At 46.7% G+C, this 72,089-nt stretch overlaps 1 protein-coding gene across 3 annotated transcripts; it reads right to left on the minus strand.

Moving 5' to 3' along the window:
• Positions 1-34,144: 34,144 nt before the first annotated feature.
• LOC139257677 (cell adhesion molecule CEACAM1-like) lies at positions 34,145-49,614 on the minus strand. 3 transcript variants are annotated; one of them, XM_070874568.1, is made up of 4 exons: positions 49,264-49,614; positions 44,295-44,570; positions 36,161-36,289; positions 34,145-35,085 (listed from the first exon to the last, which is right to left on the minus strand). In XM_070874568.1, exons 1-4 carry the CDS (start codon positions 49,568-49,570, stop codon positions 34,979-34,981), a joined length of 819 nt encoding a protein of 272 aa, XP_070730669.1. In that variant the 5' UTR covers positions 49,571-49,614; the 3' UTR covers positions 34,145-34,978. The 3 variants fall into 3 exon arrangements, with proteins under 3 accessions (XP_070730669.1, XP_070730668.1, XP_070730667.1); XM_070874567.1 differs by having other exon boundaries at positions 34,145-35,082; positions 36,161-36,292; XM_070874566.1 differs by having other exon boundaries at positions 36,161-36,292.
• Positions 49,615-72,089: the final 22,475 nt, after the last annotated feature.

Consider the following 72,089-nt stretch of genomic DNA (forward strand, 5'->3'; position numbering starts at 1 on the left):
ACACACTGATATGCCCCACACACCTCACTGTAATACTGATATAACCCACACCCCTCACTGTAACACTGATATACCCCACACCCCTCAATGTAACACTGATATACCCCACACCCCTCACTTTAACACTGATATACCCTACACCCCTCAATGTAACACAGATGTACCCCACACACCTCACTGTTGCACTGATTTACCCCACACCCCTCACATTAACACTGATATACCCCACACACCTCACTGCAACACTCATATACCACTCACCCGTCAATTTAACACTGATATACCACACACCCCTCACTGTAACACTGATATACCCCATACCCCTCACTCTAACACTGATAACCCCCACACCCCTCACTGTAACACTGATATACCCCACACCCCTCACTGTGAGACTGATATTCCCCACACCCATCACGGTAACACTGATATTCCCCACACCCATTACGGTAACACTGATATACCCCACACCCCTCACTGTAACACTGATTTCGCCCACATCTCTCACTGCAACAGGTCGATATACCCCACACCCCTCACTGTAACACTGATATACCCCACAGCCCTCTCTGTAACACTCATATACCACACATCCCTCAATGTAACACTGATATACCCCACACCCATTACTGTAACACTGATATATCCAACAGCCGTGTCTGTTATACTGATATACCCAACACACATCACTGTAACACTCATATACCAGGCACCCCTCAATGTAACACAGATATACCCCACAGCTCTCTCTGTAACACTGATATAACCCACACCCCTCACTGTAACACTGATATAACCCACACCTCTCACTGTAACACTGATATACCCCACACCCATCAGTGTAACACTGATATACCCCACACCCCTCACTGTAACACTGATTTCGCCCACATCTCTCACTGCAACACTAATATACCCCGCACCCCTCACTGTAGCACTGATATACCCCACATCCCTCACTGTAACAGGTCGATATACCCCACACCCCTCACTGTAACACTGATATAGCCCACACCCCTCACTGTAACACTGATATAACTCACACTCCTCACTGTAACACTGATATACCCCACACCCCTCACTGTAACACTGATATAGCCCACACCCCTCACTGGAACACTGATATACCCAACACCCCTCACTGTAACACTGATATACATCACACCTCTCACTGTAACACCGATATAACTCTCACCCCTCACTGGAATACTGATATACCCCACACCCCTCACTGTAACACTGATATACACCACACCACTCATGTATCACTGATATAACCCACACCCCTTACTCTAACACTTATATATCCCACACCCCTCACTGTAACACTGATATGCCGCACACCCCTCACTGTAACACTGATATACCCCACACCCCTCAATGTAACACTGATTTACCCCACACCCTTCAATGTAACACTGATATACCCCACACCCCTCACTGTAACACTGATATACCTCACACCCCTCACTGTAACACTGATATACCCCACACCACTCAATGTAACACTGATATATCCCTCACCCCTCACTGTAACACTGATATACACCACACCCCGCACTTTAACACTGATTTACCCCACACCCCTCACTGTAACACCGGTATACCACACTCTCCTCATTGTAACACTTATATTATCCTCACCTCTCACTGTAACACTGATATACCCCACATCCCTCACTGTAACACACTGATATACGCCGCACCCCTCACTGTAACACTGATATACCCCACACCCCTCACTGTAACACTGATATACCACACACCCCTCACTGTAACACTGATATACTCCACACCCCTCACTGTAACACTGATTTACCCCACACCCCTCACGGTAAGACACTGACATACACCACAACCCTCATTGTAACACTGATATACCCCACACCCCTCACTGTAACACTGATATACCCCACACCCCTCAATGTAACACTGATATATCTCTCACCCCTCACTGTAACACTGATATACACCACACCCCTCTCTGTAACACTGATATACCCCACACCGCTCACTGTAACACTGATATATCCCACACCCCTCACTGTAACACTGATATACCCCACACCCCTCACTGTAACACTGATATACCCCACACCCCTCACTGTAACACTGATATACCCCACACCCCTCACTGTAACTCTGATATACCCCACACCCCTCACTGTAACACTGATATACCCCACACCCCTTACTGTAACACACTGATATGCCCCACACCCCTCACTGTAACACACTGATATAGCCCACACCCATCACTGTAACACACTGATATACCCCACACCACTCACTGTAACACTGATATACACCACAACCCTCATTGTAACACTGATATACCCCACACCCCTCACTGTAACACTGATATACCCCACACCCCTCATTGTAACACTGATATACCCCACACCCCTCACTGTAACACTGATATACCACATACCCCTCACTGTAACACTGATATACTCCACACCCCTCACTGTAACACTGATTTACCCCACACCCCTCACGGTAAGACACTGACATACACCACAACCCTCATTGTAACACTGATATACCTCACACCCCTCACTGTAACACTGATATACCCCACACCACTCAATGTAACACTGATATATCCCTCACCCCTCACTGTAACACTGATATACACCACACCCCACACTTTAACACTGATTTACCCCACACCCCTCACTGTAACACCGGTATACCACACTCTCCTCATTGTAACACTTATATTATCCTCACCTCTCACTGTAACACTGATATACCCCACATCCCTCACTGTAACACACTGATATACGCCGCACCCCTCACTGTAACACTGATATACCCCACACCCCTCACTGTAACACTGATATACCACACACCCCTCACTGTAACACTGATATACTCCACACCCCTCACTGTAACACTGATTTACCCCACACCCCTCACGGTAAGACACTGACATACACCACAACCCTCATTGTAACACTGATATACCCCACACCCCTCACTGTAACACTGATATACCCCACACCCCTCAATGTAACACTGATATATCTCTCACCCCTCACTGTAACACTGATATACACCACACCCCTCTCTGTAACACTGATATACCCCACACCGCTCACTGTAACACTGATATATCCCACACCCCTCACTGTAACACTGATATACCCCACACCCCTCACTGTAACACTGATATACCCCACACCCCTCACTGTAACACTGATATACCCCACACCCCTCACTGTAACTCTGATATACCCCACACCCCTCACTGTAACACTGATATACCCCACACCCCTTACTGTAACACACTGATATGCCCCACACCCCTCACTGTAACACACTGATATAGCCCACACCCATCACTGTAACACACTGATATACCCCACACCACTCACTGTAACACTGATATACACCACAACCCTCATTGTAACACTGATATACCCCACACCCCTCACTGTAACACTGATATACCCCACACCCCTCATTGTAACACTGATATACCCCACACCCCTCACTGTAACACTGATATACCACATACCCCTCACTGTAACACTGATATACCTCACACCCCTCACTGTAACACACTGATATACCCCACACCCCTCACTGTAACACTGATATACCCCACACCCCTCAATGTAACACTGATATACACCACACCCCTCAATGTAACACTGATATATCCCTCAACCCTCACTGTAACACTGATAAACCCCACACCCCTCACTGTAATACTGATATACCACACACCCCTCACTTAACACTGATATAACCCACACCCCTCACTGTAACACTGATATACCACACACCCCTCACTGTAACACTGATATACTCCACACCCCTCACTGTAACACTGATTTACCCCACACCCCTCACGGTAAGACACTGACATACACCACAACCCTCATTGTAACACTGATATACCCCACACCCCTCACTGTAACACTGATATACCCCACACCCCTCAATGTAACACTGATATATCTCTCACCCCTCACTGTAACACTGATATACACCACACCCCTCTCTGTAACACTGATATACCCCACACCGCTCACTGTAACACTGATATATCCCACACCCCTCACTGTAACACTGATATACCCCACACCCCTCACTGTAACACTGATATACCCCACACCCCTCACTGTAACACTGATATACCCCACACCCCTCACTGTAACTCTGATATACCCCACACCCCTCACTGTAACACTGATATACCCCACACCCCTCACTGTAACACACTGATATGCCCCACACCCCTCACTGTAACACACTGATATAGCCCACACCCATCACTGTAACACACTGATATACCCCACACCACTCACTGTAACACTGATATACAGAACAACCCTCATTGTAACACTGATATACCCCACACCCCTCACTGTAACACTGATATACCCCACACCCCTCATTGTAACACTGATATACCCCACACCCCTCACTGTAACACTGATATACCACATACCCCTCACTGTAACACTGATATACCTCACACCCCTCACTGTAACACACTGATATACCCCACACCCCTCACTGTAACACTGATATACCCCACACCCCTCAATGTAACACTGATATACACCACACCCCTCAATGTAACACTGATATATCCCTCAACCCTCACTGTAACACTGATAAACCCCACACCCCTCACTGTAACACTGATATACCCCACACCCCTCACTTAACACTGATATACCCCACACCCCTCACTGTAACACTGATAGACCCCACACCCCTCACTGTAACTCTGATACACCCCACACCCCTCACTGTAACACTGATATACCCCACACCCTCACTGTAATACTGATATCCCCCACACCCCTCACTATAACACTGATATACCCCACACCCCTCACTGTAACACTGATATACCTCACACCCCTCACTGTAACACACTGATATACCCCACACCCCTCACTGTAACACACTGATATGCCCCACACCCCTCACTGTAATACTGATATACCCCACACCCCTCACTATAACACTGATATACACCACACCCCTCACTATAACACTGATATACCCCACACCCCTCACTGTAACACTGATATACCCCACACCCCTCACTGTAACATTGATATACACCACACCCCTCAATTGTAACACTGATATACCCCACACCCCTCACTGTAACACTGATGGACACCACACCTCTCACTGTAACACTGATATATCCCACACCCCTCAGTGGAACACTGATATACGACACACACCTCACTGTTACACTGATATACCCCACATCCCTCACTGTAACACACTGATATACCCCGCACCCCTCACTGTAACACTGATATACCCCACATCCCTCACTGTAACACTGATATACCCCACACCCTCACTGTAATACTGAAAAACCCCACACCCATCACTGTAACACTGATATACCCCACACCCCTCACTGTAACACTGATATACCTCACACCCCTCACTGTAACACACTGATATAGCCCACACCCCTCACTGTAACACACTGATATGCCCCACACCCCTCCCTGTAACACTGATATACCTCACACCCCTCACTGTAACACACTGATATAGCCCACACCCCTCACTGTAACACACTGATATACCCCACACACCTCACTGTAACACTGATATACCCCACACCCCTCATTGTAACACTGATATACCCCACACCCCTCACTGTAACACTTATATACCCTGCACCCCTCACTGTAACACTGATATACACCACACCCCTCTCTGTAGCACTGATATACCCCACACCCCTCACTGTAACACTGATATACCCCACACCCCTCACTGTAACACTGATATACCACACATCCCTCAATGTAACACTGATATACCCCACACCCCTCACTTTAACACTGATATACCCCACACCCCTCACTGTAACACTGATATACACCACACCCCTCTCTGTAGCACTGATATACCCCACACACCTCACTGTAACACTGATATACCCCTCACCCCTCACTGTAACACTGATATACCACACATCCCTCAATGTAACACTGATATACCCCACACCCCTCACTGTAACACTGATATACCTCACACCACTCACTGTAACACTGATATACCCCACACCCCTCACTGTAACACTGATATACGACACACACCTCACTGTTACACTGATACAACCCACATCCCTCACTGTAACACACTGATATACCCAGCAGCCCTCAATGTAACATTGATATACCCCACATCCCTCACTGTAACACTGATATACCCCACACCCCTCACTGTAACACTGATATAACACACACCCCTCACTGTAACACTGATATACTCCACACCCCTCACTGTAACACTGATATACATCACACACCTCATTGTAACACTGATATACCCCACACCCCTCACTGTAACACTGATATACCCCACACCATCACTGTAATACTGATATACCCCACACCCCTCACTTAAACACTGATATACCACACACCCCTCAATGTAACACTGATATACACCACACCCCTCAATGTAACACTGATATATCCCTCACCCCTCACTGTAACACTGATATACCCCACACCCCTCACTGTAACACTGATATACCCCACACCCCTCACTTAACACTGATATACCCCACACCCCTCACTGTAACTCTGATACATCCCACACCCCTCACTGTAACACTGATATACCCCACACCCTCACTGTAATACTGATATACCCCACACCCCTCACTGTAACACTGATATACCCCACACCCCTCACTGTAACACTGATATACCCCACAACGCTCACTGTAACACTGATATACCTCACACCCCTCACTATAACACTGATATACACCACACCCCTCACTGTAACACTGATATACCCCACACCCCTCACTGTAACACTGATATACCCCACACCCCTCACTTTAATATTGATATACCACACATCCCTCAATGTAACACTGATATACCCCACACCCCTCACTTTAACACTGATATACCCCACACCCCTCACTGTAACACTGATATACCCCACGCCTCTCACTGTAACACTGATATACCACACACCCCTCACTGTAACACTGATATACCACACACACCTCACTGTTACACTGATATACCTCGCATCCCTCACTGTAACACACTGATATACCCCGCACCCCTCACTGTAACATTGATATACCCCACATCACTCACTGTAACACTGATATACCCCACACCCCTCACTGTAACACTGATATACCACACACCCCTCACTGTAACACTGATATACTCCACAGCCCTCACTGTAACACTGAAATACCCCACACCCCTCACTGTAACACTGATATAACCCACACCCCTCACTCTAACACTTATATATCCCACACCCCTCACTGTAACACTGATATACCGCACACCCCTCACTGCAACACTGATATACCCCACAACCCTCACTGTAACACTGATATACCCCACACCCCTCACTGTAACACTGATATACCCCACACCCCTCACTGTAACACTGATATACCCCACACCCTCACTGTAATACTGATATACCCCACACCCCTCACTGTAACACTGATATACCCCACACACCTCACTGTAACACTGATATACCTCACACCCCTCACTGTAACACACTGATATACACCACACCCCTCACTGTAACACACTGATATGCCCCACACCCCTCACTGTAATACTGATATACCTCACACCCCTCAATGTAACACTGATATACTCCACACCCCTCACTGTAACACTGATATACCCCACACCCCTCACTGTAAGACACTGATATACCCCACACCCCTCATTGTAACACTGATATACCCCACACCCCTCACTGTAACACTGATATACACCACACCCCTCACTGTAACACTGATATACCCCACACCCCTCACTGTAACACTAATATATCCCACACCCCTCACTGTAACACTGATATACTCCACACCGATCACTGTAATACTGATATACCCCACACCCCTCACTTAAACACTGATATACCACACACCCCTCACTGTAACACTGATATACCTCACACCCCTCACTGTAACACACTGATATACTCCACACCCCTTACTGTAACACACTGATATGCCCCACACCCCTCACTGTACTACTGATATACCCCACACCCCTCACTGTAAAACTGATATACCCCACACCCCTCACTGTAACACTGATATACCCCACACCCCTCAATGTAACACTGATATACACCACACCCCTCAATGTAACACTGATATATCCCTCACCCCTCACTGTAACACTGATATACCCCACACCCCTCACTGTAACACTGATATACCCCACAACGCTCACTGTAACACTGATATACCCCACACCCCTCACTGTAACACTGATATACCCCACACCCCTCACTTAATACTGATATACCCCACACGCCTCACTGTAACACTGATATACCACACACCCCTCACTGTAACACTGATATACCCCACACCCCTCACTGTAACACTGATATACCCCACACCCCTCACTTAATACTGATATACCCCACACGCCTCACTGTAACACTGATATACCCCACACCCCTCACTGTAACTCTGATACACCCCACACCCCTCACTGTAACACTGATATACCCCACACCCTCACTGTAATACTGATATACCCCACACACCTCACTGTAACACTGATATACCACACACCCCTCACTGTAACACTGATATACCGTCCACCCCTCACTGTAACACACTGATATACCCCACACCCCTCACTGTAACACACTGATATGCCACACACCCCTCACTGTAATACTGATATACCCCACACCCCTCACTATAACACTGATATACACCACACACCTCACTGTAACACTGATATACCCCACACCCCTCACTGTAACACTGATATATCCCACACCCCTCACTGTAACATTGATATACCACACATCCCTCAATGTAACACTGATATACCCCACACCCCTCACTTTAACACTGATATACCCCACACCCCTCACTGTAACACTGATATAGCCCACGCCTCTCACTGTAACACTGATATACCCCACACCCCTCACTGTAACACTGATATACCCCACACCCCTCACTGTTACACTGATATACCCCGCATCCCTCACTGTAACACACTGATATACCCCGCACCCCTCACTGTAACATTGATATACCCCACATCACTCACTGTAACACTGATATACCCCACACCCCTCACTGTAACACTGATATACCACACACCCCTCACTGTAACACTGATATACTCCACAGCCCTCACTGTAACACTGAAATACCCCACACCCCTCACTGTAACACTGATATACTCCACACCCCTCACTGTAACACTGAAATACCCCACACCCCTCACTGTAACACTGATATACCCCACACACCTCACTGTAACACTGATATACACCACACCACTCATGTATCACTGATATAACCCACACCCCTCACTCTAACACTTATATATCCCACACCCCTCACTGTAACACTGATATACCGCACACCCCTCACTGTAACACTGATATACACCACACCCCTCACTGTAACACTGATATACCCCACACCCCTCACTGTAACACTAATATATCCCACACCCCTCACTGTAACACTGATATACTCCACACCCCTCACTGTAATACTGATATACCCCACACCCCTCATTGTAACACTGATATACCCCACACCCCTCACTTAAACACTGATATACCACACACCCCTCACTGTAACACTGATATACCTCACACCCCTCACTTAACACTGATATACCCCACACCCCTCACTGTAACACTGATATACCCCACACCCCTCACTGTAACACTGATATACCCCAGACCCCTCACTGTAACACTGATATACCCCACACCCCTCACTTAAACACTGATATACCACACACACCTCACTGTAACAATGATATACCTCACACCCTTCACTGTAACACACTGATATACCCCACACCCCTCACTGTAACACACTGATATGCCCCACACCCCTCACTGTAATACTGATATACACCACACCCCTCACTGTAACACTGATATACCCCACACGCCTCACTGTAACACTGATATGGCCAACACGCCTCACTGTAACACTGATATATCCCACACCCCTCACTGTAACACACTGATATACCCCGCAGCCCTCACTGTAACATTGATATACCCCACATCACTCACTGTAACACTGATATACCCCACACCCCTCACTGTAACACTGATATACCACACACCCCTCACTGTAACACTGATATACTCCACACCCCTCACTGTAACACTGAAATACACCACACCCCTCACTGTAAGACACTGATATACCCCACACCCCTCATTGTAACACTGATATACCCCACACCCCTCACTGTAACACTGACATACACCACACCACTCATGTATCACTGATATAACCCACACCCCTCACTCTAATACTTATATATCCCACACCCCTCACTGTAACACTGATATACCTCACACCCCTCACTGTAATACTGATATACCACACACCCCTCACTGTAACACTGATATACCCCACACCACTCACTGTAACACTGATATACCCCACACACCTCACTGTAACACTGATGTACGCCACACCCCTCACTGTAAGACACTGATATACCCCACACCCCTCATTGTAACACTGAAAAACCCCACACCCATCACTGTAACACTGATATACCCCACACCCCTCACAGTAACACTGATATACCCCACACCCCTCTCTGTAACACTGATATCCCCCATACCCCTCACTGTAACACTGATATACCCCACATCCCTCACTGTAACAATGATATACCCCACACCCCTCACTGTAACACTGATATACCCCACAACCCTCACTGTAACACTGATATACCCCACACCCCTCACTGTAACTCTGATATACCCCACATCCCTCACTGTAACACTGATATACCCCACACCCGTCATTGTAACACTGATATACCCCACACCCATCACTGTAACACTGATATACCCCACACCCCTCACTGTAATACTGAAAAACCCCACACCCATCACTGTAACACTGATATTCCCCACACCCCTCACTGTAACACTGATATACCTCACACCCCTCACTGTAACACACTGATATAGCCCACACCCCTCACTGTAACACACTGATATGCCCCACACCCCTCACTGTAACACTGATATACCCCACACCCCTCACTGTAACACTGATATACCCCACACCCCTCAATGTAACACTGATATACACCACACCCCTCAATGTAACACTGATATATCCCTCACCCCTCACTGTAACACTGATATACCCCACACCCCTCACTGTAACACTGATATACCCCACAACGCTCACTGTAACACTGATATACCCCACACCCCTCACTGTAACACTGATATACCCCACACCCCTCACTGTAACACTGATATACCCCACACCCCTCACTGTAACTCTGATACACCCCACACCCCTCACTGTAACACTGATATACCCCACACCCTCACTGTAATACTGATATACCCCACACCCCTCACTGTAACACTGATATACCCCACACCCCTCACTGTAACACTGATATACCTCACACCCCTCACTGTAACACACTGATATACCCCACACCCCTCACTGTAACACACTGATATGCCCCACACCCCTCACTGTAATACTGATATACCCCACACCCCTCACTATAACACTGATATACACCACACCCCTCACTGTAACACTGATATACCCCACACCCCTCACTGTAACACTGATATACCCCACACCCCTCACTGTAACATTGATATACCACACATCCCTCAATGTAACACTGATATACCCCACACCCCTCACTTTAAAACTGATATACCCCACACCCCTCACTGTAACACTGATATACCACACACACCTCACTGTTACACTGATATACCCCGCATCCCTCACTGTAACACACTGATATACCCCGCACCCCTCACTGTAACATTGATATACCCCACATCACTCACTGTAACACTGATATACCCCACACCCCTCACTGTCACACTGATATACCCCACACCCCTCACTGTAACACTGATATACCCCACACCACTCACTGTAACACTGATATACTCCACACCCCTCACTGTAACACTGAAATACCCCACACCCCTCACTGTAACACTGATATACACCTCACCACTCATGTATCACTGATATAACCCACACCCCTCACTCTAACACTTATATATCCCACACCCCTCACTATAACACTGATATACCGCACACCCCTCACTGTAACACTGATATACACCATACCCCTCACTGTAACACTGATATACCCCACACCCCTCACTGTAACACTAATATATCCCACACCCCTCACTGTAACACTGATATACTCCACACCCCTCACTGTAATACTGATATACCCCACACCCCTCATTGTAACACTGATATACCCCACACCCCTCACTGTAACACTGATATACCCCACACCCTCACTGTAATACTGATATACCACACACCCCTCACTTAAACACTGATATAGCACACACCCCTCACTGTAGCACTGATATACCTCACACCCCTCACTTAACACTGATATACCCCACACCCCTCACTATAACACTGATATACCCCACACCCCTCACTGTAACACTGATATACCCCACACCCCTCACTGTAACACTGATATACCCCACACCCCTCACTTAAACACTGATATACCACACACCCCTCACTGTAACACTGATATACCTCACACCCTTCACTGTAACACACTGATATACCCCACACCCCTCACTGTAACACACTGATATGCCCCACACCCCTCACTGTAATACTGATATACACCACACCCCTCACTGTAACACTGATATACCCCACACGCCTCACTGTAACACTGATATGGCCCACACGCCTCACTGTAACACTGATATATCCCACACCCCTCACTGTAACACACTGATATACCCCGCAGCCCTCACTGTAACATTGATATACCCCACATCACTCACTGTAACACTGATATACTCCACACCCCTCACTTAAACACTGATATACCACACACCCCTCACTGTAACACTGATATACCTCACACCCTTCACTGTAAGACACTGATATACCCCACACCCCTCATTGTAACACTGATATACCCCACACCCCTCACTGTAACACTGATATACATCACACCCCTCACTGTAACACTGATATAACTCTCACCCCTCACTGGAATACTGATATACCCCACACCCCTCACTGTAACACTGACATACACCACACCACTCATGTATCACTGATATAACCCACACCACTCACTCTAACACTTATATATCCCACACCCCTCACTGTAACACTGATATACCCCACACCCCTCATTGTAACACTGATATACCCCACACCCCTCACTGTAACACTGATATACCCCACACCCTCACTGTAATACTGATATACCCCACACCCCTCACTTAAACACTGATATACCACACACCCCTCACTGTAACACTGATATACCTCACACCCTTCACTGTAACACACTGATATACCCCACACCCCTCATGTAACACACTGATATGCCCCACACCCCTCACTGTAATACTGATATACCTCACACCCCTCACTGTAACACACTGATATAGCCCACACCCCTCACTGTAACACACTGATATGCCCCACACCCCTCACTGTAACACTGATATACCCCACACCCTCACTGTAATACTGAAAAACCCCACACCCATCACTGTAACACTGATATACCCCACACCCCTCACTGTAACACTGATATACCTCACACCCCTCACTGTAACACACTGATATACTCCACACCCCTCACTGTAACACACTGATATGCCCCACACCCCTCACTGTACTACTGATATACCCCACACCCCTCACTGTAACACTGATATACCCCACACCCCTCACTGTAACACTGATATACCCCACACCCCTCAATGTAACACTGATATACACCACACCCCTCAATGTAACACTGATATATCCCTCACCCCTCACTGTAACACTGATATACCCCACACCCCTCACTGTAACACTGATATACCCCACAACGCTCACTGTAACACTGATATACCCCACACCCCTCACTGTAACACTGATATACCCCACACCCCTCACTGTAACACTGATATACCCCACACCCCTCACTGTAACTCTGATACACCCCACACCCCTCACTGTAACACTGATATACCCCACACCCTCACTGTAATACTGATATACCCCACACCCCTCACTGTAACACTGATATACCCCACACCCCTCACTGTAACACTGATATACCTCACACCCCTCACTGTAACACACTGATATACCCCACACCCCTCACTGTAACACACTGATATGCCCCACACCCCTCACTGTAATACTGATATACCCCACACCCCTCACTATAACACTGATATACACCACACCCCTCACTGTAACACTGATATACCCCACACCCCTCACTGTAACACTGATATACCCCACACCCCTCACTGTAACATTGATATACCACACATCCCTCAATGTAACACTGATATACCCCACACCCCTCACTTTAACACTGATATACCCCACACCCCTCACTGTAACACTGATATACCCCGCATCCCTCACTGTAACACACTGATATACCCCGCACCCCTCACTGTAACATTGATATACCCCTCATCACTCACTGTAACACTGATATACCCCACACCCCTCACTGTCACACTGATATACCCCACACCCCTCACTGTAACACTGATATACCCCACACCACTCACTGTAACACTGATATACTCCACACCCCTCACTGTAACACTGAAATACCCCACACCCCTCACTGTAACACTGATATACACCTCACCACTCATGTATCACTGATATACCCCACACCCCTCACTGTAACACTGATATACCGCACACCCCTCACTGTAACACTGATATACACCATACCCCTCACTGTAACACTGATATACCCCACACCCCTCACTGTAACACTAATATATCCCACACCCCTCACTGTAACACTGATATACTCCACACCCCTCACTGTAATACTGATATACCCCACACCCCTCATTGTAACACTGATATACCCCACACCCCTCACTGTAACACTGATATACCCCACACCCTCACTGTAATACTGATATACCACACACCCCTCACTTAAACACTGATATAGCACACACCCCTCACTGTAGCACTGATATACCTCACACCCCTCACTTAACACTGATATACCCCACACCCCTCACTGTAACACTGATATACCCCACACCCCTCACTGTAACACTGATATACCCCACACCCCTCACTGTAACACTGATATACCCCACACCCCTCACTTAAACACTGATATACCACACACCCCTCACTGTAACACTGATATACCTCACACCCTTCACTGTAACACACTGATATACCCCACACCCCTCACTGTAACACACTGATATGCCCCACACCCCTCACTGTAATACTGATATACACCACACCCCTCACTGTAACACTGATATACCCCACACGCCTCACTGTAACACTGATATGGCCCACACGCCTCACTGTAACACTGATATATCCCACACCCCTCACTGTAACACACTGATATACCCCGCAGCCCTCACTGTAACATTGATATACCCCACATCACTCACTGTAACACTGATATACTCCACACCCCTCACTTAAACACTGATATACCACACACCCCTCACTGTAACACTGATATACCTCACACCCTTCACTGTAAGACACTGATATACCCCACACCCCTCATTGTAACACTGATATACCCCACACCCCTCACTGTAACACTGATATACATCACACCCCTCACTGTAACACTGATATAACTCTCACCCCTCACTGGAATACTGATATACCCCACACCCCTCATGTAACACACTGATATGCCCCACACCCCTCACTGTAATACTGATATACCCCACACCCCTCACTGTAACACTGATATACCCCACACCCCTCACTTTAACACTGATATACCCCACACGCCTCACTGTAACACTGATATGGCCCACACGCCTCACTGTAACACTGATATATCCCACACCCCTCACTGTAACACTGATATACCCCACACACTCACTGTAACACTGATATACCCCACACGCCTCACTGTAACACTGATATGGCCCACACGCCTCACTGTAACACTGATATATCCCACACCCCTCACTGTAACACTGATATACCCCACACCCCTCACTGTAACACTGATATACCCCACACGCCTCACTGTAAGACACTGATATACCCCACACTGATCGTTGGTGGTATTTCTCCAGCGACTTGAGGTGTCTACTGTACATGGTCCATGTCTCTGAGCCATACAGGAGGGCGGGTATTACTCCAGCCCTGTAGGCCATGAGCTTGGTGGTAGATTTGAGGGCCTGGTCTTCAAACACTCTTTTCCTCAGGCGGCCAAAGGCTGCACTGGCGCACTGGAGGCGGTGTTGGATCTCGTTGTGGTGGGAGGCTCCTGAGATAGGGGAAGCGGTTTATACTATGTTGGTGTGAGTGCAGCTCTAGACCCCATGATTCTCAATTATGAGTCAGAAGGATGAAGGGACAGCAGGAGCAGGCCCTTGTATCTCCCTCTCGGCTCCACCATCAGCCAAGACGCAGTCCCTCAGCAGGGCCCTCCTTCTTTCAGGGCTGCACCCATCCCAAGTCTCAGGCCTGATGTTGGCCTTGACTATGTGCAGATGGTGCTGGTGATTGAAAGTACACCTCTCCCCCTTTGTATGTTAATGGGGGAGCAGCTTTCTCCCCTCTGTAAAGAGATCAGGGGCCTCTCAGAGAGCGGAGGGGCAGGGTTTGAGTGGCCAGTCACACTGGTGGGTGGCTGGGTGCTATCAGGGGTGCCCTCTCCGATGTTCTTCTGGCGGCGGTGAGGGGTGGTGGGGGAGAAGATGGTTGGAACCACCCAGGCACAGTCCTCCAACAGGTCTTCAGGATGCAATAATAACCAGGCAGAGATTTTACCCTGGCAGCTCCAGCTGGCCGGGCCAGGCCATTGGGGAGGGGTGCTTATTGGTGGTTTATATGGCCCAGTTATTAACAAGAGCCACACACACACACACCCCATGATATTCCAATTTCAACACCACTGACACCGCACGCCTTGTTCAGGTGCCCAGGAGGGGCGAGGGCCCAGGGGCAGCCCACACTGCGATATGTGCACTAGGCCCGTGCAGCAGAGCTGGTCTCCAGTGGTCCTGGTTAACCCTTGTCACTGGACCAAGACCTCGCTCTGTCAAGCCCGTGTGGTGGCTGGTGTACAACAGTCACCCCACGTTAAAACAATCCACACACAGGCATCTTCCACCCTTCAGGATGTAGTTCAGGATCTGGAATATTAGGTCCTTCATTGAAACATCTGAGGATGCAACTAGCAGAGTGGACAAGGGAGAACCAGTGGATGTAGTATATTTGGACTTTCAAAAGGCTTTTGACAAGGTCCCACACAAGAGATTGGTGTGCAAAATCAAAGCACATGGTATTGGGGGTAATGTACTGACGTGGATAGAGAACTGGTTGGCAGACAGGAAGCAGAGAGTCGGGATAAATGGGTCCTTTTCAGAATGGCAGGCAGTGACTAGTGGAGTGCCGCAGGGCTCAGTGCTGGGACCCCAGCTATTTACAATATACATTAGTGATTTGGATTAAGGAATTGAATGTAATATCTACAGGTTTGCAGATGACACTAAGCTGGGTGGCGGTGTGAGCTGTGAGGAGGATGCTAAGAGGCTGCAGGGTGACTTGGACAGGTTAGGTGAGTGGGCAAATACATGACAGATGCAGTATAATGTGGATAAATGTGAGGTTATCCACTTTGAGGGCAAAAACAGGAAGGCAGAATATTATCTGAATGGTGACAGATTAGGAAAAGGGGAGTGCAACGAGACCTGGGTGTCATGGTTCATCAGTCATTGAAAGTTGGCATGCAGGTACAGCAGGTGATGAAGAAGGCAAATGGCATGTTGGCCTTCATAGCGAGGGGATTTGAGTACAGGGGCAGGGAGGTCTTACTGCAGTTGTACAGGGCCTTGGTGAGGCCCCACCTGGAGTATTGTGTACAGTTTTGGTCTCCTAATCTGAGGAAGGACATTCTTGCTATTGAGGGAGTGCAGCGAAGGTTCACCAGACTGATTCCCGGGATGGCTGGGCTGACCTATGAGGGGAGGCCGACTGGCCTACTCCTGCACCTATTTTCTATGTTTCTATGTTTCTATAAGGAGGAATTTCTTCTCTCAGAGGGTTGTAAATCTGTGGAATTCTCTGCCCCAGAGAGCTGAGGAGGCTGGGTCATTGAATATATCTGAGGTGGAGATAGACAGATCTTTGAGCGATAAGGGAGTCAAGGGTTGTGGGAAGTGGGCGGGGAAGTGGAGCTGAGTCCATGATCAGAAAAGCCGTGATGGTATTAAATGGCGGAGCAGGCTCGAGGGGCCGAATGGCCGACTCCTGCTCCTATTTCTTATGTTGTTATTAGAATCCCAGAATTCTCATTCCCATTCAGTCAGAAAGTGCTGATCAGTATCAAGGCAAGACTCACGTCCTAAAGGCATAGATTGACTGAGAACGCCTGTAATTCAGCTGTGCCGGGTATTGGAGGAGAGTGCGGCAGGTTCTATGTTGAAAGTTACACAGTCGTGTGTTGTAGGTGAATGTCACCAGCCGGGAGCAACTGTGCGTGCGAGCCCTGTTAGCGTGTCTCACTCACTCCTCCTGTCTCCCAACCATGACACTCACTGATAGGCTGCCATTTGCACACAGTGAGAAGCCAAACATGCTGAACAATGCAAGGAATGCAAGATAAAGATTGAAGAGTTCAGGTAGCCAGCCCAAACACCAAGAGCCCGTCCCTTCTGCCCACAGGGGCTGACTGATCGGGGATGCTGCCAGTTGCTGCTTTGATTTGTGAAGACGAAAGTGAAAGATTTAGCAAAGGTCACGTTCTTCACAGTTGGTCAAATTCGAGCACTGAGCTGTGGGGAACCAGAAATATCAGGGGCAGTTTGAGAGGCTCTGCTCTCAGGGACAGCAGGGCACCCCATAAAATGAGACATGGAGTGTCCTCTGAGCTGCTCTGGGTAAAGAGAGCTTGGTGTTTGACACCTGGACCACATTAACCTGCCTCACATTCACCCTCACTCAGACCCACTCCGGGTCTTGGGCAGCCTATCAGGAGCAAATCGTATCGTGGGATGGTTCCGTCCCAGCTGGAGTACCAGGAAATCTAGGACCGGTCTGGGGCTGTGAGTTATTGGAGCAAACAGTCCTTTCTGCCGACGACACCATCTGCTGGCTCCTTGCCCAAGCTGCTGGCACTGCATAGAGTCCACGTCCACTTTGATTGCTCCTCTGTACCCTGAGCTGTTGGCTCCTGATTCCATTCTAAACAGGCTTCGAGTACATCAGAAATAGGAGCAGGAGTCGGCCATACGGCCCCTCGAGCCTGCTCCGCCATTTAATACCATCATGGCTGATCCGATCATGGACTCAGCTCCACTTCACTGCCCGCCCCCTTATCCCCTTATCGGTTAAGAAACTGTCTATCTCTGTCTTAAATTTATTCAATGTCCCGCCTTCCACAACTCTCTGAGGCAGCGAATTCCACAGATTTACAGCCCTCTGAGAGAAGAAATTCCTCCTCATCTCAGTTTTAAATGGGCGGCCCCTTATTCTAAGACCATGCCCCCTAGTTCTAGTCTCCCCCATCAGTGGAAACATCCTCTCTGCATCCACCTTGTCGAGCCCCCTCATAATCTTATACGTTTCGATAAGATCACCTCTCATTCTTCTGAACTCCAATGAGTAGAGGCCCAACCTCCTCAACCTTTCCTCATAAGTCAACTCCCTCATCCCCGGAATCAACCGAGTGAACCTTCTCTGAACTGTCTCCAAAGCAAGTATATCCTTTCGTAAATATGGAAACCAAAACTGCACGCAGTACTCCAGGTGTGGCCTCACCAATACCCTGTATAACTGTAGCAAGACTTCCCTGCTTTTATACTCCATCCCCTTTGCAATAAAGGCCAAGATACCATTGGTCTTCCTGATCACTTGCTGTACCTACCACATAATAGACTCAAGACTGAGGTCAGAACATGTGGAGTCAGGTCAAGTAGCAGAATGGATAGTAAGCTGGTTACAGAGCACAAAACACAGAGTGGGGGTTAAAGGTTGTTATTGAGACGGGCAAATGGTGGGTGTTGATATTGCTCAAGGACCGGGGCTGGGAGCGCTGTTAGTGACCACTTATATAAACCATTTGGGCATCGGGAGTCGGAATTTCAACATTTGTAGATGACACCAAATTGGGGGTGCTGTTAATGCTGAGAAGGGCTGTGACAAAATACAGGAACATTAATAACCTTGCAGAATGGCCATGTCATTGGTAAAGGTATATGAATATCATCATAGGCAGTCCCTCGGAATAGAGGAAGACTTGCTTCCACTCCTGAAATGAGTCCTTAGGTGGCTGAACAGTCCAATACGAGAACCACAGTCCCTGTCACAGGTGGGACAGACAGTGGTTGAGGGAAGGGGAGGGTGGGACTGGTTTGCCGCACGCTCCTTCCGCTGCCTGCACTTGGTTTCTGCATGCTCTCGGCGACGAGACTCGAGGTGCTCAGCGCCCTCCCGGATGCACTTCCTCCACTTAGGGCGGACTGGTCTTTGGCCAGGGACTCCCAGGTGTCAGTGGGGATGTTGCACTTTTTCAGTACAGTAGACACCTCAAGTCACTGGAGAAATACCACCAACGATGTCTCCGCAAAATCCTGCAAATCCCCTGGGAGGACAGACGCACCAACATTAGCGTCCTCGACCAGGCCAACATCCCCAGCATCGAAGCACTGACCACACTCAACCAGCTCCGCTGGGCAGGGCCACATTGTCCACATGTCAGACACGAGACTCCCCAAACCAAGCGCTCTGCTCGGAACTCCTTCACGGCAAACGAGCCAAAGTTGGGCAGAGGAAACGTTACAAGGGACACCCTCAAAGCCTCCCTGAAAATGAATATAGATAAGTGTAAACTAATGCATTTTGATAGTAATAATAAGCAGGCCACATACTGCTTGGGCAGGAGGGCCGCACAATTAATATCAAGGTCTAAGAGTGTAAAATGTATCGAGGAACAGAGCAATCTGGGAGTACAGATGCACCAAATGCTAAATATAGCGGCACTGGTTACTCAGTGGGGTACATTCCCAGAGGGGTAAACTGAAAAGCAGAGAAGTTGTGATAACCATGTATTGAATCTTGGTCAGACCACATGCAGCACCGGGAACAGTTCTGGTCTCCATATTGTGAAACTCACTCAAGAAGGTGCACAAAAGACTGACCAGGGTGATAGCAGAACTCAGAGATTAGATCTACCTGGAACGATTAAACACCTGGGGCTCTTCTCCAGAATCATAGAACGATGCAGCACATAGAAACCTAGAAACATAGAGAATAGCTGCAGGAGTCGGCCTTTCGGCCCTTCGAGCCTGCACCACCATTCAATATGACCATGGCTGATCATTCCCTCAGTACCCCTTTCCTGCTTTCTCTCCATACCCCTTGATCCCTTTAGCCATAAGGGCCATATCCAACTCCCTCTTGAATATATCTAACGAACTGACCTCAACAACTTTCTGTGGTAGAGAATTCCACAGGTTCACCACTCTCTGGGTGAAGAAGTTTCTCCTCATCTCGGTCCTAAATGGCTTACCCCTTATCCTCAGACTGTGACCCCTGGTTCTGGACTTCCCCAACATGGGGGACATTCTTCCTGCATCCAACCTGTCTAAACCCGTCAGAATTTTAAACGTTTCTATGAGATCCCCTCTCATTCTTCTAAACTCCAGTGAATACAAGAATTTATTTTATTTGTTTTGGTCTGTAAATTTATTGTTTGTGAACAATGGGTATAATACCGATGGCGATTGTAATGGGGCCTGTAATTTCTCAGCCTGTCTCGATGACTACGTACATGCTGTCGACTAGAGATGGCAGAAGGTTTATTGAAGAGCATTATGTGTCCAATCACAGAGGGGGCAGACTGAGGAGGGGGAGGAGAACCTACACCCACACACTGACAGAGAGAAACGGTCGTACCTGAGACAAGGCGCAACACTGTTAAAATTAATTTCATGATAATATGTGTATGAAATCATACTGATAGCTGTACTAAACACTCCACCTACCCCCCCACAACAAATTTATAACATATCATGTATTACAGTTTTAACTTTTCCAATAAGACAACAAACACAGAGAACACAAATACAAAACAACAAGATAACCCCCTCGCCCTCCTCCTTCCCCCAAACCTCCCAACATTTATTCACTCGCAACAAAACCAGCATCAATACTGTCACAACGACAAGCCCTGCGGCCATGCACCTCACTTTCCATCTCTCCCCGCACCTTCTCCCCACATTTACCCCTTCCCCCCCCGACTCCATGCCACCTTGTCGCACTGTTCCTCAGGCACTGCTTCATTGTGGGGGGGGGGGGTGACGGGAGATCGGCTGGTTGGACGGACACGGGAGAGGACAATCCCGAGGAGGGAACGTGCTCCGAGCCAGAAGCAAGAACTTCCTCCAGGCTCTCGTGTCGTTGGCAATGGGGGTACAGCACCTTGGGGTTCAGTGCCGCATTCAGGGAACACTGGGAGTGTGTACGGAGTGTGTACGGAGTGTGTACGGGGCAGGTACGGAGTGTGTATGGGGTGTGTACGGAATGTGTGCGGAGTGTGTACGGAGTGTGTACGGAGTGTGTACGGAGTGTGTACGGGGCAGGTATGGAGTGTGTACGGGGTGTGTACGGGGTGTGTACGGAGTGTGTACGGAGTGTGTATGGAGTGTGTGCGGAGTGTCTATGGAGTGTGTACGGAGTGTGTGCGGAGTGTGTACGGGGTGTGTGCGGAGTGTGTACGGAGTGTGTACGGGTTGTGTACGGAGTGTGTACGGGGCAGGTACAGAGTGTGTACGGAGTGTGTACGGAGTGTGTGTACGGAGTGTGTACGGAGTGTGTATGGAGTGTGTACGGGGCAGGTACAGAGTGTGTACGGAGTGTGTACGGAGTGTGTACGGAGTGTGTGCGGAGTGTGTACGGAGTGTGTACGGGGTGTGTACGGGGTGTGTACGGAGTGTGTACGGAGTGTGTACGGGGCAGGTACGGAGTGTGTACGGAGTGTGTGCGGGGTGTGTACGGAGTGTGTACGGAGTGTGTATGGGGTGTGTACGGAGTGTGTACGGAGTGTGTACGGGGTGTGTACGGGGTGTGTACGGGGTGTGTACGGAGTGTGTACGGAGTGTGTACGGGGTGTGTACGGAGTGTGTACGGGGCAGGTACGGAGTGTGTACGGAGTGTGTACGGGGTGTGTACAGAGTGTGTACGGAGTGTGCACGGGGTATGTACGGGGTGTGTACGGGGCAGGTACAGAGTGTGTACGGAGTGTGTACGGGGTGTGTACAGACTGTGTACAGAGTGTGTACGGGGTGTGTACGGGGTGTGTACGGGGCAGGTACGGAGTGTGTACGGGGTGTGTACGGAGTGTGTACAGAGTGTGTACGGGGCAGGTACGGAGCGTGTACGGGGTGTGTACGGAGTGTGTACGGAGTGTGTACAGAGTGTGTACGGGGCAGATACGGAGTGTGTACGGGGTGTGTATGGAGTGTGTACGGAGTGTGTACGGAGTGTGTGTGGAGTGTGTGCGGAGTGTGTACGGAGTGTGTACGGAGTGTGTACGGAGTGTGTACGGAGTGTGTACGGGGTGTGTAGTGTGTACGGAGTGTGTACGGAGTGTGTACGGGGTGTGTACGGGGTGTGTACGGAGTGTGTACGGGGAGTGTACGGAGTGTGTACGGCGTGTGTACGGGCTGTGTGTACGCGGAGTTGTACGGAGTGTGTACGGGGTATGTACGGAGTGTGTACGGGTTGTGTACGGAGTGTGTACAGGGTGTGTACGGGGTGTGTGCGGAGTGTGTGCGGGGTGTGTACGGGGTGTGTACGGAGTGTGTACGGAGTGTGTACGCGGTGTGTACGGAGTGTGTACGGGGTGTGTACGGAGTGTGTACGGGCTGTGTACGGGGTGTGTACGGGCTGTGTACGGAGTGTGTACGGAGTGTGTACGGAGTGTGTACGGGGTGTGTACGGGGTGTGTACGGAGTGTGCACGGGGTGTGTACGGGGTGTGTATGGGGGGTGTACAGAGTGTGTGCGGGATGTGTACGGAGCGTGTACGGAGTGTGTACGGAGTGTGTACGGGGTGTGTACGGAGTGTGTACAGAGTGTGTACGGAGTGTGTATGGGGTGTGTACGGCGTGTGTACGGAGTGTGTACGGAGTGTGCACGGGGTGTGTACACACCCGGGAAAGCATCACGAATGCCGGTTTTGAGCGCTCAATGCGCATGAGCTGAACACCAGCTTTTCCGATCTGTCAAACTGGAGTGTGACAGATCCACACAGGAGCAAAGACATTTGCACGGGCAGAAAGCGGGATGTACCCATAATTTGCTCAGCAAATGTCCTCAAAACACTTGTGGCCTGATAAAAGCCGACACATAGCCTCCTGTTACAGGCATAAGAGTTTAAAAACACACACAAATATAATTAAATTATATTTAAAAAGCATATTATTTCTAATACCCTGTTACATATACTTTTAACCATGATTTTCTCGAAGATATTTATTAACTTTAATTTTAATTATGTGAGGTGTGTTTTTTTTAATTATATGTGTTTAGTGTGTTTGGATCTGTTTTTAGTGATGTTGATTGAGGGATAAATATTGGCCCCAGGACACCGGGGATAACTCCCCTGCTCTTCTCCGAAATAGTGCCATACTCCCTCAGTACTGCCCCTCCGACAGTGCAGCACTCCCTCAGCACTGCCCCTCCGACAGTGCAGCACTCCCTCAGTACTGCCCCTCCGACAGTGCAGCACTCCCTCAGTACTGCCCCTCCGACAGTGCAGCACTCCCTCAGTACTGCCCCTCCGACAGTGCAGCGCTCCCTCAGCACTGCCCCTCCGACAATGCGACACTCCCTCAGTACTGTCCCTCCGACAGTGCGGCGCTCCCTCAGTACCGCCCCTCCGACAGTGCGGCACTCCCTCAGTACTGCCCCTCCGACAGTGCGGCACTCCCTCAGTACTGCCCCTCCGACAGTGCAGCGCTCCCTCAGCACTGCCCCTCCGACAATGCGACACTCCCTCAGTACTGTCCCTCCGACAGTGCAGCGCTCCCTCAGTACTGACCCTCCGACAGTGCGGCTCTCCCTCAGTACTGCCCCTCCGACAGTGCAGCACTCCCTCAGTACTGCCCCTCCGACAGTGCAGCACTCCCTCAGTACTGCCCCTCCGACAGTGCAGCGCTCCCTCAGCACTGCCCCTCCGACAATGCGACACTCCCTCAGTACTGTCCCTCCGACAGTGCGGCGCTCCCTCAGCACTGCCCCTCCGACAATGCGACACTCCCTCAGTACTGTCCCTCCGACAGTGCGGCGCTCCCTCAGTACCGCCCCTCCGACAGTGCGGCACTCCCTCAGTACTGCCCCTCCGACAGTGCGGCACTCCCTCAGTACTGCCCCTCCGACAGTGCAGCGCTCCCTCAGCACTGCCCCTCCGACAGTGCGACACTCCCTCAGTACTGTCCCTCCGACAGTGCAGCGCTCCCTCAGTACTGACCCTCCGACAGTGCGGCTCTCCCTCAGTACTGCCCCTCCGACAGTGCGGCTCTCCCTCAGTACTGCCCCTCCGACAGTGCGGCGCTCCCTCAGCACTGGCCCTCCGACAGTGCGGCTCTCCCTCAGTACTGCCCCTCCGACAGTGCGGCACTCCCTCAGTACTGCCCCTCCGACAGTGCGGCGCTCCCTCAGTACTGCCCCTCCGACAGTGCGGCACTCCCTCAGTACTACCCCTCCGACAGTGCGGCGCTCCCTCAGTACTGCCCCTCCGACAGTGCAGCACTCCCTCAGTACTGCCCCTCCGACAGTGCGGCTCTCCCTCAGTACTGCCCCTCCGACAGTGCGGCGCTCCCTCAGTACTGCCCCTCCGACAGTGCAGCACTCCCTCAGTACTGCCCCTCCGACAGTGCGGCTCTCCCTCAGTACTGCCCCTCCGACAGTGCGGCACTCCCTCAGTACTGCCCCTCCGACAGTGTGGCGCTCCCTCAGTACTGCCCCTCCGACAGTGCGGCACTCCCTCAGTACTGCCCCTCCGACAGTGCGGCACTCCCTCAGTACTGCCCCTCCGACAGTGCAGCACTCCCTCAGTACTGCCCCTCCGACAGTGTGGCACTCCCTCAGTACTGCCCCTCCGACAGTGCGGCACTCCCTCAGTACTGCCCCTCCGACAGTGCGGCACTCCCTCAGTACTGCCCCTCCGACAGTGCAGCACTCCCTCAGTACTGCCCCTCCGACAGTGTGGCACTCCCTCAGTACTGCCCCTCCGACAGTGCGGCACTCTCTCAGTACTGCCCCTCCGACAGTGTGGCACTCCCTCAGTACTGCCCCTCCGACAGTACGGCACTCCCTCAGTACTGCCCCTCCGACAGTGCGGCACTCCCTCAGTACTGCACTGGGAGTGTCAGTCTGGATTTTTGTGCTCAAGTCCCTGGAGTGGGACCTGAATCCACAACCTGCTGACTCAGAGGCGAGGGAGCTGCTCACTGAGCCACAGCTGGCCCTCGGCTTAGACATGAGACCCGCAAACACCAAATGAAAATGACAATTTACACTTCAATAGATGAGTGTTTCGTGCTGCCAGTGTTGGGACATGTACAAGGCCGGTGAATGTACGGGTGTGACAAATGTCTATTATGGGCGGAGACGGAAATTGTCGCCTCGGTACAGCCAGTGACATTTAGCACATCTGAACATTGCCGGCACTATGCACAAGTTTATTGCATTATTCATGTTTAACCTGTAATTGTCAATTCGTATTGGTGACTAAAGTGGAGGGGGGAAAGTGTGTGGGTGTTATTTATATCGGGGCTGAAGGCTGGCGAGATACCGGACTGTACTGTGGGCGGGACATTCATCGCCGAGGACCCTCGAGGCTTGCTGCCCAAGTGTCCTCGAGGATGGAGTCGGGCCCACGGAGGGTCAAAGAGCTGGAAAAAAAACAACAGCAAAAAATACAAAAACTATCGGAAGACCTTCAGGGGACCCGGTGCAGGTTGTTCACTTCCCTTTTGCTTCAGGTTTGTCCTGCTCACTGTCGGGGAACAGACCAGCCTCCATCCAGCGATCCTTCCCCCGTTCCGGGACCGACTCCCGCCCGCAGGAATCTGGGAGCTCTGCGGGCGGGAGCTCAGTTCAGCCACTCGGCCGTCCGCTGACGTCAGCGGACAATTCCCTACAGCTCTCCCCCCTGCCCCCCGGACCCCCCCCCCGCTCCAGGCCAGCCCCAAAGTGGCACTGGACGGATCTTCAGGAGCAATGTCGGGGGCAGCGGGCGGGGAGCTGATCAATTTTGGCCCCATGAACTTCCACAAGCTATTCGATAACGTTCCTCATAGGAGACCGTTACCGTGCCCTTGTTACGTCCAGACTTGACTACTCCAATGCTCTCCTGGCTGGCCTCCCACATTCTACCCCACGTAAACTAGAGGTGAGTGGGCAAATGCATGGCAGATGCCGTACAATGTGGATAAATGTGAGGTTTCCACTTTGGGGGCGAAACAGGAAGACAGAATATTATCTGAATGGTGACAGATTAGGAAAAGGGGAGGTGCAACGAGACCTGGGTGTCATGGTTCATCAGTCATTGAAGGTTGGCATGCAGGTACAGCAGGTGGTGAAGAAGGCAAATGGTATGTTGACCTTCATAGCGAGGGGATTTGAGTATAGGAGCAGGGAGGTCTTACTGCAGTTGTACAGGGCCTTGGTGAGGTCTCACCTGGAATATTGTGTTCAGTTTTAGTCTCCTAATCTGAGGAAGGACATTCTTGCTATTGAGGGAGTGCAGCGAAGGTTCACCAGACTGATTCCCGGGATGGCAGGACTGACATATGAGGAGCGACTGGATCAACTGGGCTTGTATTCACTGGAGATTAGAAGAATGAGAGGGGACCTCATAGAAACGTTTAAAATTCTGACGAGTTTAGACAGGTTAGATGCAGGAAGAATGTTCCCGATGTTGGGGAAGTCCAGAACCAAGGGACACAGTCTAAGGATAAGGGGGAAGCCATTTAGGACCGAGATGAGGAGAAACTTCTTCACCCAGAGAGTGGTGAACCTGTGGAATTCTCTACCACAGAAAGTTGTTGATGCCAGTTCGTTAGATATATTCAAGAGGGAGTTGGATATGGCCCTTACGGCTAAAGGGATCAAGGGGTATGGAGAGAAAGCAGGAAAGGGGTACTGAGGTTGAATGATCAGCCATGATCTTATTGAATGGTGGTGCAGGCTAGAAGGGGCGAATGGCCTACTCCTGCACCTATTTTCTATGTTTCTATGTTTCTATGTAAAACTCAGCTGCCCCGTGTCCTAACGCGCACCAAGCCCTGTGCACCCATCACCCCTGTGCTCGCTGACCTACATTGGCTCCCAGTTAAACAACGTCCCAATTTCAAAATTCTCCATCCTTGTTTACTAATCGCTCCACGGCCCTCGCCCCCTCCCTATCTCTGTAACCCCCTCCAGCCCCTATACCCCTCCCTATCTCTGTAACCTCCTCCAGCCCCTATACCCCTCCCTATCTCTGTAACCTCCTCCAGCCACTACACCACTCCCTATCTCTGTAACCCCCTCCAGCCCCTATACCCCTCCCTATCTCTGTAACCTCCTCCAGCCACTACACCACTCCCTATCTCTGTAATCTCCTCCAGCCCCTACACCCCTCCCTATCTCTGTAATCTCCTCCAGCCCCTACACCCCTCCCTATCTCTGTAATCTCCTCCAGCCCCTACACCCCTCCCTATCTCTGTAACCTCCTCCAGCCACTACACCCCTCCCTATCTCTGTAACCTCCTCCAGCCCCTACACCCCTCCCTATCTCTGTAACCTCCTCCAGCCCCTACACCCCTCTCTATCTCTGTAACCTCCTCCAGCCCTACACCCCTCCCTATCTCTGTAACCTCCTCCAGCCACTACACCCCTCCCTATCTCTGTAACCTCCTCCAGCCCTACACCCCTCCCTATCTCTGTAATCTCCTCCAGCCCCTACACCGTCTCCCTATCTCTGTAATCTCCTCCAGCCCCTACACCCCTCCCTATCTCTGTAACCTCCTCCAGCCACTACACCCCTCCCTATCTCTGTAACCTCCTCCAGCCCCTACACCCCTCCCTATCTCTGTAACCTCCTCCAGCCACTACACCCCTCCCTATCTCTGTAACCTCCTCCAGCCCCTACACCCCTCCCTATCTCTGTAACCTCCTCCAGCCACTACACCCCTCCCTATCTCTGTAACCTCCTCCAGCCCCTACACCCCTCCCTATCTCTGTAACCTCCTCCAGCCCCTACACCCCTCTCTATCTCTGTAACCTCCTCCAGCCCTACACCCCTCCCTATCTCTGTAATCTCCTCCAGCCACTACACCCCTCCCTATCTCTGTAATCTCCTCCAGCCCCTACACCCCTCCCTATCTCTGTAACCCCCTCCAGCCCCTACACCCCTCCCTATCTCTGTAACCTCCTCCAGCCCCTACACCCCTCCCTATCTCTGTAACCTCCTCCAGCCCCTACACCCCTCCCTATCTCTGTAATCTCCTCCAGCCCCTACACCCCTCCCTATCTCTGTAACCCCCTCCAGCCCCTACACCCCTCCCTATCTCTGTAACCTCCTCCAGCCACGACACCCCTCCCTATCTATGTAATCTCCTCCAGCCCCTACACCCCTCCCTATCTCTGTAATCTCCTCCAGCCCCTACACCCCTCCCTATCTCTTTAACCTCCTCCAGTCCCTACACCCCTCCCTATCTCTGTAACCTCCTCTAGCCCCTACACCCCTCCCTATCTCTGTAACCTCCTCCAGCCACTACACCCCTCCCTATCTCTGTAACCTCCTCCAGCCCCTACACCCCTCCCTATCTCTGTAACCTCCTCCAGCCCCTACACCCCTCCCTATCTCTGTAACCTCCTCCAGCCCCTACACCCCTCCCTATCTCTGTAACCTCCTCCAGCCCCTACACCCCTCCCTATCTCTGTAACCCCCTCCAGCCCCTACACCCCTCTCTATCTCTGTAACCTCCTCCAGCCCCTACACCCCTCCCTATCTCTGTAACCTCCTCCAGCCACTACACCCCTCCCTATCTCTGTAATCTCCTCCAGCCCCTACACCCCTCCCTATCTCTGTAACCTCCTCCAGCCCCTACACCCCTCCCTATCTCTGTAATCTCCTCCAGCCCCTACACCTCTCCCTATCTCTGTAACCCCTCCAGCCCCTACACCCCTCCCTATCTCTGCAACCTCCTCCAGCCACTACACCCCTCCCTATCTCTGTAACCTCCTCCAGCCCCTACACCCCTCCCTATCTCTGTAACCCCCTCCAGCCCCTACACCCCTCCCTATCTCTGTAACCTCCTCCAGCCCCTACACCCCTCTCTATCTCTGTAACCACCTCCAGCCCCTACACCCCTCCCTATCTCTGTAACCTCCTCCAGCCCCTACACCCCTCTCTATCTCTGTAACCTCCTCCAGCCCAACACCCTTCCCTATCTCTGTAACCTCCTCCAGCCCCACAACCCCCCAAGATGTCTGCACTCCTCTAACTCTGCCCTCCTGACCATCCCTGATTATAATCGCTCCACCATCGGTGGCCGTGCCTTCAGCTGCCTGGGCCCCAAGCTCTGGAACTCCCTCCCTAAACCTCTCACCTCTCCACCTCTCTTCCCTCCTTTAAGAAGCTCCTTAAAACCTCCGTCTTTGACCAAGTTTTTGGTCACCTTTGCTAATTTCTTCTTATGTGGCTCAGAGTCAAATTTATCTGTTTTCATGTACCAGCCCGACCTGTGGGAGAACACCATCACAGGCCGCGAGTGTAGGAGCTGGAGGGCCAGGCCCTGGGACAGGCCGCCCCGACCTGTGGGAGAACACTATCACAGGCCGGGAGTGTAGGAGCTGGAGGGCCAGGCCCTGGGACAGGCCGCCCCGACCTGTGGGAGTACACCATCGCAGGCCGGGAGTGTAGGAGCTGGAGGGCCAGGCCCTGGGACAGGCCGCCCCGACCTGTGGGAGAACACTATCACAGGCCGGGAGTGTAGGAGCTGGAGGGCCAGGCCCTGGGACAGGCCGCCCCGACCTGTGGGAGTACACCATCGCAGGCCGGGAGTGCAGGAGCTGGAGCCACTGCACCTTCCACCGCGAGCCGCTCTGAGTGTGTTTGTAGTCTGAGCAGGAGCATCGGCTGGGCCCTGGTACAGCGGAGGAGCAGGAAGGTCAGGGCAGAGGAGCGGCTAGAGATCGGGGCGGAGGAGGGGCGAGAGATCGGGGCGGAGGAGGGGCGAGAGATCGGGGCGGAGGAGGGGCGAGAGATCGGGGCGGAGGAGGGGCGAGAGATCGGGGCGGAGGAGCGGCTAGAGATCGGGGCGGAGGAGGGGCGAGAGATCGGGGCGGAGGAGGGGCGAGAGATCGGGGCGGAGGAGCGGCGAGAGATCGGGGCGGAGGAGCGGCTAGAGATCGGGGCGGAGGAGGGGCGAGAGATCGGGGCGGAGGAGCGGCGAGAGATCGAGGCGGGGGAGCGGCGAGAGATCGGGGCAGAGGAGGGGCGAGAGATCAGGGCGGAGGAGCGGCGAGAGATCGGGGCGGAGGAGTGGCGAGAGATCGGGGCGGAGGAGGGGCGAGAGATCGGGGCGGAGGAGCGGCGAGAGATCGGGGCGGAGGAGCGGCGAGAGATCGGGGCGGAGGAGGGGCGAGAGATCGGGGCGGAGGAGGGGCGAGAGATCGGGGCGGAGGAGGGGCGAGGGATCGGGGCGGAGGAGGGGCGAGAGATCGGGGCGGAGGAGGGGCGAGAGATCGGGGCGGAGGAGGGGCGAGAGATCGGGGCGGAGGAGCGGCGAGAGATCGGGGCGGAGGAGTATCGAGAGATCGGGGCGGAGGAGGGGCGAGAGATCGGGGCGGAGGAGGGGCGAGAGATCGGGGCGGAGGAGCGGCGAGAGATCGGGGCGGAGGAGTATCGAGAGATCGGGGCGGAGGAACGGCGAGAGATCGGGGCGGAGGAGGGGCGAGAGATCGGGGCGGAGGAGCTGCGAGAGATAGGGGCGGAGGAACGGCGAGAGATCGGGGCGGAGGAGGGGCGAGAGATCGGGGCGGAGGAGCGGCTAGAGATCGGGGCGGAGGAACGGCGAGAGATCGGGGCGGAGGAGGGGCGAGAGATCGGGGCGGAGGAGGGGCGAGAGATCGGGGCGGAGGAGCGGCGAGAGATCGGGGCGGAGGAGGGGCGAGAGATCGGGGCGGAGGAGTATCGAGGGATCGGGGTGGAGGAGGGGCGAGAGATCGGGGCGGAGGAGTATCGAGGGATCGGGGTGGAGGAGGGGCGAGAGATCGGGGCGGAGGTGTATCGAGAGATCGGGGCGGGGGAGCGGCGAGAGATCGGGGCGGAGGAGTATCGAGAGATCGGGGCGGAGGAGGGGCGAGAGATCGGGGCGGAGGAGTATCGAGGGATCGGGGTGGAGGAGGGGTGAGAGATCGGGGCGGAGGTGTATCGAGAGATCGGGGCGGGGGAGCGGCGAGAGATCGGGGCGGAGGAGTATCGAGAGATCGGGGCGGAGGAGGGGCGAGAGATCGGGGCGGAGGAGTATCGAGAGATCGGGGCGGAGGAGGGGCGAGAGATCGGGGCGGAGGAGGGGCGAGAGATCGGGGCGGAGGAACGGCGAGAGATCGGGGCGGAGGAGGGGCGAGAGATCGGGGCGGAGGAACGGCGAGAGATCGGGGTGAATGAGGGTACGGAGCCCAGGAGGGGCGAGGGCCCAGGGACCCAGGACCAGCCCACACTGCGATATGTGCGCACTGGGTCCGTGCAGCAGAGCAGGTCTCCAGTGGTCCTGGTTAACCCTTGCCCCTGGACCAAGACCTCGCTCTGTCAAGCCCGTGTGGTGGCTGGTGTACAACGGTCACCCCACGTTAAACAATCCACCCACAGGCATCTTCCAGCCCTGGAGTTCAGGGTCTGGAACATCGGGTCCTTCATTGAAACATCTGTGAACTCGTGGAACCAAGTCCTCCTGGTTCGAGGGACTGCCTATGATGGTGATATTTGTTTTGACTTAAAACACTCCTGTGGAGCACCTTGGGATGTTTTGCTACGTTAAAGGTGTTGTATAGATACAAGTTTTTGATGTAGTTAGCTGAAGTTGAAGCCCATGGAACTGAAGGCACCTTATTGACCTGGCAGGAGATAGACCGTGGGGATAATGGGCAGGATGTGATTCGTGGTGTCCTGTAAGCATCTGTGTTCAGGTCTCAACTATTCACTTCGGCCTCTGAGGAAAAGAGTGTTTGAAGACCAGGCCCTCAAATCTCCCACCAAGCTCATGGTCTACAGGGCTGTAGTGATACCCGCCCTCCTGTATGGCTCAGAGACATGGACCATGTACAGTAGACACCTCAAGTCGCTGGAGAAATACCACCAACGATGTCTCCGCAAGATCCTACAAATCCCCTGGGAGGACAGACGCACCAACGTTAGTGTCCTCGACCAGGCCAACATCCCCAGCATCGAAGCACTGACCGCACTTGACCAGCTCTGCTGGGCAGGGCCGCATTGTCCACATGCCAGAGACGAGATTCCCAAAGCAAATGCTTTATGCGGAGCTCCTTCATGGTAAACGAGTCAAAGGTGGGCAGTGGAAACGTTACAGGGACACCCTCAAAGCCTCCCTGGTAAAGTGCAACATCCCCACCGACACCTGGGAGACCCTGGCCGCAGACCGCCCGAGGTGGAGAAAGTGTATCCAGGAGGGCACTGAGCACCTCGAGTCTCAACGCAAAGAGTGTGAAGAGGTCAAGTGCAGGCAGCGGAAGGAGTGTGCGGCAAACCAGTCCCACCCTCCCCTTCCCTCGACCACTGTCTGTCCCACCTGTAACAGGGACTGTGGTTCTCGTATTGGACTGTTCAGCCACCTCAGGACTCACTGTTAGAGTGGAAGCAAGTCTTCCTCGATTCCGAGGGACTGCCTGTGATGGTGTATTAATTAACGACTTAGATGACACACGAGAGAGGTCTATATCAACGTTTGCCGATGACACAAAGATAGGCGGCATTGTAAGCAGTGTAGATGGACACACAAATTTACCAGAGAGATATTGATCGGTTCGGTGAACGGCCGACATTTATTTCAATAAAGGCGAATGTGAGGTCACTGGCTTGGACCTACAAAGTGTAGAATGGTGAAAAGCAACAAACAATAGAGGTCGAAAGTGACTCGGGGTCACAGTCCAAGGATAAGGGACAGGCCAGTTAGGACCCAGATGAGGAGAAACTTCTTCACTCAGAGAGTGGTGAACCTGTGGAATTCCCGACCGCAGAGAGTTGTTGAGGCCAGTTCATTGGATATATTCAAGAGGGAATTAGATGTGGCCCTTACGGCTAAAGGGATCAGAGGGTATGGAGAGAAAGCAGGAAAGGGGTACTGAGGTGAATGATCAGCCATGGTCATATTGAATGGTGGTGCAGGCTCGAAGGGCCGGATGGCCTACTCCTGCACCTATTGTCTATGTTTCTATGTTTCTATGTACATCAATCATTAAAATATCATGGACAGTTACAGGAAATAATCAAAACAGCACATGGAATGCCGGCCTGTGTATCTAGGGGACTATAATACAAGGAGGTAGATCTCAGGGCGTCAGAGCCATCCACAATTTCATTCGGCACTTTGCTTCTAAAGGATCCAGTCCTCACACTGTGAGGCGTGATCTGTGCTGTGTGGAACAGCCTGGATAATGTGCGGAGAACTTTCCCTGCTTATCGTTTTAAACAAAACTAGAATTGACATTGACTCTGATAATTGCAGCAGAGTGAAACTAAACCCCGAATGTCTACAAACTGACTGGTGAATGGAACATGAAAGTGCGAACAAACACACAGCAAGCAGAGGCCGGTTGCATTAAACCCCCCCTCCCGCATAGTCCCAGATATCTCGCTCTGCCAATTTGAAGTTCTCGACGCTTTCCGATGAACCGATTATCTTCCCCTTCTGTCGGTCCTTCGCACATTGCCCGTCATCTTGGGCTGAGCTGGGCGAGTCAGAGACGGCTTTTGGCCAATTTGGCTATTTTCATAAATTACTGCTGAGACAAAGAGAGCGGATCAAGATTAGATAGCGGACAGTCCCAATCGACCCAGTCATTAAAGAACTTACATTTACACGGCACATTTAATGACCTCACGATGTCCCAAAGCGCTTTACAGCCAAATAAATACATTTAGGAGTGTAGTCGCTGTTGTACTATGGGAAACGCGGCAGCCAATTTGCGCACAGCAAGATCCCACAAACAGCAACGCGACAGTCACCAGATAATCTGCTTATTGTTATGTTGATTGAGGGATAGATATTAAAAACTCGCCCGCTCTTCAAAATAGTGTCACGGGATATTTTACATCCACCTGAGGGTAGACAGGGCCTCGGTTTAACGGCCCCTCCGACAGTGCGGCACTCCCTCAGTACTGCCCCTCCGACAGTGCGGCACTCCCTCAGTACTGCCCCTCCGACAGTGCGGCACTCCCTCAGTACTGCCCCTCCGACAGTGCAGCATTCCCTCAGTACTGCCCCTCCGACAGTGCGGCACTCCCTCAGTACTGCCCCTCCAACACTGCGGCACTCCCTCAGTACTGCCCCTCCGACACTGCGGCACTCCCTCTGTACTGACCCTCCGACAGTGCGGCACTCCCTCAGTACTGCCCCTCCGACAGTGCGGCACTCCCTCAGTACTGCCCCTCCGACAGTGCGGCACTCCCACAGTACTGCCCCTCCCACAGTGCGGCACTCCCTCAGTACTGCCCCTCCGACACTGCGGCACTCCCTCAGTACTGCCCCTCCGACAGTGCGGCACTCCTTCAGTACTGCCCCTCCGACAGTGCGGCACTCCCTCAGTACTGCCCCTCCGACAGTGCGGCACTCCCTCAGTACTGCCCCTCCGACAGTGCGGCGCTCCCACAGTACTGCCCCTCCGACAGTGCGGCACTCCCTCAGTACTGCACTGGGAGTGTCGGCCTGCAGTCCGTGGAGTGGGACTTAAACCCACAACCTTCTGACTCAGAGACGATGGTACTGCTCACTGAGTGGCAGCTTTTAATCCCTCACTGTTGTAAACATACTGAATAATATCTCGGTGGTCGTATGTACCTTTATTACTTGATACATACCACTCTCGTCGTAGGCTTTCAACACTGGTTTCTTTCTCCGACAACACAGCACAATGATGATAATGTAGCCCAAGTAGCCTGGATATCCGCCATACCCCATGTAGCCATAGCCTGCAGGCCTTGCGTTTGCTGCTTTAGAATGGAATAATTTAGTAAATAATGAGTACAGTCACAGAGCCCGCGAGATCTCACCACAGGCCGCTCGGTTCGCCTTTACTGAACTGAGAACTTTTTGAAATATACAGTTCCATTATCTGCTTCCGGCCAAGACTAAACCTTATTTCCAGCTCAACCATTCTTTAGGTCATTATTCAGTCCTTTTTGAATTTTATCAGTCTCTACTGTCGGCAAAGTATTGTATATTCAGAGAACCAGGAATACAAGGACAGGGAGGTTCTGCTTGAACTGGAGGTTAGGCCACAGCTGGAGTACTGCGTGCAGTTCTGGTCACCACATTGCAGGAAAGATGTGATTGCACTGGAGAGGGTACAGAGGAGATTTACCAGGATGTTGCCGGGACGGGAGAGTTTTAGCGATAAGGAAAGATTGGATAGGCTGGGGTTGTTTTCTTTGGATCAGAGGAGGCTGAGGAGAGACCTGATTGAGGTGTATAAAATGATGAGGGGCCTGGATAGAGTGGATAGGAAGGACCTGTTTCCCTTGGCAGAGGGGTCAACAACCAGGGGGCAGAGATTTAAAGTAATTGGGGGGAGGTTTAGAGGGGATTTGTGGGGAAATGTCTTCACCCAGAGGGTGGTGGGGGTCTGGAACTCACGGCCTGAAAGGGTGGTAGAGGCAGAAACCCTCAGCACATTTAAACAGTATCTGGATGTGCCCCTGAAGTGCCGTAACCTACAGGGCTATGGACCCAGAGCGGGAAAGTGGGATTAGGCTGGATAGCTATTGGTCAGCCGGCACAGACATGATGGGCCGAATGGCCTCTTTCCGTGCTTTCTGTGATTCTACGAACGTCTGTTCTAAACATCCCTTATGATCCAGTACTCATCCACATCATGGCCTCCTCTCAAAAGCAGGAGGCCATTCAGCCCCTCGATCATTCCAATGATCTGTGGCTGATCTGTATCTCAACTCCATTTACCCGACTTGGTTCCATAAACGTTAATGCACTTGGCTGGCACAAGTCTGTGAATCTCGGTCCTGAAATACTCCATTGACCCCAGCCTCAACAGGTTCCAGGTCTCCACTACCTTAATGTGTCCACCTGTGAGTGGAGCTGTTGAGATGGGAGGGGCTTCGCCAGTCACGTGATGATCACAAGATTCAATAAAACCCCAGCCAGTAGGGTTCGGGGGATCCACGATGGGGCAGGTGGTTGTGAGCCTGGTGGACGAACTGGTAATGTTATCATCACAGACAGTCCCTCGGAATCGAGGAAGACTTGCTCCCACTCTAAAAGTGAGTCCTTAGGTGGCTGAACAGCCCAATACGGGAACCACAGTCCCTGTCACAGGTGGGACAGACAGTGGTTGAGGGAAGGGGAGGGTGGGACTGGTTTGCCGCACGCTCCTTCCGCTGCCTGCGCTTGGTTTCTGCATGCTCTCGGTGATGAGACTCGAGGTGCTCAGCGCCCTCCCGGATGCACTTCCTCCACTTAGGGTGGTCTTTGGCCAGGGACTCCCAGGTGTCGGTGGGGATGTTGCACTTTATCAGGGAGGCTTTGAGGGTGTCCCTGTAACGTTTCCTCTGCCCACCTTTGGCTCGTTTGCCGTGAAGGAGCTCCGAGTAGAGCGCTTGCTTTGGGAGTCTCGTGTCGGGGGCATGCGAACAATGTGGCCCTGCCCAGCGGAGCTGGTCGAGTGTGGTCAGTGCTTCGATGCTGGGGATGTTGGCCTGGTCGAGGACACTAACGTTGAGCTTGGTATCAGTCTGGTCATTGTGCAATGCTCCCAGTCCAAGGCCGATATATCCTCCCTGTGGGGCGGGGTCCAGGACTGAACGCAGTGACTCCAGACAGGGTCTGAGCCTACCATCCACCCCTTTGTATTCCAGCCCCCTGTGTGATAAACACCTCCATCCACTTTCAATTATGTTCTGTACCCGCGCACTAGCCTTTACTGGGACCCAACAACCTGCCTGCCCCTCCACCGTTCCCAGCTCCTCACCACTTAGAAAACACTCCGATACATCATTCTTAGTAGCAGCGTGAATGACTTCACATTTGGCCACGCTGACCTCCAGTTACCTGAGTTTCACTTCCATCTACTGTTATCATCATAGACACTAAGCTGGGTGGCGGTGTGAGCTGTGAGGAGGATGCTAAGAGGCTGCAGGGTGACTTGGACAGGTTAGGTGATTGGGCCAATGCATGGCAGATGCAGTATAATGTGGATAAATGTGAGGTTATCCACTTTGGGGGTAAAAACAGGAAGTCAGATTATTATCTGAATGGTGACAGATTAGGAAAAGGGGAGGTGCAACGAGACCTGGGTGTCATGGTACATCAGTCATTGAAAGTTGGCATGCAGGTACAGCAGGCGGTGAAGAAGGCAAATGGTATGTTGCCCTTCATAGCGAGAGGATTTGAGTATAGGAGCAGGGAGGTCTTACTGCAGTTGTACAGGGCCTTAGTGAGGCCTCACCTGGAATATTGTGTTCAGTTTTGGTCTCCTAATCTGAGGAAGGACGTTCTTGCTATTGAGGGAGAGCAGCGAAGGTTCACCAGACTAATTACCAGGATGGCAGGACTGACATATGAAGAGAGACTGGATCGACTGGGCCTGTATTCACTGGAGTTTAGAAGAATGAGAGGGGATCTCATAGAAAAATATAAAATTCTGACGGGTTTGGACAGGTTAGATGCAGGAAGAATGTTCCCGATGTTGGGGAAGTCCAGAACCAGGGGGTCACAGTCTAAGGATAAGGGGTAAGCCATCTAGGACCGAGATGAGGAGAAACTTCTTCACTCAGAGAATTGTGAACCTGTGGAATTCTCTACCACAGAAAGTTGTTGAGGCCAATTCATCAAAAGGGAGTTAGATGTGGCCCTTACGGCTAAAGGAATCAAGGGGTATGGAGAGAAAGCAGGAAAGGGTTACTGAGGGAATGATCAGCCATGATCTTATTGAATGGTGGTGCAGGCTCGAAGGGCCGAATGACCTACTCCTGCACCTATTTTATATGTTTCTATGTTTGTAGGCAGTTCCTTGGAATCGAGGAAGACTTGTTTATACTCTTAAAATAAGACCTCAGGAAGCTGAACAGTCTATTATGAGAACCTGGACAACGTGGACCATTTCCCAGACCTCGGGAGCCTCTTATCAGCGATGACAAGATCCAACACCTCTCCCAGTGCGCCAGTGCAGCCTTCGGCCGCCTGAGGAAAAGAGTGTTTGAAGACCAGGCCCTCAAATCTCCCACCAAGCTCATGGTCTACAGGGCTGTAGTGATACCCGCCCTGCTGTATGGCTCAGAGACATGGACCATGTACAGTAGACACCTCAAGTCACTGGAGAAACAGCATCTACTGTGCCACCTAACTGTGTCAGCGAACTTGGATCAACAGCTTTCTATTCTGTCATCGAAGTCATTCCTACATACAGTGAAAAGCTAAGGCCCGCAGTATTAATGGCGGGGGACGGGGCCGGGGGAAGTATTTGTTGATCACACTTTTGCCTGCGAGATATTGATGTTTGTTCGTCAAATAATTTTAATGGCTGGACAACTGTAAGCAGCTTGTGCCCATATCTGCTGCACCTATACTGTCAATGTGGCAGAATCATAGATATTTACAGCAAAAAATACCCCTCAAATCCCCTCTAAATCTCCCCCCAATTACTTTCAATCTATGCTCCCTGGTTGTTGACCCCTCTGCCAAGGGAAACAGGTCCGTCCTATCCACTCTATCCAGGTCCCGCATCATTTTATACACCTCAATCAGGTCTCCCCTCAGCCTCCTCTGATCCAAAGAAAACAACCCCAGCCTCTCCAATTTTTCCTCATCGCTAAAACTCTCCACACCCGGCAACATCCTGGTAAATCTCCTCTGCACCCTCTCCAGTGCAATCACATCTTTCCTGTAATATGACCAGAACTACACGCAGTACTCCAGCTGTGGCCTAACCAGTGTTTATACAGTTCAAGCATAACCTACCTGCTCTTGTATTCTATGCCTCGGCTAATAAAGGCAAGTATTCCGTATGCTTTCTTAACCACCTTATCCACCTGGCCTGCAACCTTCAGGGATCTGTGGACCTGCTCTCCCAGGTCCCTCTGTTCCTCTACACCTCAGTGTCCTACCATTTAATGTGTATTCCCTTGCCTTGTTAGCCCTCCCCAAATGCATTACCTCACACTTCTCCGGATTAAACTCCATTTGCCACTGTTCTGCCCACCTGACCAGTCCATCGATATCTTCCTGCAGTCCATAGAAACATAGAAAATAGGTGCAGGAGTAGGCCATTCAGCCCTTCGAGCCTGCACCACCATTCAATAAGATCATGGCTGATCATTCAACCTCAGTACCCCTTTCCTGCTTTCTCTCCATACCCCTTGATCCCTTTAGCCGTAAGGGCCATATCTAACTCCCTCTTGAATATATCCAATGAACTGGCCTCAACAACTCTCTGCGGCAGGGAATTCCACAGGTTAACAAATCTCTGAGTGAAGAAGTTTCTCCTCATCTCAGTCCTAAATGGCCTACCCCTTATCCTCAGACTATGTCCCCTGGTTCTGGACTTCCCAAACATCGGGAACATTCTTCCTGCATCTAACCTGTCCAGTCCCATCAGAATTTTATACGTTTTGATGAGAACCTCTCTCATCCTTCTAAACTCCAGTGAATACAGGCCCAGTCGATCCAGTCTCTCCTCATATGTCAGTCCTGCCATCCCAGGAATCAGTCTGGTGAACCTTCGCTGCACTCCCTCAATAGCAAGAATGTCCTTCCTCAGATTAGGAGACCAAAACTGTACACAATACTCCAGGTGAGGCCTCACCAAGGCCCTGTACAACTTTAGTAAGACCTCCCTGCTCCTATACTCAAATCCCCTCGCTATGAAGGCCAACATACCATTTGCCTTCTTAACCGCCTGCTGTACCTGCATGCCAACTTTCAATGACTGATGTACCATGACACCCAGGTCTCGTTGCACCTCCCCTTTTCCTAATCTGCTGCCATTCAGATAATATTCTGCCTTCCTGTTTTTGCCCCCAAAGTGGATAACCTCACATTTATCCACATTATACTGCATCTGCCATGCATTTGCCCACTCACCTAACCTGTCCAAGTCACCCTGCAGCCTCTTAGCATCCCCCTCACAGCTCACACCGCCACCCAGCTTAGTGTCATCTGCAAACTTGGAGATATTACACTCAATTCCTTCATCTAAATCGTTAATGAATATTGTAAAGAGCTGGGGTCCCAGCACTGAACCCTGTGGCACTCCACTAGTCACTGCCTGTCATTCTGAAAAGGACCCATTTATCCCGACTCTCTGCTTCCTGTCTGCCAACCAGTTCTCTATCCACGTCAGTACATTACCCCCAATACCATGTGCTTTGATTTTGCACACTAATCTCTTGTGTGGAACCTTGTCAAAAGCCTTTTGAAAGTCCAAATACACCACATACACTGGTTCTCCCTTGTCCACTCTACTAGTTACATCCTCAAAAAATTCCAGAAGATTCGTCAAGCATGATTTCCCTTTCATCCTGTCACTGCTTTCCAAATGCACAGCTATTTCGTCCTTAATAATTGATTCCAACATTTTCCCCACCACTGATGTCAGACTAACCGGTCTATAATTACCCCTTTTCTCTCTCCCTCCCTTTTTAAAAAGTGGTGTTACATTAGCTACCCTCCAGTCCATAGGAACTGATCCAGAGCCGATAGACTGTTGGAAAATGATCACCAATGCATCCACTATTTCTAGAGCCACTTCCTTAAGAACTCTGGGATGCAGACTATCAGGCCCCGGGGATTTATCGGCCTTCATTCCCATCAATTTCCCTAACACAATTTCCCGCCTTTCCTTCAGTTCCTCCTTCTCACTAGACCCATTGACCCCTCGTACATTCGGAAGGTTATTTGTGTCTTCCTTCGTGAAGACAGAACCAAAGTCCACAGTTTTCTTCTTCATTATCAACCACACAGCCGATTTTAGTATCATCTGCAAACTTCTTAATCATACTCTCTATATTCAAGTCTAGGTCCCACTGGAAACATCCTTCCAGTCACAGAAACACCCATCGACCATTATCCTTTGCTTCCTGCCTCTAGACAATTTTGGATCCAACTTGTCACTTTGCCCTGGATCCCAGGGGCTTTTACCTTCGTGACCAATCTGCCATGTGGGACCTTATCAAAGGCCGTGCTAAAATCCATATACACTACATCAAACACACTGCCCTCATCGACCCTCCTGGTTACCTCCTCGAAAAATTCAATCGTTATTCAGATACGATCTTTCTAAATCCTGTCGTTCAGAATTTTTTCCAATAATTGGTTAGGCTGACTGGGATCGGTTCAAGGTTTACGGGTTATTCTATCAATGTGGTGTCAAGGGTCACAGGGGTTATACTGTCAATATGGGGTCAAGGGTCACAGGGTTATACTCTCAATGTGGTGTCAAGGGTCACGGGATTCTACTGTCAATGTGGGGTCAAGGGTCACGGGATTCTACTGTCAATGTGGGGTCAAGGGTCACGAGGTTATACTGTCAATATGGTGTCAAGGGTCACGGGACTCTACTGTCAATGTGGGGTCAAGGGTCACGGGATTCTACTGTCAATGTGGGGTCAAGGGTCACGGGATTCTACTGTCAATTTGGGGTCAAGAGTCACTGGGTTATACTGTCAATGTGGTGTCAAGGATCACGAGGTTATACTGTCAATGTGATGTCAAGGGTCACGTGGTTATACTGTCAATGTGGCAGGCTGTGAAGAAGGCAAATGGCGTGTTGGCCTTCATAGCGAGAGGATTTGATTATAGGAGCAGGGAGGTCTTACTGCAGTTGTACAGGGCCTTGGTGAGGTCTCACCTGGAATATTGTGTTCAGTTTTGATCTCCTAATCTGAGGAAGGACGTTCTTGCTATTGAGGGAGTGCAGCGAAGGTTCACCAGACTGATTCCCGGGATGGCTGGACTGACTTATGAGGAGAGACTGGATCGACTGGGCCTGTATTCAATGGAGTTGAGAAGGATGAGAGGGAATCTCATAGAAACATATAAAATTCTGATGGGACTGGACAGGTTTAATGCAGGAAGAATGTTCCCGATGTTGGGGAAGTCCAGAACCAGGGGACACAGTCTAAGGATAAGGGGTAAGCCATTTAGGACCGAGATGAGGAGAAACTTCTTCACTCAGACAGTTGTTAACCTGTGGAATTCTCTACCGCAGAGAGTTGTTGATGCCAGTTCATTGGATATATTCAAAAGGGAGTTAGATATGGCCCTTACGGGTAAAGGGATCAAGGGATATGGAGAGAAAGCAGGAAAGGGGTACTGAGGGAATGATCAGCCATGATCTTATTGAATGGTGGTGCAGGCTCGAAGGGCCGAATGGCCTGCTCCTGCACCTATTTTCTATGTTTCTATGTTTCAAGGGTCATGGGGTTCTACTGTCAATATGGGGTCAAGGGCCATGGGGTTCTACTGTCAATGTGGGGTCAAGGGTCACGAGTTTATACCGTCAATGTGGTGTCAAGGGTCATGAGGGTTCTACTGTCAATGTGGGGTCAAGGGTCACGAGTTTATACTGTCAATGTGGTGTCAAGGGTCATGGGGGTTCTACTGTCAATGTGGGGTCAAGGGTCACAGAGTTCTACTATCAATGTGGTGTCAAGGGTCATGGGGTTCTACTGTCAATGTGGTGTCAAGGGTCACCGAGTTATACTGTCAATGTGGTGTCAAGGGTCACGGGTTGTGCTCTCAATGTGGTGTCAAGGATATGGTGAAATCACTTTACAGTTCCGTGGAAGTGTCAGTATAGCTACACCTTGCAACATGTAATAGAGGCAGCCACACCCTTAAACTTACAGCCAATCATAAGCAGTTCCACTAATGGACATAACTGTACGTGCAATGGCTGGTGTAAGGCAGGCTTGGCATCGCGCACTCGGCCCGTGAGGGAGACCAGCCATGGTCAGAGGCCGCAGAGGAGGGCGAGACACTTACAGCAGAGCTGGAGGACAAAGTCGGTGTGTTTGCTGCTGATACGGTTCCTGGTGCGACACGTGTAGGAGCCGACGTCGGTGCTCTGTACGTTTAGCAGGGTCAGCGAGCTGTTGTTGTGGACCAGCAGGTAGTTGTCTCCGCCGGACAGAGGCACGTCACACTGGTACCAGCTGTATTGTACGTGGTTACCCTCCAGGACAGAGCACTGCAGGGTCACATTATCTCCCGCCTGAGGAGCCAATGGGACACTGTCGACTTGTGGAACGGACACAGCGACTGTGCACAGAAAGACACACAGAGAGGAGGAGAGTATTAGAATGCACCGCACACGGGATCCAGGCTGTCATTCTAACCCAGCTCGCCCGTCGGGGAAAGTGATGGGCTGGGGAGTGACCGTGGGCTCACACCACGCCCAATATTGGTCTGCACTGGACTGGGCAGGGCAGGACGACCTACTCCCTCCAATCCTGTGCGATTCCCCACCGGGAAGTTAGCGTAAAGTTAGCCCGCAATCTTCCTGTAGTCACAGGTCATTTCTGGAATTAAAGTTTTCCACTTTATTGATATCTGCAGCTGGAAAACGGCTCTATCCCAAAATTCCACAGACCAGGAGCATGGAGGGGATTCACAAGAGGTTGGGAGGGGGAGAATCAGCTGTTAAACCCTGGGCACTGGTACCCTGGGCACTGGGACCCTGGGCACTGGGACCCTGGGCACTGGGACCCTGGGCACTGGGACCTTGGGCACTGTGACACTGTCACTGTGACCCTGGGCACTTTGACGCTGTCACTGTGACTCTGGGCACTGGGACCCTGAGCACTGGGACCTTGGGCACTAGGACCCTGGGCGCTGGGACCCTGGGCACTGGGACCCTGTCACTGTGACGCTGGGCACTGGCACGCTGGGCACTGGGATCCTGGGCACTGGGACCCTGTCACTGTGACCCTGGGCACTTTAACCCTGTCACTGTGACTCTGGGCACTGGGACCCTGGGCACTAGGACCCTGGGCGCTGGGACCCTGGGCACTGGGACCCTATCACTGTGACCCTGGGCACTGGGCCACTGTCACTGTGTTCCTGGGCACTGGGAGTCTGTCACTGGGACCCTGGGCACTGGGACCTTGGGCACTGTGACCCTGGGCACTGGGACCTTGGGCACTGGGACCCTGTCACTGTGACCCTGGGCACTGGGACCCTGGGCACTGGGATCCTGGGCACTGGGACCCTGTCACTGTGACCCTGGGCACTGGGACCCTGTCACTGTGACTCTGGGCACTGGGACCCTGGGCACTGGGACCTTGGGCACTAGGACCCTGGGCGCTGGGACCCTGGGCACAGGGACCCTATCACTGTGACCCTGGGCACTGGGACACTGTCACTGTGATCCTGGGCACTGGGAGTCTGTCACTGGGACCCTGGGCACTGGGACCCTGTCACTGTGACCCTGGGCACTGGGACACTGGGCACTGGGACCCTGGTCACTGGGATCCTGGGCACTGGGACCCTGGGCACTGGGACACTGTCACTGGGACTCTGGGCACTGGGACACTGGGCACTGGGATTCTGGGCAGTGGGACACTGGGCACTGGGACCCTGTCACTGGGACCCTGGGCACTGGGACCCTGTCACCGGGACACTGCCACCGGGACACTGGGACCCTATCACTGGGACCCTGGGCACTGGGATCCTGGGCACTGGGACCCTGGGCACTGGGACCCTGGCCACTAGGATCCTGTCACTGTGACCCTGGGCACTGAGACACTGTCACTGGGACTCTGGGCACTGTGACCCTAGGCACTGGGACCCTGTCACTGGGACCCTGTCACTGGGACCCTGGGCATTGGGACCCTGGGCACTGGGACTCTGTGCACTGGGACTCTGTGCACTGGGACGCTGGGCACTGGGGCCCTGTCACTGGGACCCTGGGCTCTGGGACCCTGTCACTGGCACCCTGGGCATTGGGACCATGGGCACTAGGACCTTGTCACTGGGACACTGTCACTGGGACCCTGGGCACTGGGTCCCTAGGCACTGGGATCCTGGGCACTGGGACCCTGGGCACTGGGACACTGTCACTGGGACTCTGGGCACTGGGACCCTGGGCAGTGGGACCCTGTCACTGGAACCCTGTCACTAGGACCCTGGGCACTGGAACCCTGTCACTGGGACCCTGAACACTGGGACCCTGTCAGTGGGACCCTGTCACTGGGACCCTGGGCACTGGGACCCTGTCACTGGGACTTTGTCACTGTGACCGTGGGCACTGGGATGCTGGGCACTGAGACACTGTCACTGGGACTCTGGGCACTGGAACCCTGGGAACTGGGACCCTGGGCACTGAGACCCTGTCACTGGGACTCTGGGAACTGAGACACTGTCACTGGGACCCTGGGCACTGGGACCGTGGGCACTGGAACCCTGTCATTGGGACCCTGGGAACTGGGACCCTGTCACTGGGACTCTGTCACTGGGATCTTGGGCACTGGGACCCTGGGCACTGGGACCCTGTCACTGGGACCCTGGGCACTGGGACCCTGTCACTGGGACACTGTCACTGGGACCCTGTCACTGGGACCCTGGGCAGTGGGACCCTGTCACTGGGACACTGTCACTGGGACCCTGGGCACTGGGACCCTGACACTCGGACCCTGGGCACTGGGATCCTGGGCACTGGGATCCTGGGCACTGGGACCCTGTCACTGTGACCCTGGGCACTGGGATACTGTCACTGGGACTCTGGGCACTGGGACCCTGGGCACTGGGGCCCTGTCACCGGGACCCTGGGCACTGGAGCCCTGTCACTGGGACCCTGTCACTGGGACCCTGTCACTGGGACCCTGTCACTGGAACCCTGTCACTGGGACCCTGTCACTAGGACCCTGGGCATTGTGACCCTGTCACTGGGACCCTGGGCACTGGGGCCCTGGGCACTGGGACCCTGTCACTGGGACCCTGTCACTGGGACCCTGGGCACTGGGACCCTGGGCACTGGGACCCTGTCACTGGGACCCTGTCACTGTCACCCTGGGCACTGGGACGCTGGGCACTGGGACCCTGTCACTGGGAGCCTAGGCACTGGGACACTGTCACTGGAAACCTGGGCATTGGGATCCTGGGCACTGGGACCCTGTCACTAGGACCTACTCACTGGGACCCTGGGCACTGGGGCACTGTCACTGGGACTCTGGGCACTGAGACCCTGTCGCTGGGACCCTGGGCACTGGATCCCTGGGCACTGAGACCCTGTCACTGGGACCCTGTCACTGGGGCCCTGGGCACTGGGACCCTGGGCACTGGGACCCTGTCACTGGGACCCTGGGCATTGGGACCCTGGGCACTGTGACCCTGTCACTGGGACACTGTCACTGGGACCCTGTCACTGAGACCCTGGGCACTGGGACCCTGTCACTGGGACACTGTCACAAGGACACTGGGTACTGGGACCCTATTACTGGGACCCTGGGCACTGGGACCCTGTCACTGGGACCCTGGGCACCGAGACCCTGGGCACTGGGACCCTGTCACTGGGACCCTGGGCACTGGGATCCTGTCACTGGGACCCTGTCACTGGGACCCTGGGCTTTGGGACCCTGGGCACTGGGACCCTGTCACTGGGATCCTGTCACTGGGACCCTGGGCATTGGGACCCTGGGCATTGGGACCCTGGGCACTGGGATCCTGGGCACTGTGACCCTGTCACTGGGACCCTATCACTGGGACTCTGTCACTGGGACACTGGGCAGTGAGACCCTGGGCACTGGGACCCTGTCACTGGAATCATTGTTCATTGTTCGTAGGTTTATACGTATCCTTCAAGGCTGCTGACCAAGGGCCGTGCGGCTCTTTGTCGGCCGGCACGGACATGATAGGCCGAAATGGCCTCCTTCTGCGCTGTAAATTTCTATGTTCTATGTTTCTAACCCTGGCACTGGGAGCAGCAAAGGCTGTCATCTCATTGTCAATGAAGGGGAGCAGAGCTGAGTCCATGATCAGACGTTGGTGCGTCTGTCCTCCCAGGGGATTTGCAGGATCTTGCGGAGGCATCGTTGCTGAGATATCTCCAGCGACTTGATGTGTCTACTGTACATAGGCAGTCCCTCGGAATCGAGGAAGACTTGCTTCCACCCTAAACTGGAGTCCTTAGGTGACTGAACAGTCCAATACGGGAACCACAGTCCCTGTCACAGGTGGGACAGACAGTGGTTGAGGGAAGGGGAGGGTGGGACTGGTTTGCCGCACGCTCCTTCCGCTGCCTGCGCTTGGTTTCTGCATGCTCTCGGCGACGAGACTCGAGGTGCTCAGCGCCCTCCCGGATGCACTTCCTCCACTTAGGGCGGTCTTTGGCCAGAGACTCCCAGGTGTCGGTGGGGATGTTGCACTTTATCAGGGAGGCTTTGAGGGTGTCCCTGTAACGTTTCCTCTGCCCACCTTTGGCTTGCTTGCCGTGAAGGAGTTCCCAGTAGAATGCTTGCTTTGGGAGTCTCGTGTCTAGCATGTGGACAATGTGGCCCTGCCCAGCGGAGCTGGTCGAGTGTGGTCAGTGCTTCGATGCTGGGAATGTTGGCCTGGTCGAGGACACTAACGTTGGTGCGTCTGTCCTCCCAGGGGATTTGTAGGATCTTGCGGAGACATCGTTGGTGGTATTTCTCCAGCGACTTGATGTGTCTCCTGTACATGGTCCATGTCTCTGACCACAACTGTACGCAGTGGGCCCAGCGAGTGAGTGGAGGCGGGGAAGAGAATAGACTCCCCGTTATTTTGGGGAAATAGCGGCTGCAGTGAACCAACGTTCAGTCTGGGGTACGTTTCGGGTCTCAGGCCGGGGGATTTTAAGACGGTTTGTACCAGTTGGAGCACTGCCTGCACAGAGCAGAAACCACCTCAACTTCGACGCCACGACATGAAGAAGTAAGATGGGGGAATATAAAACAGCGCATTGGGATCATTGAAGGAAGTGAAATCAACTTACCGTTGACGGTCAGATACACTGAGCATGTTGAAGATTTGCCGTCTGACGTGGTAACTTCAAGCTCGTAGGTGCCTTCGTCCTCCAGCTGCAAGTGTTTCAGGGACACCTCCGCACTGGAGCTGGAGAAATTGACTCGCTCCTTGAAGGTCTCGGAGATGTACGGCAAGTGCGAGCTTGGCGAGAAGGTGAGGATCGACCTTGGCGCCTTGCTCTGAATCACCCGCCACTCCAGGTTAAAGAGCTCGAGTGGGTGAGTGACGTTGTGTCTGAGGGGGAGCAGTACTGTCTGGCCCACACTTCCATCCATTTCCCTTTGACACAGGTCTGCCAACACTGTCCTTCTGCCTACAAACAAACACCTGTTTATACAACGACATACAATGTACACGACACTCACATCCCTCCAATATTCACCATCATCACCATAGAGACATAGAGACATAGAGACATAGAGATATAGAGACATAGAGACATAGAGACATAGAGACATAGAGATATAGAGACATAGAGACATAGAGACATAGAGACATAGAGACATAGAAACATAGAGACATAGAGATATAGAGACATAGAAACATAGAGATATAGAGACATAGAGACATAGCAACATAGAGACATAGAGATATAGAGACATAGAGACATAGAGATATAGAGACATAGAGACATAGAGACATAGAGATATAGAGACATAGAGACATAGCAACATAGAGACATAGAGATATAGAGACATAGAGACATAGAGACATAGAGATATAGAGACATAGAGACATAGAGACATAGAGATATAGAGACATAGAAACATAGAGATATAGAGACATAGAGACATAGAGACATAGAGACATAGAAACATAGAGACATAGAGATATAGAGACATAGAGATATAGAGACATAGAGATATAGAGACATAGAAACATAGAGATATAGAGACATAGAGACATAGAGACATAGAGACATAGAAACATAGAGACATAGAGATATAGAGACATAGAGATATAGAGACATAGAGACATAGAGACATAGAAACATAGAGACATAGAAACATAGAGACATAGAGATATAGAGACATAGAGATATAGAGACATAGAGATATAGAGACATAGAGATATAGAGACATAGAAACATAGAGATATAGAGACAGAGAGATATAGAGACATAGAGACATAGAGACATAGAGACATAGAAACATAGAGACATAGAGACATAGAAACATAGAAACATAGAGATATAGAGACATAGAGATATAGAGACATAGAGACATAGAGACATAGAGACATAGAAACATAGAGACATAGAGACATAGAGATATAGAGACAGAGAGACATAGAGACATAGAGACATAGAGACATAGAGACATAGAAACATAGAGACATAGAAACATAGAGATATAGAGACAGAGAGACATAGAGACATAGAGACATAGAGACATAGAGATATAGAGATATAGAGATATAGAGATATAGAGACATAGAGACATAGAAACATAGAGACATAGAGACATAGAGATATAGAGACATAGAGATATAGAGACATAGAGACATAGAAACATAGAGACATAGAGACATAGAGATATAGAGACAGAGAGACATAGAGACATAGAGACATAGAGACATAGAGACATAGAGACATAGAGACATAGAGACATAGAAACATAGAGACATAGAGATATAGAGACATAGAGACATAGAGACATAGAGATATAGAGATATAGAGACATAGAGACATAGAGACATAGAGACATAGAGATATAGAGACATAGAGACATAGAAACATAGAGACATAGAGACATAGAGACATAGAGATATAGAGACATAGAGACATAGAGACATAGAGACATAGAAACATAGAGACATAGAGACATAGAGATATAGAGACATAGAGACATAGAGACATAGAGACATAGAGACATAGAGACATAGAAACATAGAGACATAGAAACATAGAGACATAGAGATATAGAGACATAGAGACATAGAGACATAGAGACATAGAGATATAGAGACAGAGAGACATAGAAACATAGAGACATAGAGACATAGAGATATAGAGACATAGAGACATAGAGACATAGAGACATAGAGACATAGAGACATAGAGACAGAGAGACATAGAGACATAGAGACATAGAAACATAGAGACATAGAAACATAGAGACATAGAGATATAGAGACATAGAGACATAGAGACATAGAGATATAGAGACATAGAGACATAGAGATATAGAGATATAGAGACATAGAAACATAGAGACATAGAGACATAGAGATATAGAGACATAGAGACATAGAGACATAGAAACATAGAGACATAGAGACATAGAGATATAGAGACATAGAGACATAGAGACATAGAGACATAGAGACATAGAAACATAGAGACATAGAAACATAGAGACATAGAGACATAGAGACATAGAGACATAGAGATATAGAGACATAGAGACATAGAGACATAGAGACATAGAGACATAGAAACATAGAGACATAGAGACATAGAGACATAGAGACATAGAGACATAGAAACAGAGAGACATAGAGACATAGAAACATAGAGACATAGAGACATAGAGACATAGAGACATAGAGACATAGAGACATAGAAACATAGAGACATAGAGATATAGAGACAGAGAGACATAGAGACATAGAAACATAGAGACATAGAAACATAGAGACATAGAGATATAGAGACAGAGAGACATAGAGACATAGAGACATAGAAACATAGAGACATAGAAACATAGAGACATAGAGATATAGAGACAGAGAGACATAGAGACATAGAGACATAGAGACATTGAGACATAGAGACATAGAGACATAGAGACATAGAGATATAGAGACATAGAAACATAGAGACATAGAGACATAGAGACATAGAAACATAGAGACATAGAGACATAGAGACATAGAGACATAGAGACATAGAGACATAGAGACACAGAGACATAGAGACATAGAGATATAGAGACATAGAGATATAGAGACATAGAGACATAGAGACATAGAGACATAGAGACATAGAAACATAGAGACATAGAGACATAGAAACATAGAGACATAGAAACATAGAAACATAGAGACATAGAGACATAGAGACATAGAAACATAGAGATATAGAGACATAGAAACATAGAGACATAGAGATATAGAGACATAGAAACATAGAGATATAGAGACATAGAGACATAGAGACATAGAGACATAGAAACATAGAGACATAGAAACATAGAGACATAGAGATATAGAAACATAGAGACATAGAGACATAGAGACATAGAGACATAGAAACATAGAGACATAGAGACATAGAGATATAGAAACATAGAGATATAGAAACATAGAGACATAGAGACATAGAAACATAGAGACATAGAGACATAGAGACATAGAGACATAGAGATATAGAGACATAGAAACATAGAGATATAGAGACATAGAGACATAGAGACATAGAAACATAGAGACATAGAGACATAGAGACATAGAAACATAGAGACATAGAGACATAGAGACATAGAGATATAGAGACATAGAAACATAGAGACATAGAAACATAGAGACATAGAGACATAGAAACATAGAGACATAGAGACATAGAGACATAGAAACATAGAGACATAGAAACATAGAAACATAGAGACATAGAGACATTGAAACATAGAGATATAGAGACATAGAAACATAGAGACATAGAGACATAGAAACATAGAGATATAGAGACATAGAAACATAGAGACATAGAAACATAGAGACATAGAGACATAGAGACATAGAAACATAGAGACATAGAGACATAGAGACATAGAGATATAGAGACATAGAAACATAGAGACATAGAAACATAGAGACATAGAGACATAGAAACATAGAGACATAGAGACATAGAGACATAGAAACATAGAGACATAGAAACATAGAAACATAGAGACATAGAGACATTGAAACATAGAGATATAGAGACATAGAAACATAGAGACATAGAGACATAGAAACATAGAGACATAGAGACATAGAAACATAGAGACATAGAGATATAGAGACATAGAAACATAGAGATATAGAGACATAGAGACATAGAGACATAGAGACATAGAAACATAGAGACATAGAGACATAGAAACATAGAGACATAGAGACATAGAGACATAGAGACATAGAGACATAGAAACATAGAAACATAGAGACATAGAGATATAGAAACATAGAGATATAGAGACAGAGACATAGAGACATAGAAACATAGAGATATAGAGATATAGAGATATAGAGACATAGAGACATAGAGACATAGAGACATAGAGACATAGAGACATAGAGACATAGAGACATAGAGACATAGAGACATAGAGACATAGAGACATAGAAACATAGAGACATAGAAACATAGAGACATAGAGACATAGAGACATAGAGACATAGAGATATAGAGACATAGAGACATAGAGACATAGAGACATAGAGATATAGAGACATAGAGACATAGAGACATAGAGAAATAGAGACATAGAGACATAGAGACATAGAAACATAGAAACATAGAGACATAGAGACATAGAGATATAGAGATATAGAGATATAGAGACATAGAGACATAGCGACATAGAGACATAGAGACATAGAGACATAGAAACATAGAAACATAGAGATATAGAGACATAGATACATAGAGACATAGAGATATAGAAACATAGAGATATAGAGACATAGAAACATAGAGACATAGAAACATAGAGATATAGAGATATAGAGACATAGAGACATAGAGACATAGAGACATAGAGACATAGAGACATAGAGACATAGAGACATAGAGACATAGAGACATAGAGACATAGAAACATAGAGATATAGAGATATAGAGACATAGAAACATAGAGATATAGAGACATAGAGACATAGAGACATAGAGACATAGAGATATAGAGACATAGAGACATAGAGACATAGAGACATAGAGACATAGAGACATAGAGACATAGAGACATAGAGACATAGAGACATAGAAACATAGAGACATAGAGACATAGAGACATAGAAACATAGAGACATAGAGACATAGAGACATAGAGACATAGAGACATAGAGACATAGAGATATAGAGACATAGAGACATAGAAACATAGAGACATAGAGATATAGAGACAGAGAGACATAGAGACATAGAGACATAGAAACATAGAGACATAGAAACATAGAGACATAGAAACATAGAGACATAGAAACATAGAGACATAGAGATATAGAGACAGAGAGACATAGAGACATAGAGACATAGAAACATAGAGACATAGAGACATAGAGACATAGAGACATAGAGACATAGAGACACAGAGACATAGAGATATAGAGACATAGAGACATAGAGACATAGAGACATAGAGACATAGAAACATAGAGACATAGAAACATAGAAACATAGAGACATAGAGACATAGAGACATAGAAACATAGAGATATTGAGACATAGAAACATAGAGACATAGAGATATAGAGACATAGAAACATAGAGATATAGAGACATAGAGACATAGAGACATAGAAACATAGAGACATAGAAACATAGAGACATAGAGATATAGAAACATAGAGACATAGAGACATAGGGACATAGAGACATAGAAACATAGAGACATAGAGACATAGAGACACAGAGACATAGAGACATAGAGATATAGAGACATAGAGACATAGAGACATAGAGACATAGAGACATAGAAACATAGAAACATAGAGACATAAAGACATAGAGACATAGAGACATAGAAACATAGAGACATAGAAACATAGAAACATAGAGACATAGAGACATAGAGACATAGAAACATAGAGATATAGAGACATAGAAACATAGAGACATAGAGATATAGAGACATAGAAACATAGAGATATAGAGACATAGAGACATAGAGACATAGAGACATAGAGACATAGAGACATAGAAACATAGAGACATAGAAACATAGAGACATAGAGATATAGAAACATAGAGACATAGAGACATAGGGACATAGAGACATAGAAACATAGAGACATAGAGACATAGAGATATAGAAACATAGAGATATAGAAACATAGAGACATAGAGACATAGAAACATAGAGACATAGATACATAGAGACATAGAGACATAGAGACATAGAGACATAGAGACATAGAGATATAGAGACATAGAAACATAGAGATATAGAGACATAGAGACATAGAGACATAGAGACATAGAAACATAGAGACATAGAAACATAGAGACATAGAGATATAGAAACATAGAGACATAGAGACATAGAGACATAGAAACATAGAGACATAGAGACATAGAGACATAGAGATATAGAGACATGGAAACATAGAGACATAGAAACATAGAGACATAGAAACATAGAGACATAGAGACATAGAGACATAGAGACATAGAAACATAGAAACATAGAGACATAGAGACATTGAAACATAGAGATATAGAGACATAGAAACATAGAGACATAGAGACATAGAAACATAGAGACATAGAGACATAGAAACATAGAGACATAGAGATATAGAGACATAGAAACATAGAGATATAGAGACATAGAGACATAGAGACATAGAAACATAGAGACATAGAGACATAGAAACATAGAGACATAGAGACATAGAGACATAGAGACATAGAAACATAGAGACATAGAAACATAGAGACATAGAAACATAGAAACATAGAGACATAGAGATATAGAAACATAGAGATATAGAGACATAGAAACATAGAGACATAGAAACATAGAGATATAGAGACATAGAGACATAGAGACATAGAAACATAGAGACATAGAGACATAGAGACATAGAGACATAGAGACATAGAGACATAGAAACATAGAGACATAGAAACATAGAAACATAGAGACATAGAGACATTGAAACATAGAGATATAGAGACATAGAAACATAGAGACATAGAGACATAGAAACATAGAGACATAGAGACATAGAAACATAGAGACATAGAGATATAGAGACATAGAAACATAGAGATATAGAGACATAGAGACATAGAGACATAGAGACATAGAAACATAGAGACATAGAGACATAGAAACATAGAGACATAGAGACATAGAGACATAGAGACATAGAAACATAGAGACATAGAAACATAGAAACATAGAGACATAGAGATATAGAAACATAGAGATATAGAGACATAGAAACATAGAGACATAGAAACATAGAGATATAGAGATATAGAGACATAGACATAGAGACATAGAGACATAGAGACATAGAGACATAGAGACATAGAGACATAGAGACATGGAAACATAGAGATATAGAGATATAGAGACATAGAGACATAGAGACATAGAAACATAGAGACACAGAGACATAGAAACATAGAGACATAGAGACATAGAAACATAGAAACATAGAGATATAGAGACATAGAGACATAGAGACATAGAAACATAGAGACATAGAGACATAGAAACATAGAGACATAGAGATATAGAAACATAGAGACATAGAGACATAGAAACATAGAAACATAGAGATATAGAGACATAGAGACATAGAAACATAGAGACATAGAGACATAGAATACATAGAGACATAGAGACATAGAAACATAGAGACATAGAAACATAGAGACATAGAGACATAGAAACATAGAGACATAGAGACATAGAGACATAGAGACATAGAGATATAGAGACATAGAGACATAGAGACATAGAGACATAGAGACATAGAAACATAGAGATATAGAGACATAGAGACATAGAAACAAAGAGACATAGAGACATAGAGACATAGAGACATAGAGACATAGAAACATAGAGATATAGAGACATAGAGACATAGAGACATAGAGACATAGAGACATAGAGACATAGAGACATAGAGACATAGAAACATAGAGACATAGAGACATAGAGACATAGAGACATAGAAACATAGAGACATAGAGACATAGAGACATAGAGATATAGAGACATAGAGACATAGAGACATAGAGACATAGAAACATAGAAACATAGAAACATAGAAACATAGAGACATAGAAACATAGAGACATAGAGACATAGAGACATAGAAACATAGAGACATAGAGACATAGAGACATAGAGACATAGAGACATAGAGACATAGAAACATAGAGACATAGAAACATAGAGACATAGAGATATAGAGACATAGAGACATAGAGACATAGAGACATAGAGATATAGAGACATAGAGACATAGAGACATAGAGACATAGAAACATAGAAACATAGAAACATGGAAACATAGAGACATAGAAACATAGAGACATAGAGACAAAGAGACATAGAAACATAGAGACATAGAGACATAGAGACATAGAGACATAGAGACATAGAGACATAGAGACATAGAGACATAGAGATATAGAGATATAGAGACATAGAGACATAGAAACATAGAGACATAGAGACATAGAGACATAGAGATATAGAGACATAGAGACATAGAGACATAGAGACATAGAAACATAGAGACATAGAGACATAGAGATATAGAGACATAGAGACATAGAGACATAGAGACATAGAGACATAGAGACATAGAAACATAGAGACATAGAAACATAGAGACATAGAGATATAGAGACATAGAGACATAGAGACATAGAGATATAGAGACAGAGAGACATAGAAACATAGAGACATAGAGACATAGAGATATAGAGACATAGAGACATAGAGACATAGAGACATAGAGACATAGAGACATAGAGACATAGAAGACATAGAGATATAGAGACAGAGAGACATAGAGACATAGAGACATAGAAACATAGAGACATAGAAACATAGAGACATAGAGATATAGAGACATAGAGACATAGAGACATAGAGATATAGAGACATAGAGACATAGAGACATAGAGATATAGAGATATAGAGACATAGAAACATAGAGACATAGAGACATAGAGACATAGAGACATAGAGACATAGAGACATAGAAACATAGAGACATAGAGACATAGAGATATAGAGACATAGAGACATAGAGACATAGAGACATAGAGACATAGAGACATAGAAACATAGAGACATAGAGAACATAGAGACATAGAGACATAGAGACATAGAGACATAGAGATATAGAGACATAGAGACATAGAGACATAGAGACATAGAGACATAGAAACATAGAGACATAGAGACATAGAGACATAGAGACATAGAGACATAGAGACATAGAAACAGAGAGACATAGAGACATAGAGACATAGAAACATAGAGACATAGAGACATAGAGACATAGAGACATAGAGACATAGAGACATAGAGACATAGAGACATAGAGACATAGAAACATAGAGACATAGAGATATAGAGACAGAGAGACATAGAGACATAGAAACATAGAGACATAGAAACATAGAGACATAGAGATATAGAGACAGAGAGACATAGAGACATAGAGACATAGAAACATAGAGACATAGAAACATAGAGACATAGAGATATAGAGACAGAGAGACATAGAGACATAGAGACATAGAGACATTGAGACATAGAGACATAGAGACATAGAGACATAGAGATATAGAGACATAGAAACATAGAGACATAGAGACATAGAGACATAGAAACATAGAGACATAGAGACATAGAGATATAGAGACATAGAGACATAGAGACATAGAGACAAGATAGAGACATAGAGACATAGAGACATAGAGACTATAGGTGATATAGAGACATAGAGACATAGAGACATAGAGACATAGAAACATAGAGACATAGAGACATAGAAACATAGAGACATAGAAACATAGAAACATAGAGACATAGAGACATAGAGACATCGAAACATAGAGACATAGAGACATAGAGACATAGAGATATAGAGACATGGAAACATAGAGACATAGAAACATAGAGACATAGAGACATAGAGACATAGAAACATAGAGACATAGAGACATAGAGACATAGAGACATAGAAACATAGAAACATAGAGACATAGAGACATTGAAACATAGAGATATAGAGACATAGAAACATAGAGACATAGAGACATAGAAACATAGAGACATAGAGACATAGAAACATAGAGACATAGAGATATAGAGACATTGAAACCATAGAGATATAGAGACATAGAGACATAGAGACATAGAAACATAGAGAGATAGAGACATAGAAACATAGAGACATAGAGACATAGAGACATAGAGACATAGAAACATAGAGACATAGAACATAGAAACATAGAGACATAGAGATATAGAAACATAGAGATATAGAGACATAGAAACATAGAGACATAGAAACATAGAGATATAGAGACATAGAGACATAGAGACATAGAAACATAGAGACATAGAACATAGAGACATAGAGATATAGAAACATAGAGACATAGAGACATAGAGACATAGAAACATAGAGACATAGAGACATAGAGACATAGAGATATAGAGACATAGAAACATAGAGACATAGAAACATAGAGACATAGAGACATAGAAACATAGAGACATAGAGACATAGAGACATAGAGACATAGAAACATAGAGACATAGAAACATAGAAACATAGAGACATAGAGACATTGAAACATAGAGATATAGAGACATAGAAACATAGAGACATAGAGACATAGAACATAGAGACATAGAGACATAGAAACATAGAGACATAGAGATATAGAGACATAGAAACATAGAGATATAGAGACATAGAGACATAGAGACATAGAGACATAGAAACATAGAGACATAGAGACATAGAAACATAGAGACATAGAGACATAGAGACATAGAGACATAGAAACATAGAGACATGAAACATAGAGACATAGAGATATAGAAACATAGAGATATAGAGACATAGAAACATAGAGACATAGAAACATAGAGATATAGAGATATAGAGACATAGACATAGAGACATAGAGACATAGAGACATAGAGACATAGAGACATAGAGACATAGAGACATAGAAACATAGAGACATAGAAACAAGAGACATAGAGACATAGAGACATAGAGACATAGAGATATAGAGACATAGAGACATAGAGACATAGAGACATAGAGATATAGAGACATAGAGACATAGAGACATAGAGATATAGAGACATAGAGACATAGAGACATAGACATAGAAACATAGAAACATAGAGACATAGAGACATAGAGATATAGAGATATAGAGATATAGAGACATAGAGACATAGAGACATAGAGACATAGAGACATAGAAACATAGAAACATAGAAACATAGAGATATAGAGACATAGAGACATAGAAACATAGAGACATAGAGACATAGAGATATAGAGACATAGAAACATAGAGACATAGAGACATAGAAACATAGAGACATAGAAACATAGAGATATAGAGACATAGAGATATAGAGACATAGAAACATAGAGACATAGAGACATAGAAACATAGAGACATAGAAACATAGAGATATAGAGACATAGAGATATAGAGACATAGAAACATAGAGACATAGAGACATAGAGACATAGAGATATAGAGACATAGAAACATAGAGACATAGAGATATAGAAACATAGAGACATAGAGACATAGAGATATAGAGACATGGAAACATAGAGATATAGAGATATAGAGACATAGAGACATAGAGACATAGAAACATAGAGACACAGAGACATAGAAACATAGAGACATAGAGACATAGAAACATAGAAACATAGAGATATAGAGACATAGAGACATAGAGACATAGAACATAGAGACATAGAGACATAGAAACATAGAGACATAGAGATATAGAAACATAGAGACATAGAGACATAGAAACATAGAAACATAGAGATATAGAGACATAGAGACATAGAAACATAGAGACATAGAGACATAGAAACATAGAGACATAGAGACATAGAAACATAGAGACATAGAAACATAGAGACATAGAGACATAGAAACATAGAGACATAGAGACATAGAGATATAGAGACATAGAGACATAGAGACATAGAGACATAGAGACATAGAGACATAGAGACATAGAGACATAGAAACATAGAGACATAGAGACATAGAGACATAGAAACATAGAGACATAGAGACATAGAGACATAGAGATATAGAGACATAGAGACATAGAGACATAGAGACATAGAAACATAGAAACATAGAAACATAGAAACATAGAGACATAGAAACATAGAGACATAGAGACATAGAGACATAGAAACATAGAGACATAGAGACATAGAGACATAGAGACATAGAGACATAGAGACATAGAAACATAGAGACATAGAAACATAGAGACATAGAGACAAAGAGACATAGAAACATAGAGACATAGAGACATAGAGACATAGAGACATAGAGATATAGAGACATAGAGACATAGAGACATAGAGATATAGAGATATAGAGACATAGAGACATAGAAACATAGAGACATAGAGACATAGAGACATAGAGATATAGAGACATAGAGACATAGAGACATAGAGATATAGAGACATAGAGACATAGAGACATAGAGATATAGAGATATAGAGACATAGAGACATAGAAACATAGAGACATAGAGACATAGAGACATAGAGATATAGAGACATAGAGACATAGAGACATAGAGACATAGAAACATAGAGACATAGAGACATAGAGATATAGAGACATAGAGACATAGAGACATAGAGACATAGAGACATAGAGACATAGAAACATAGAGACATAGAAACATAGAGACATAGAGATACAGAGACATAGAGACATAGAGACATAGAGACATAGAGATATAGAGACAGAGAGACATAGAAACATAGAGACATAGAGACATAGAGATATAGAGACATAGAGATATAGAAACATAGAGATATAGAAACATAGAGACATAGAGACATAGAAACATAGAGACATAGAGACATAGAGACATAGAGATATAGAGACATAGAAACATAGAGATATAGAGACATAGAGACATAGAGACATAGAAACATAGAGACATAGAAACATAGAGACATAGAGATATAGAAACATAGAGACATAGAGACATAGAGACATAGAAACATAGAGACATAGAGACATAGAGACATAGAGATATAGAGACATAGAAACATAGAGACATAGAAACATAGAGACATAGAGACATAGAGATATAGAGACATAGAGATATAGAGACATAGAGACATAGAGACATAGAGACATAGAGACATAGAAACATAGAGACATAGAGACATAGAAACATAGAGACATAGAAACATAGAAACATAGAGACATAGAGACATAGAGACATAGAAACATAGAGATATAGAGACATAGAAACATAGAGACATAGAGACATAGAAACATAGAGACATAGAAACATAGAGACATAGAGATATAGAAACATAGAGACATAGAGACATAGAGACATAGAGACATAGAAACATAGAGACATAGAGACATAGAGATATAGAAACATAGAGATATAGAAACATAGAGACATAGAGACATAGAAACATAGAGACATAGAGACATAGAGACATAGAGACATAGAGATATAGAGACATAGAAACATAGAGATATAGAGACATAGAGACATAGAGACATAGAAACATAGAGACATAGAAACATAGAGACATAGAGATATAGAAACATAGAGACATAGAGACATAGAGATATAGAAACATAGAGACATAGAGACATAGAGACATAGAAACATAGAGACATAGAGACATAGAGACATAGAGATATAGAGACATAGAAACATAGAGACATAGAAACATAGAGACATAGAGACATAGAAACATAGAGACATAGAGACATAGAGACATAGAGACATAGAAACATAGAGACATAGAAACATAGAAACATAGAGACATAGAGACATTGAAACATAGAGCTATAGAGACATAGAAACATAGAGACATAGAGACATAGAAACATAGAGACATAGAGACATAGAAACATAGAGACATAGAGATATAGAGACATAGAAACATAGAGATATAGAGACATAGAGACATAGAGACATAGAGACATAGAAACATAGAGACATAGAGACATAGAAACATAGAGACATAGAGACATAGAGACATAGAGACATAGAGACATAGAAACATAGAAACATAGAGACATAGAGATATAGAAACATAGAGATATAGAGACAGAGACATAGAGACATAGAAACATAGAGATATAGAGATATAGAGATATAGAGACATAGAGACATAGAGACATAGAGACATAGAGACATAGAAACATAGAGACATAGAAACATAGAGACATAGAGACATAGAGACATAGAGACATAGAGATATAGAGACATAGAGACATAGAGACATAGAAACATAGAGACATAGAGACATAGAAACATAGAGACATAGAGACATAGAGACATAGAGACATAGAGACATAGAAACATAGAAACATAGAGACATAGAGATATAGAAACATAGAGATATAGAGACAGAGACATAGAGACATAGAAACATAGAGACATAGAGACATAGAGACATAGAGACATAGAGACATAGAGACATAGAGACATAGAGACATAGAAACATAGAGACATAGAAACATAGAGACATAGAGACATAGAGACATAGAGACATAGAGATATAGAGACATAGAGACATAGAGACATAGAGACATAGAGATATAGAGACATAGAGACATAGAGACATAGAGATATAGAGACATAGAGACATAGAGACATAGAGACATAGAAACATAGAAACATAGAGACATAGAGACATAGAGATATAGAGATATAGAGATATAGAGACATAGAGACATAGAGACATAGAGACATAGAGACATAGAGACATAGAAACATAGAAACATAGAGATATAGAGACATAGATACATAGAGACATAGAGATATAGAAACATAGAGATATAGAGACATAGAAACATAGAGACATAGAAACATAGAGATATAGAGATATAGAGACATAGAGACATAGAGACATAGAGACATAGAGACATAGAGACATAGAGACATAGAGACATAGAGACATAGAGACATAGAGACATAGAGACATAGAGACATAGAGACATAGAAACATAGAGACATAGAAACATAGAGATATAGAGATATAGAGACATAGAAACATAGAGATATAGAGACATAGAGACATAGAGACATAGAGACATAGAGACATAGAGATATAGAGACATAGAGACATAGAGACATAGAGACATAGAGACATAGAGACATAGAGACATAGAAACATAGAGACATAGAGACATAGAGACATAGAAACATAGAGACATAGAGACATAGAAACATAGAGACATTGAGATATAGAGACATAGAAACATAGAGATATAGAGACATAGAGACATAGAGACATAGAAACATAGAGACATAGAGACATAGAAACATAGAGACATAGAGACATAGAGACATAGAGACATAGAAACATAGAGACATAGAAACATAGAAACATAGAGACATAGAGATATAGAAACATAGAGATATAGAGACATAGAAACATAGAGACATAGAAACATAGAGATATAGAGACATAGAGACATAGAGACATAGAAACATAGAGACATAGAAACATAGAGACATAGAGATATAGAAACATAGAGACATAGAGACATAGAGACATAGAAACATAGAGACATAGAGACATAGAGACATAGAGATATAGAGACATAGAAACATAGAGACATAGAGACATAGAAACATAGAGACATAGAGACATAGAGACATAGAGACATAGAAACATAGAGACATAGAAACATAGAAACATAGAGACATAGAGACATTGAAACATAGAGATATAGAGACATAGAAACATAGAGACATAGAGACATAGAAACATAGAGACATAGAGACATAGAAACATAGAGACATAGAGATATAGAGACATAGAAACATAGAGATATAGAGACATAGAGACATAGAGACATAGAGACATAGAAACATAGAGACATAGAGACATAGAAACATAGAGACATAGAGACATAGAGACATAGAGACATAGAAACATAGAGACATAGAAACATAGAAACATAGAGACATAGAGATATAGAAACATAGAGATATAGAGACATAGAAACATAGAGACATAGAAACATAGAGATATAGAGATATAAAGACATAGACATAGAGACATAGAGACATAGAGACATAGAGACATAGAGACATAGAGACATAGAGACATAGAAACATAGAGACATAGAAACATAGAGACATAGAGACATAGAGACATAGAGACATAGAGATATAGAGACATAGAGACATAGAGACATAGAGACATAGAGATATAGAGACATAGAGACATAGAGACATAGAGACATAGAGATATAGAGACATAGAGACATAGAGACATAGAGACATAGAAACATAGAAACATAGAGACATAGAGACATAGAGATGTAGAGATATAGAGACATAGAGACATAGAGACATAGAGACATAGAGACATAGAAACATAGAAACATAGAAACATAGAGATATAGAGACATAGAGACATAGAAACATAGAGACATAGAGACATAGAGATATAGAGACATAGAAACATAGAGACATAGAGACATAGAAACATAGAGACATAGAAACATAGAGACATAGAAACATAGAGATATAGAGACATAGAGATATAGAGACATAGAAACATAGAGACATAGAGACATAGAAACATAGAGACATAGAAACATAGAGATATAGAGACATAGAGATATAGAGACATAGAAACATAGAGACATAGAGACATAGAGACATAGAGATATAGAGACATAGAAACATAGAGACATAGAGACATAGAAACATAGAGACATAGAGACATAGAGATATAGAGACATGGAAACATAGAGATATAGAGATATAGAGACATAGAGACATAGAGACATAGAAACATAGAGACACAGAGACATAGAAACATAGAGACATAGAGACATAGAAACATAGAAACATAGAGATATAGAGACATAGAGACATAGAGACATAGAAACATAGAGACATAGAGACATAGAAACATAGAGACATAGAGATATAGAAACATAGAGACATAGAGACATAGAAACATAGAAACATAGAGATATAGAGACATAGAGACATAGAAACATAGAGACATAGAGACATAGAAACATAGAGACATAGAGACATAGAAACATAGAGACATAGAAACATAGAGACATAGAGACATAGAAACATAGAGACATAGAGACATAGAGACATAGAGACATAGAGATATAGAGACATAGAGACATAGAGACATAGAGACATAGAGACATAGAAACATAGAGATATAGAGACATAGAGACATAGAAACAAAGAGACATAGAGACATAGAAACATAGAGACATAGAGACATAGAAACATAGAGATATAGAGACATAGAGACATAGAGACATAGAGACATAGAGACATAGAGACATAGAGACATAGAGACATAGAAACATAGAGACATAGAGACATAGAGACATAGAGACATAGAAACATAGAGACATAGAGACATAGAGACATAGAGATATAGAGACATAGAGACATAGAGACATAGAGACATAGAAACATAGAAACATAGAAACATAGAAACATAGAGACATAGAAACATAGAGACATAGAGACATAGAGACATAGAAACATAGAGACATAGAGACATAGAGACATAGAGACATAGAGACATAGAAACATAGAGACATAGAAACATAGAGACATAGAGATATAGAGACATAGAGACATAGAGACATAGAGACATAGAGATATAGAGATATAGAGACATAGAGACATAGAGACATAGAGACATAGAAACATAGAAACATAGAAACATGGAAACATAGAGACATAGAAACATAGAGACATAGAGACAAAGAGACATAGAAACATAGAGACATAGAGACATAGAGACATAGAGACATAGAGACATAGAGACATAGAGACATAGAGACATAGAGACATAGAGACATAGAGATATAGAGACATAGAGACATAGAAACATAGAGACATAGAGATATAGAAACATAGAGACATAGAAACATAGAAACATAGAGACATAGAGATATAGAGACATAGAAACATAGAGACATAGAGACATAGAGACATAGAGACATAGAGATATAGAGACATAGAAACATAGAGACATAGAAACATAGAGACATAGAAACATAGAGACATAGAGACATAGAGACATAGAAACATAGAGACATAGAGATATAGAGACATAGAGACATAGAGACAGAGAGACATAGAGACATAGAGACATAGAAACATAGAGACATAGAAACATAGAGACATAGAAACATAGAGATATAGAGACATAGAGACATAGAGACATAGAGACATAGAGATATAGAGACATAGAAACATAGAGACATAGAAACATAGAGACATAGAAACATAGAGACATAGAGACATAGAGACATAGAGACATAGAGACATAGAAACATAGAGACATAGAGACATAGAGACATAGAGACATAGAAACATAGAGACATAGAAACATAGAGATATAGAGACATAGAGACATAGAGACATAGAGACATAGAGATATAGAGACATAGAAACATAGAGACATAGAGACATAGAGACATAGAAACATAGAGACATAGAGACATAGAGACATAGAGACATAGAGACATAGAGACATAGAAACATAGATATATAGAGACATAGAGACATAGAAACATAGAGACATAGAAACATAGAAACATAGAGACATAGAGATATAGAGACATAGAGACATAGAGACATAGAGACATAGAGACATAGAGACATAGAAACATAGAGACATAGAGACATAGAAACATAGAAACATAGAGACATAGAGACATAGAGACATAGAGACATAGAGACATAGAAACATAGAGACATAGAGACATAGAGACATAGGAACATAGAGACATAGAGATATAGAGACATAGAGACATAGAGACATAGAAACATAGAGACATAGAAACATAGAAACATAGAGACATAGAGACATAGAGACATAGAAACATAGAGACATAGAAACATAGAAACATAGAGACATAGAGACATAGAGACATAGAAACATAGAGACATAGAGACATAGAGACATAGAGACATAGAGATATAGAGACATAGAGATATAGAGACATAGAGACATAGAGACATAGAAACATAGAGACATAGAGACATAGAGACATAGAGACATAGAGACATAGAGACATAGAGACATAGAAACATAGAGACATAGAGACATAGGAACATAGAGACATAGAGACATAGAGACATAGAGACATAGAGACATAGAAACATAGAGACATAGAAACATAGAAACATAGAGACATAGAGACATAGAGACATAGAAACATAGAGACATAGAAACATAGAAACATAGAGACATAGAGACATAGAGACATAGAAACATAGAGACATAGAGACATAGAGACATAGAGACATAGAGATATAGAGACATAGAGATATAGAGACATAGAAACATAGAGACATAGAGACATAGAGACATAGAGACATAGAGACATAGAGACATAGAGACATAGAAACATAGAGACATAGAGACATAGAGACATAGAGAAAATGTGTCGAGGAACCAACTAGGGGGGAGGCCATCTTAGACTGGGTGTTATGTAATGAGAGAGGATTAATTAACAATCTCATTGTGCGAGGCCCCTTGGGGAAGAGTGACCATAATATGGTGGAATTCTGCATTAGGATGGAGAATGAAACAGTTAATTCAGAGACCATGGTCCAGAACTTAAAGAAGGCTAACTTTGAAGGTATGAGGCGTGAATTGGCTGGGATGGATTGGCGAATGATACTTAAGGGGTTGACTGTGGATGGGCAATGGCAGACATTTAGAGACCGCATGGATGAACTACAACAATTGTACATTCCTGTCTGGCATAAAAATAAAAAAGGGAAGGTGGCTCAACCGTGGCTACCAAGGGAAATCAGGGATAATATTAAAGCTAAGGAAGTGGCATACAAATTGGCCAGAAATAGCAGCGAACCTGGGGACTGGGAGAAATTTAGAACTCAGCAGAGGAGGACAAAGGGTTTGATTAGGGCAGGGAAAATGGAGTATGAGAGGAAGCTTGCAGGGAACATTAAGACGGATTGCAAAAGTTTCTATAGATATGTAAAGAGAAAAAGGTTAGTAAAGACAAACGTAGGTCCCCTGCAGTCAGAATCAGGGGAAGTCATAACGGGGAACAAAGAAATGGCGGACCAATTGAACAAGTACTTTGGTTCGGTATTCACGAAGGAGGACACGAACAACCTTCCAGTTATAAAAGGGGTCGGGGGGGTCTAGTAAGGAGGAGGAACTGAGGGAAATCCTTATTAGCCGGGAAATTGTGTTGGGGAAATTTATGGGATTGAAGGCCGATAAATCCCCAGGGCCTGATGGACTGCATCCCAGAGTACTTAAGGAGGTGGCCTTGGAAATAGTGGATGCGTTGACAGTCATTTTCCAACATTCCATTGACTCTGGATCAGTTCCTATGGAGTGGAGGGTAGCCAATGTAACCCCACTTTTTAAAAAAGGAGGGAGAGAGAAAACAGGGAATTATAGATCGGTCAGCCTGACATCGGTAGTGGGTAAAATGATGGAATCAATTATTAAGGATGTCATAGCAGTGCATTTGGAAAGAGGTGACATGATAGGTCCAAGTCAGCATGGATTTGTGAAAGGGAAATCATGCTTGACAAATCTTCTGGAATTTTTTGAGGATGTTTCCAGTAGAGTGGATAAGGGAGAACCAGTTGATGTGGTATATTTGGACTTTCAGAAGGCGTTCGACAAGGTCCCACACAAGAGATTAATGTGCAAAGTTCGAGCACATGGGATTGGGGGTAGTGTACTGACATGGATTGAGAACTGGTTGTCAGACAGGAAGCAAAGAGTAGGAGTAAATGGGTACTTTTCAGAATGGCAGGCAGTGACTAGTGGGATACTGCAAGGTTCTGTGCTGGAGCCCCAGCTGTTTACACTGTACATTAATGATTTAGATGAGGGGATTAAATGTAGTATCTCCAAATTTGCGGATGACACTAAGTTGGGTGGCAGTGTGAGCTGCGAGGAGGATGCTGTGAGGCTGCAGAGCGACTTGGATAGGTTAGGTGAGTGGGCAAATGCATGGCAGATGAAGTATAATGTGGATAAATGTGAGGTTATCCACTTTGGTGGTAAAAACAGAGAGACAGACTATTATCTGAATGGTGACAGATTAGGAAAAGGGGAGGTGCAAAGAGACCTGGGTGTCATGGTACATCAGTCATTGAAGGTTGGCATGCAGGTGCAGCAGGCGGTTAAGAAAGCAAATGGCATGTTGGCCTTCATAGCAAGGGGATTTGAGTACAGGGGCAGGGAGGTGTTGCTACAGTTGTACAGGGCATTAGTGAGGCCACACCTGGAGTATTGTGTACAGTTTTGGTCTCCTAACCTGAGGAAGAACATTCTTGCTATTGAGGGACTGCAGCGAAGGTTCACCAGACTGATTCCCGGGATGCCGGGACTGACCTATCAAGAAAGATTGGATCAACTGGGCTTGTATTCACTGGAGTTCAGAAGAATGAGAGGGGACCTCATAGAAACGTTTAAAATTCTGACGGGGTTAGACAGGTTAGATGCAGGAAGAATGTTCCCAATGTTGGGGAAGTCCAGAACCAGAGGTCACAGTTTAAGGATCAGGGGTAAGCCATTTAGGACCGAGATGCGGAGGAACTTCTTCACCCAGAGAGTGGTGAAACTGTGGAATTCTCTACCACAGAAAGTTGTTGAGGCCAATTCACTAAATATATTCAAAAAGGAGTTAGATGAGGTTCTTACTACGAGGGGGATCAAGGGGTATGGTGAGAAAGCAGGAATTGAGTACTGAAGTTGAATGTTCAGTCATGAACTCATTGAATGGCGGTGCAGGCTAGAAGGGCCGAATGGCCTACTCCTGCACCTATTTTCAATGTTTCTATGTTTCTATGTTTCTATAGAGACATAGAGACATAGAAACATAGAGACATAGAGACATAGAGACATAGAGACATAGAGACATAGAAACATAGAGACATAGAGACATAGAGACATAGAGACATAGAGACATAGAGACATAGAGATATAGAGACATAGAGACATAGAGACATAGAAACATAGAGACATAGAGACATAGAGACTTGGAGACATAGAGACATAGAGATATAGAGATATAGAGACATAGAGACATAGAGACATAGAGACATAGAGACATAGAGACATAGAGACATAGAGATATAGAGATATAGAGACATAGAGACATAGAGACATAGAGACATAGAAACATAGAGACATAGAGACATAGAGACATAGAGACATAGAGACATAGAGATATAGAGACATAGAGACATAGAAACATAGAGACATAGAGACATAGAGACATAGAGACATAGAGACATAGAGACATAGAGATATAGAGACATAGAGACATAGAGACATAGAAACATAGAGACATAGAGACATAGAGACATAGAGACATAGAGACATAGAGACATAGAGACATAGAGACATAGAGACTTGGAGATATAGAGACATAGAGATATAGAGACATAGAGACTTGGAGACATAGAGACATAGAAACATAGAGACATAGAGACATAGAGACATAGAGACATAGAGACATAGAGACTTGGAGATATAGAGACATAGAGACATAGAAACATAGAGACATAGAGACATAGAGAGATAGAGACATAGAGACATAGAGACATAGAGACATAGAGACATAGAGACATAGAGACATAGAGACATAGAAACATAGAGACATAGAGACATAGAGACTTGGAGATATAGAGACATAGAGATATAGAGACATAGAGACATAGAGACATAGAGACATAGAGACATAGAGACATAGAGACATAGAGATATAGAGACACAGAGACATAGAGACATAGAAACATAGAGACATAG

This window comes from Pristiophorus japonicus, unplaced genomic scaffold, assembly GCF_044704955.1.
Source record: "Pristiophorus japonicus isolate sPriJap1 unplaced genomic scaffold, sPriJap1.hap1 HAP1_SCAFFOLD_891, whole genome shotgun sequence".
Lineage (NCBI taxonomy): Eukaryota > Metazoa > Chordata > Chondrichthyes > Pristiophoridae > Pristiophorus > Pristiophorus japonicus.

What these genes read in the sequence shown, in the direction of transcription:
- LOC139257677 (XM_070874566.1), bottom strand. Translation starts at nt 49,570, where the DNA reads ATGGATGGAAGTGTGGGCCAGACAGTACTGCTCCCCCTCAGACACAAC. An exon ending in AGTGTATCTGACCGTCAACG is followed by an intron (nt 44,571 to 49,263) that starts GTAAGTTGATTT and finishes TTCTGTGCACAG; the next exon opens with TCGCTGTGTCCGTTCCACAA. An exon ending in GAAAGCCTACGACGAGAGTG is followed by an intron (nt 35,086 to 36,160) that starts GTATGTATCAAG and finishes TCTTTGTCTCAG; the next exon opens with CAGTAATTTATGAAAATAGC.